Below are 72,089 nucleotides of genomic sequence, written 5' to 3' on the forward strand. Positions count from 1 at the left end.
CATGAACGAGCCAATTTCAGACGAATTAAAGTGACATGAAAACCTATAAACACTACATGGGAAATAACCTTTCATGTATGAAACCAATAATATGAGGTTTATAACAACTCGATTTAGGACCTAGTCAGAACAGTGGTCTCGGGACCACAAATTCGAAGTTAAAAAATTATTTTTATTATTTTTATGAGGTTATGGTACGATTATATAAGTGTATGTAAATTTTGGTAAGTTAATTTTAGCGATTTCTAGTCTAATTTCGAAAAATGACTAAATCGCATAAAAGGCAAAAGTTACATTTTAGTGCTTAAATGTGTTAAATAGTTAGAGAATCAAAATTAAGGGTTTTTAAAGGGCAGTTAGACCCTTTTGCATTGGCTTGGCAGGCCATGGGGAGACAAATTGGAGGGAAGGTCAAAATTAGGTGAGGGTGAGGTCATCAATTTTGACTAGTTTTATATTAAACAAAACAAAGGTCATTTCTTCTTTATTTTCTTCTCTTTCACTGATTTTTACCAGCCATAGGGGGTTTTTAAAAGCTTTAAAACTTTCAGCAACATTAAGCCTCTCAACTAAGTGATTTTGAAAGTTTCTATTAATGATTTTTACATTTTTGGACTCCTTAAAGCATAGGCTTTCTAATGAGAGGTCTATTATGCAACATGGTGGAAAGTTTAGGGCTTTGTCATGAAAATATTTGCAATGTTTTCTGAGTTTTTATGGAGGAATATTAGTCTTAGTTGTGTTATAAACAACTTTTGTGAAAGGTGTGAGCATGAAAACACCTAAAGGGACTGTTTTGCATAAGTTGCAAAATAAGTGGTTAGTGTGTGAAATAGTGAGAATTTGGGATTGCCCTAGTAGTAAAAAGAGTCTAGGTAGGCTTGAAATATGTATAAATTCGATAAAAATCAAATTTCAGGCATAGGGGCAAAATGGTCATTTTACCAAAGTTGTGAATTTTTTAATTCCTAATTGTGTTTAGTGACTAAATGGACGCATATTGTTATTATAGATCAAGATTTGTCAAAATCGAGCCTAGACTGGGGCAAAGCCAAGCAATCCGATTAAGCCTTCTAGTCAAGTACTTTTTGTAATCCGAGGTAAGTTGTATGTAAATAATACAACTACACTGTTAATACTTGTATTCATATCTTCATTGAATTGATATTGTACGAGTTGATAAGTTATAAGTTGAGAATGCCTTGTAATATTTGAGATAGTAGAAATATCCCATTGAAACCTTAGGATATGAACTGGATATTCGTGCCAAGGCATTGGGTGATTTGTGCGCCAGTGTAAGACATGTTTGGGACATGCTTCGGCCACATTATTAGAGCCAGTGTAAGACCATGTCTGGGGCATGGAATCGGCATCCAGACGAGAGCTAGTGTAAGACATGTCTGGGACATGCATCAGCCACATTATGAGAGCCAGAGTAAGACATGTCTGGGACATGCATCGGCCTCGACTAAGATAGCCAGTGTAAGACGTGTGACACGTATCGGCTAAGAGTTATGCTAGTGTAAGACATGTTTGGGGACATGCATCAACACGTATATACGAGAGCCAGTATAAGACCATGTCAGGGACATGGTATCGGCAATTTATCCCGTGTTGAAGGTTCATAGAATATCCAGTAGTATTCCAAACGGTTCAATGGTGAATGCTATAGTTCAATTTTGATAAAGAAAGGATGATCATGTTGTGGGTGTTACAGGTACCTATATGATAAGCATGAGTAACGAGCTTAATTTAAAAATGAGACTCGAGTAGATGATAATGAGTAAATTAAGTTATGTTTACCTTTGATGCTATAAGCATGATGGCAAATGGTGAGATTGTTGTTGTATATTTATTTATATGCAACTTACTAACCTTTATGCTTGCTCTTTTTCCTTTCCCTCTTCTTTCAGTATCTCCAGGTTAGCTTAAGGGTTCCATAAAGTCAGAGATATCGATCACACTATCAACCGTAGCACTCGGTATAGTTTGGTTTATATTTTTGAAGGTGGCATGCGTAGGGCTAGACTAGGATATTGTATCAAGCTTGGAATAATGGCTATTATTCATTTTGATGAATGTATATAATGTTCTTTCTATGGATGAATTGGTGTCCATTGTGATGAAATTTGTCTATTGATATGATCTTGTGTAGGTTGTGCAAAATGGGTGACAAAATGGCTTGGGAAATAGCCTAGTTTGGCCACACGGGTAGGACACACGGCCGTGCATGACACACAGCTCACGCCCATGCGTGTGTGTTATGGTCGTGCGTCCCCTGCACTTAAAACTTTAAAGTCATTTTAGTACACGGGCATGTGCCCGGGCCATGTCATAAAGTGAGTATGCATGCTAGTATCACACGGACAAGAGACACGACCATGTGTCTTAACCGTGGGAAGAACACGATTATAGGATACGAGTGTGTTCTTGGGCCGTGTGGTTTTAACAGAATGCCCAGGTTTTCAGACACGAGGTTGGGACATGGGCGTGTCCCTAGCACACGGTCGTGTCTTCTTTACCCACATGGGCGTGTGGAGCCTTGATGCATGAAATTTTCTAAGTTTTTCATGAATTCTCAGTTGGGTTCTGAACCATCCTGGATGTATGTTTTGGGCCTCGTAAGCCCGTATATGAGACAGACTACTTGTGAAATGAGAAATTTTTAAATTGTTCGAGATTTCACGGCCCAGTTTTATACAGTTAGTTGAGTTTAAGTCAGGTAGCACCACGAACCCTATCCTAGCGTCGGATACAGGCGAGAGGTGTTACATTTGGTGGTATTAGAGCATGGTTTAGTCGATTTTAAGACTAAATTAGCTATACATGCCACCTATGTGCATATTCATAGTGTGACGATTCCTGAAGATTATAAATTGTGTTTTTCTTACATAGTAAATGGATCCTGATAGAACCACAGTAGATGACGTTGAAAGTAATGTGCCGGTTCCTGCAGAAGGGACTGCGCTAGTAGAGAGTGAGCCCGTAAGTATGGGCCAAGGTGGAGGGGCTAGGGAAGCCTACCTTCGAATGATGGATGCTTGGTAAACGGAGTTCGTTCGTGCGAACCCGAACACTCCACCTCCCCTACCTCTCCTGATTCCTCAGTATGCCCTAATGGCTCCGTAAGGTGTGGACGTGTTCAGATGAGTGAAACCTCTGGTAGACAAGATTCGAAAGCAAAGGGTCGAGGAATTTTGGGCTAGTGTAGATGATGACCCGGAGAGAGCAGAGTTTTGGCTAGAAAATACTATGAGGGTATTCAATGAACTGTCATGCACACCTAAAGAGTGCGTAAAGTGTGTCGTGTCACTTCTACGAGACTCGATTTATCAGTGGTGAAATACTCTCGTGTCTGTGGTACCGAGAGAAAGAGTAACTTGAGAATTCTTCCAAGGAGAGTTCCAAAAAAAGTAAATTAGCCAGAGGTTCATAGACTAGAAAAGGAAGGAATTTTTAGAGTTGAAGCAAGGTAATAAGACTGTAATAGAATATGAGCGTGAATTTGTGAAGCTTAGGAAATATGCACGAGAATGAGTATCCACTGAAGCTTTTATGTGTAAGAGGTTTGAAGATGGCCTCAATGAAGACATTCGAGTGTTTGTGGGCATCCTAGAGTTAAGAGAATTTGTAGTGCTCGTTGAGAGAGCATGTAAAGCAGAAGAGCTGGTGAAGGAGAGGAAGAAAGCAGCCATCGAGTCGTGAGATTTAAAGAGAAGACAGATGGGGAAGACGCATCAATCCTCCTCCAAGAGGTCTAAAGAAATTAATACCCAATCGAACACTTCAGTGGGATTTTCACGGAGGAATAAGAATCAACAGAACATGGCATCTAAAGCCCAAACTACTTCAGTTACAAGTGTCGGTAGTGCTTGGTTAAATAGGCTGGAATGTTCGCAATATGGAAGACATCACTTGGGTGAATGCCTGGTAAATGAGAGGGGCTGTTTCAAGTGTGGGTCACTTGACCACTTTATCCGCGAATGTCCTAAGATGGATGAGAGAGGGAGAAAACAAGTTGTGAAAACAAGCATTACTCCCTTGAGGGGTAGGCCTCAAAGGAACTCCAGGAGTGGGACTAGTAGTAGAGATGCGCCGAGAGATGCCGTGATGAGGTCCGAAGGCAAAGTGCCAGCGAGGAACTATGCTATATGAGCCTGAGAAAGGGCAAAATTTCTAGACGTGATCACGGGTACCTTTTCTATTCATGATATAACTGTTGTCGCTTTAATTGACCTGGGATCTACCCACTCTTACATATGTATGGAATTAATACCTCATATAAACATGCTAGTAGAGTCCACTAAGTTTGTAATAAAAGTGTCTAATCCGTTAGGCAAGCATGTATTAGTGGACCAAGTATGTAGAAATTGTCCTTTGATGATTAGAGGCCACTATTTTCCGGCCAACTTGATGTTATTGTCGTTTAATGAATTCGATGTAATTCTTGGGATCGATTAGTTAACCTCCCATGGCATTGTAGTAGACTGTGGCAGAAAAGTAATTCTGTTAAGATGTGAGAATGGAAATGTTCTTCGAGTTGGGCCAGATAAGTCTGATAATTTGTCTGTAGTAATATCGTCTTTGGCAGTCGAAAGATATTTGAGAAAAGGTTATGAAGCTTATCTAGCTTTTGTGCTGAATACTCAAGTGTCTAAGTCAAAGATTGAGTCAGTACCAGTGGTTTGTGAGTTTATAGATGTCTTTCCAGAGGAGTTACCAGGGTTACCCCCAGAGAGAGAGGTTTAGTTTGGTATTGAGTTGGCTCCTGGTACGACACCAATCTCGATTGCACCTTATAGAATGGCCCCCATTGAGCTAAAGGAGTTGAAGGTACAGTTGCAAGAATTAACAGATAAAGGTTTTGCTAGACTGAGTTACTCACCATGGGGTGCTCCAGTGCTTTTCATGAAAAAGAAGGACGGGTCGATGAGGTTATGTATCGACTATAGACAACTTAACAAAGTAACGGTAAAGAACAAGTATCTCTTGCCAAGGATTAAGGATCTCTTTGATCAACTAAGAGGAGCCACTGTATTTTCTAAAATAGATTTGATGTCGGGTTACTACCAGTTAAGAGTCAAGGAACAAGATGATCCGAAGATTGCTTTTCGGACTAGATATGGGTATTACGAGTTTCTTGTTATGCCTTTTGGATTAACAAATGCCCCAGCGGTATTTATTGACTTGATGAACCGCATCTTCTGACCGTATTTGGATAGGTTCATCGTCGTTTTTATTGATGACATCTTGGTTTATTCGCGTAACAAGAATGAGCACGCAGAGCTATTGAAAACTGTGTTACAAATCTTGATGGATAAGCAACTTTATGCCAAGTTTACTAAGAGCGAGTTTTGGCTCAAAGAGGTCGGGTTTCTAGGACATATAGTGTCGGGTGATGGAATCCGAGTTGATCCATGTAAGATCTCAGCCATTGTGTAGTGGAAACCACCTAGGAATGTGACAGAGGTTCGCAGTTTTCTAGGGGTAGCGAGAAACTAAAATGATTTGTAAATGGATTCTCCATGATAGCCACCCTGATAACAAGGCTACAGCAGAAAGATGTCAAGTTCGAATGGATAGAAGAGTGCCAACAGAGCTTTGAGAAATTAAAGGCTTTGCTGACCGAAGCCTCAATTTTAGTGCAACCTGAGTCGGGCAAGGGATTTATAGTTTTTAGTGACGCTTCCCTAAACGGTTTAGGGTGTGTACTAATGCAAGAACGCAAGGTTATAGCCTATGCCTCGAGACAGTTAAAACCTCATGAGAGGAATTATCCGACCCATGATTTAGAGCTAGCAGTCGTGGTGTTCGCACTGAAGATTTGGCGACATCATTTATATGGTGAGAGATGTCGAGTATTGGCAGATCACAAGAGTTTAAAGTATCTAATGACTCAGAAAGAGTTGAATTTGAGGCAACGAAAATGGTTAGAGCTAATAAAAGATTATGAGTTGATCATCGACTACCATCCGAGAAAGGCGAACATAGTCGCCGATGCTTTGAGTAGGAAGTCGTTGTTTGCCTTAAGAGCTTTGGACACTTAGTTGACTGTGCCTAAGGATGGTTCAATCCTAGCAGAGTTGAGAGTTATGCCAACTTTTCTTCATGAATTTCGTAAAGCTCAGAAAGATGACGAGAAACTACAAGCCAAGAGAACTCAATGTGAATCAGAGATTGAGTCAGATTTTCGTATTAGTACTAATGGGTGTATAATGTTCAAAGATAGAATTTGTGTACCCAAAGATAGTGAGCTCATTTAGAAGATTTTGCGAGAGGAACATAGTGGTTGTTCGTCAGTTCACCCGGGTAACGTGAAGATGTACAATGACCTTAAGAAAATGTATTGTTGGTCGAGTATGAAAAGAGACATTTCAGACTTTGTTTCCAAGTGTTTAGTGTGTCAGCAAGTAAAGGCTGAACACCAAGTACCTTCTGGGCTACTTCAACCTATTATGGTTCCAGAGTGTAAATGGGATCGTATCACCATGGATTTTGTGACCAGTTTGCCTCTAACCTCAAAAAAGAGAGATGTAGTATGGGTTATTGTCGATAGACTCACTAAGTTAGCCCACTTCATACCAGTGCATACCGACTACTCCCTTGAGAAATTAGCTAACTTGTATGTTTCGAAAGTTGTGAGACTATATGGTGTACCATTGTCAATTGTTTCAGATAGAGACTCGAGATTTACCTCGAGATTTTGGAAGAGGTTGCAAGAGGCTTTAGGAACCAAGTTGAGTTTCAGCATGGCTTTTCATCCACAGACTGATGGACAGTCAGAAAGAGTAATACAGATCCTAAAGGACATGTTGAGATGTTGTGTTATTGAATTCCAAGGAAGTTGGGAAAAATACTTACCATTGGTTGAATTCGCCTATAACAACAGCTATCAGTCAAGTCTAAAAATGGCGCCTTATGAGGCTTTGTATGGGTGAAAGTGCCATATGCCTTTATTCTGGACTGAATTGAGAGAAAGTCAGATTCATGGGCCTAATTTGATCAAAAAGGCTGAGGAAAAAGTTAAGGTGATTCGTGACTGTTTGAAAACCGCCTCGGATAGACAAAAATCCTATGCGGATTTGAAACGAAGGGTGATTAAATTTGAAGTCAGGGATAAGGTATTTTTGAAAGTTTCTCCGTGGAGAAAAGTCCTCAGATTTGGTAGAAAAGGCAAGTTGAGTCCTCGTTTTATAGGACCTTATGAGGTTACCGAGAGAGTAGGGCCTATTGCCTACCGTTTGGGTTTGCCGCCAGAGTTAGAAAAGATTCATGATGTATTTCTCGTGTCCATGCTACGCCGATATAGATCAGACCCTTCGTATGTAATTTCACCAACTGAAGTTGGGATTCTTCCAGATATGACGTATAGTGAAGAACCAGTTGTAAAGGTTTTGTGGCATAGACATGGAATCGAGGAAGCCACATGGGAACCCGAGGAGTCTCTTAGAGAGCAGTATCTGAACTTATTCACCGATAAGGTTTTCAAAAACGAAAATCCCTAAGAGAGGAGAAATGTAACAACCCGATTTAGGGCCTAGTTGGAACAGTGGTCTTGGGAGTACAAATCTAAAGTTAGAAAATAATTTTTATTATTTTTATGAGGTTATGGTACGAGTATATAAGTGCATGTAAATTTTGGTAAGTTAATTTTAGCTATTTCTAGTCCATTTTCAAAAAATGACTAAATCGCATAAAAGGTAAAAGTTACATTTTAGTACGTAAATGTGTTAAATAGTTAGAGAATCAAAATTAAGGGTTTTTAAAGGGAAATTAGACCCTTGTGCATTGGCTTGGACAGCCATGGGGAGTCAAATTGGAGGGAAGGTCAAAATTAGGTGAGGGTGAGGTCATCAACTTTGACTAGTTTTATATTAAACAAAGCAAAGGCTATTTCTTCTTTATTTTCTTCTCTTTCACCGATTTTTACCAGCCATAGGGGGGTTTTTGAAAGCTTCAAAAATTTCAGAAACATTAAGCCTCTTAAGTAAGTGATTTTGAAAGTTTCTATTAATGATTTTTACATTTTTGGACTCTTTAAAGCATAGGCTTTCTAATGAGAGGTCTATGTTGCAACATGGTGGAAGGTTTAAGGTTTTTTCATGAAAATATTTTCAATGTTTTCTGAGTTTTTGTGGAGGAATATGAGTCTTAGTTGTGTTATAAACAACTTTTGTGAAAGGTGTTAGCATGAAAACACCTAAAGGGACTATTTTGTATAAGTTGCAAAATAAGTGGTTAGTGTGTCAAATTGTGAAAATTTGGGATTGCCCTAGTAGTAAAAAGAGTCTAGCTAGGCTTGAAATATGAATAAATTCGATAAAAATCAAATTTCAGGCATAAGGGCAAAATGGTCATTTTACCAAAGTTGTGAATTTTTGAATGCCTAATTGTGTTTAGTGACAAAATGGATGCATATTGTTACTATAGATCATGATTTGTCAAAACTGAGCCTAGACCGAGGTAAAGCCAAGTAATCCGATTAAGCCATCTAGTCAAGTACTTTTTGTAATCCAAGGTAAGTTGTATGTAAATAATACAACTACACTGTTAATACTTGTATTCATATCTTCATTGAATTGATATTGTACGAGTTGATAAGTTATAAGTCCAGAATGCCTTATAATATTTGAGATAGTAGAAATATTCCATTGAAACTTTAGGATATGAACTAGATATTCGTGCCAAGGCATTGGGTGATTTTTGCGCCCGTGTAAGACATGTCTGGGACATGCTTTGGCCAAATTATGAGAGCCAGTGTAAGACCATGTCTGGGACATGGCATTGGCATCCAGACGAGGGCGAGTGTAAGACATGTCTGGGACATGCATCAGAACGCATATATGAGAGCCAGTATAAGACCATGTCTGGGACATGGCATCGACAATTTATCCCATGTTGAAGGTTGATAGAATATCCTGTAGTATTCCAAACGGTTCAATGGTGAATGCTATAGTTCAATTTTGATAATGAAAGGATGATCATGTTGTGAGTGTTACAGGTACCTATATGATAAGCATTAGTAACGAGCTTAATTTAGAAAATGAGACTCGAGTATATGATAATTCGTAAATTGAGTTATGTTTACCTTTGATGCTATAAGCATGATGGCAAATGGTGAGATTGTTGTTGTATATTTATTTATATGCAACTTACTAACCTTTATGCTTACTCTTTTTCCTTTCTCTCTTTTTTCAGTATCGCCAGGTTAGCTTAAGGCTCCCATAAAGTCAGAGATATCGATCACACTATCAATCGCAGCACTCGGTATAGTTTGGTTTATATTTTTTAAGGTGGTATGCTTAGGGCTAGACTAGGATGTTGTATCAAGCCTGGAATAATGGCTATTATTCATTTTGATGAATGCATATACTGTTCTCTCTATGGATGAATTGGTGTCTATTGTGATGAAATTTTTATATTGATATGATCTTGTTTAGGTTGTGCAAAATGGGTGACAAAATGGCTTGGGAAATAGCCTAGTTTGTCCACACGGGTAGGACACACGGGCGTCTGGCTAGGCCGTGTTTGACAAACAGCTCACGCCCATGGGTGTGTGTTATGGTCGTGCATCCCCTACACTTAAAACGTTAAAGTCATTTTAGTACACGGGCGTGTGCCCGGGCTGTGTCATAAAGTCAGTATGCATGTTAGTATCACATGGATAAGAGACATGGCCATGTGTCTTGACCGTACGAAGAACACGGTTTTAGGATACGGGCATGTTCTTGGGCCGTGATCGTGTGATTCGTAACAAGTAATAAATATTTATAATGAAAATCAAACTTAGACTAACTATTATCACGACAAAAAGGCAAGCGCACTTATCGAACAATAGTATAGTAATGGAAAGACCGGGATATCGTACCCAAGGGAACCAAAAGTACTAGTAATAACTATCTTTTAATATCTAGCCTAAGAATAAAAGTTTGTTTATTAAACTAATTATCCAAACTAATTAACTAATTTAATTAAAGAAAAAAGAAAATTTGGAAAAAGACTTGAAGAAAAGCAATTGATAAAGAGGACACCCAAGGAGGAATCCACCTAGATTTCACATGTTATCAACTCTGAACCAGACGATTTATTCACTTGACTTGATCCGTGAGATTTCCTAGCCTACGTTATTATCCCTTTCGAAACTAATAACGTCTAACCCTCAATTGAATTAATCGAAATTCCTTTCTTAATTAAAACCCCTAGGGAAACAGTAAATCACTCTATAGACTCCCATATTTGGTTTCACCCTAATCCGGCAAAATCTCATAACCCTATTTCTAGGCGTTCGATCAACTCCACTTAATTATGCCAAATCTACTCTTAGGCAGAGTCTATTCCTCCTCTGCATAAGCACATCAATTCATGAATTAATACACAGAATATTAACTCAAGCATTAAGAACACTTAATTAAGAAGAAATCAAGTATTTATCATACAGTTCAAAAAATAATAACAAGATCCATCATAGGTTTTATCCCCGTTAGGTATTTAAAGGGTTTAGTTCATAATAAAATAAGAGTACATCTCAGAAGTATAAAAATAACAAAACATGAAGAAAACTCTAAAACCCCTGAAAGAATTTTGAGAGAGATCTTTAGTCTTGAAGTAGCTCCGGCTTTTGGGATGGATTGTCTGGCTTCCTTCAAGTAATTCCTGGCATGTGGTTCTGTATTCCAGAAAAGTTCTAGAAGAGGCCCCCTTAAGTATAGGCTTTCTTCCTCCTTAAGTATCCATTTCTGTGTAAAATACAACTATTTGAAAAAGGAACATGCCCGTGTGCCACGGCTGTGTGACGTGATTGCCAAGTCGTGTTCGATCTATTAAATTGTACAACCGTGTAGGCTCAATGGCCAGGCCTTATGAATCGTGAAAACCTTGGTCGGCACTCCGAAGGCTACGAGCGTGTGAGATGCCCGTGTGGCAAGGCTTAGGCCGTGTCATCTTCTCGATTTGGTCCATTTTGTCCCTTTTTTGCTCATTTTTGGCTTCTTTTGACTCTTGGTGCTCTCCTGAGTACAAAACATGAAATAATCGGATTAAGAGCACTAACATCCACAAATCTAGTAATAAACATCCATAAATATGCTAAGTATTTGAGGTATATGTATGTATAATTTGGTGTTTATGAAATACCCCCACACTTAAGCATTTGATTGTCCTCAAGCAAAATTCTTATTTACTGCTAGAATTCATTCCTTTCAATCGCATAAGCATTACTGATAATGTTACAAATAATTCCACGGAAAATCATACAGCGAGAATTCAACTATAGGGGCTTTAAAAACCTCAAACAATCTAAATTGAATACTTTGATAACAAAATTATAGGTAATCTCCTTCCTTTAAGTAATTAACTTTAGTCCTAAATATACAAGAGATGACATCCTCACTAAAGATTCACTCAAATCACTCAAAGTGTTTAAGGTTCAAGATTAAGCACTCAATTGTCTAACATGAAAAGTTATTACCATAGGATTGCATGAAAATCAAATCTCCACCACTTGTAAATGATATGATACACTAATCAAAAGGTCTTTGCATGGTTGTAATGGGGTTTAGGTTACAGGTATGGATACAAGCTGAAGAGACAAGGGTTAGAATCGAGATAATTTTAATATATTACCCCACTATCAAAAACTTAATTACTGAACCACAAAAAAATATCTAGAACTATTTTACATGAGTTCATGACAACTTTAGCTTGCTGAGAATTACAATAATAATACTGAGTTTTTTTTTTAAGAACAAATCAAGTCAATACAATAACTTCATGATTCAGTAACAAAAAATGGTGAACATAGTGAGGTAACAGTATTAAATTTAATCTCGATAAAAAAAAGTAAATTAAGTAAGAGGATTTCAACAATAATAGGTTAATGGGTTAATGATGAAGGTTAATCAATAAAAAAGGTTAGTAGGCTCAAAGGGGGTTCACTAAGGGTTTAATTATGTGGGAAGGCTTTTTATGGAGTAAATGGGTTAAATCCTAAGTGCCTTTATCATCTCAGTGTATCAAATCATACGTGTGATCTCGACATGTATAATCAAAGCAAGTTCTAGAATAGCAGTTCAATGTTGACACACTCAAACCACAAAAGAAGTGAGCAAGAAAGAAATCTATATGCTCTAAAGGCTCAAAAACCTCACCAAAAATTTGGGTTTTTGATGTCATTCCTGTATACTTAAGATTTCAAGATAATACCTCAATTTAGGAAAAACAGTCTAAAAAAATTATTTCTCAAAATATCAACTTATCATGCTCAATTCTTTAAGGTCCTATAATCAAATAATCAAGCATAATTCCCTTGGTCTAATTCACGACATATCAAAAATAATTATAGATCAATCAGAATTCATTCTATCAATATTATGAAAAAATCACTTAAGCACAAGACCAAATTCAGGGATTTGAGAATAATGCAAAAAGTTAGGTTTCATGTTCACCCCCCCCACACTTAAGATGTACATTGTCCTCAATGTTCAAAGATAGATTATTCAAAATAAAGAAAATCATAAGAGGAAAGGAGGTGAAACTCCCTGCTATATGGATGCGGAGCTTGATTCTGAGGTTGGAGTGTTTGGGGAAAGTAGTAGCTGCCGTTGTTCTTGGTTAGATGAAGAAATTGGGTCATTGAACATGGCACTCGTGAGGTATTATTTCCCATTTGTTTCCTTATTCCGTAAAATATTCCTAGTACCTTTGCTTGGAAGTCTGTAGAATCATGAAGAGCTTATTAAGAGTTGGTGTGGAAGAGAGCATAGTGGGATTACTTTTTAAAAATACCAGAAAGTGAAAAAAGTGAAATTTACTAATATAGATATGTCTTTCAAAATAAAATAATAAAATAAAAATGAAAATAAAAAATAAAAATAAAATAAAAAAATAAGAATAAAAAGTTAGGAGGATTCAATGATCCTCGTCAATGGGGCCCTTAGGTGGTGGCGCTAGGGTGGCGATGTGAAAGTGCTGGCACAGCTACTGCATCATGGCCTACATATCGTCCATCTGCCAGTCTTGTTGTCGATCTCGCTCGTGAATCATCTCGAACTATGTAGTGCAATACTGCTCAAAGTGGGCGAGTCAGTCGGAAAGGTGTGCCAATGAAGCATCCCTAGGTGCCGCAGTGGAGGCTCCTCATGCTGTGAGGGAACATCATCAGGAATGTCCTCAAGATCCTCCTCGTCAATGGCATGAGAGAGACGGTGCTGAAGAGGATCAGTCCCACATCGGTGCTCGATTATCCTCATGTGTAACATAGTCGTGATGCCCTGTGGGGTCATCTAACCTATCAGTGTAAGTGCTGATGATTGGGCCATGGTATTGAGGAGGCCCAAGTGTCTGGGAAGGCGCGTCACGAAGGGGCCGATGGAGATCACTCCCTTCCTGTGCCCCTCGATTTGATGGCGAATGGTGAAAGCAATAAAGTATGCCAGGTCAGTCACGTGTGCATTCGCCATGCACCATAAATAATAGGTGTCATAGGTGTTGACGACGCCGGTGCTCTCTCTCCTCCCAGTTAAGGTGTGTGCCAATATGGCTTGGAGATAGCATCAGGAAAGTGCAAGAGCTGAGGCTTTCGAGCGCCTGGGGTCGTAGGTGGAAGAGAGTGGTGCCAAAGCTTTCCAGCACAAGGAGGGAGAAATGTGGATATTTCTTAGTAGTACATTCATGTCTTCCTCCTCCATAAACTCATCGGTGTAAAGTCCCAGAGCGACTCCAAATTCTGGAACACTCATCGCGGGAACTAGACCGCCTAATCGGAAGTAAATGGTGCTTGGGTCATCATTGTTCGTCATCACCACCTGTAAATGAAAAGTAGAGCATAATTCTAAAGTTAGCTCTAAATAAATGGGCTCGATAATAGCGAAGAACCGTTCCCATAGGTCTGTGGACAAGAGGGCGCGGATGGCATCAGCTAGCTGAACTTGCTCGACGGCAACCCAGTCAATGCAGCGACCTGTAGAGAGGGGTTTTGCACTTAGTATCTAATATAGCTCCTCCTGCGAAGCTTGCGGAAATTCAAAGAACGGGTGCCGAACTTCGGCTGTAGCACGTATCGAGGAAGAACCCGATCCCCTACGTCTCTTTGAGATGGGGCCACGACCTTCTTGCCTCTCGATGATGACATAATGTTCCTAAAAATACATGAGCATTGATATAATCCAAGATACATCAGTTAGTTAAGCAAGAGGCCTAAAACTAGTATATGCTATTTAGTAGCTTAAACAATTCAAATAAAGAAAATTCTAAAGCAAATTCCTAACTTGTCTAAAACATATTTGTAATAGTAACAATATCTATGTAAAGCATGTAGAATACTAATGTAGCAACACAAATTGGAAAAATAAGGTTGACAAAGTGAACCAAAGGCTGCTGTAGGGCGGTGCACGGGCGTGTTGGTGGCGAGCATAGGTGTGTGACGCGGGGATATAGTTGTGTGGAGGAAAAATAGAGGGTATAGAGAGGGGAAAGTGGGGATTAATGCAAGGGTAGTGGATTTGAGGGTGGTTTAGGGTTGGGGAAGTGAGAATCTGGGGAATGGTGGTCAGAATAGGGATTAGGGAATGGGGAAGGGTAGATTTCGGCTAGGGTTTTGAAAAGGGGAAGAAGATGAACAGTGGTTTGCTTATATAAGAGAGGTTCACACGGCCTAGGGCCACGCTCATGTACTTTGAGGGTGAGCCTGTGTTTTTGAATTTTGCAATTTAGGTCGTGCCCGGCTACTATCCCACACCCGTGTGTCTTAGGTGTGTGTCAAATACGGCCATGTCGTACGGCCGTGTCGAAGAAACAGAATCGGGCCTTGTCCTTGGCACGCCTGTGGTTTTCCATTCCCACACCCGTGGTTTCCTATCAAGTTCACCCATGGCCATGTCGCACGGCCGTGGGGATTTATCGCACCCCGTGTTTTGGGAAAATCATGTTTTGCTTCAACACGGTCATATTGCACGGCCGTTTCTCTTCCCCTATTTGGCCACGAATTTAGGCAGGCCCGTGTTGCAATCAAAGATTAAGTTAATGATTCAAAGTGTTAGAAATTAAAAATAAAGAAATCAAAATATGTTAGTGCTCGGGTTGCCTCCCGAGAAGCGGTTATTTATAGTCTAAGCTCGACTTACCTCTCTGTTAAATGATCATGGTGGTTTAAGGAGTTCATACTCCTCATTCCTGCTGTCAACCTTAAAATAAGGTTTTAATCAGGTATTGTTTACCTTAAAAGTGCCTAACTTGGGATGACTCACCTCTACCGTACCGAATGGAAAAATACTGAGTACCGTAAAAGGGATTTCCTAATTTGGTGTGGTAGTGACAATGTGGGGATCTGCGACATCTAGTGAGACTTTATCGCCAACCTTAAGTTGATTAGGAGAGGTATCGAGCTTGTTTTGGCGTAGTTTTGGTTTATCATGTGTTCTCGGTTTGTCTGCTCGCCATTCATCTAGCTCCTCTAGTTGAAGCCTTCGTTCCTCATGGGTGTCTTTGTTCGCTACTTGATAATAGTGCACTATCTCCATTGTCTTGGTTCGAGGAGTTTCCTTCAAGGATGATTGAATATTAGCTTTATCATCGACAAGTTTCATAGCAATATCTTGAGTCTTAGAAGTTTTGACTGAATCGCGTGCTTGGAGTGTGACTGCGTCGTCTCCTACACAAAGTGTTAGTTCTCCTGTGCCTACATTAATAATAGTTCTAGCAGTTGCTAGAAAGGGTCGTCCTAAAATTAAAGGTACCTCGTTATCCTCATCCATATCTAAGATGATAAAGTCTACTGGGTAAATAAATTTATCAATTTTAACGAGAACATCTTCAATAATACCTTTAGGGAATCTAACTGTTTTGTCAGCCAATTGTATGCTCATCCTAGTCTGTTTGGGTTTACCGAGACCTAGTCATTTAAACATTTTATACGGCATAACATTTATACTTTCCCCTAGATCAGCTAAAGCATTATTCACAGATAAACTACCAAATAAGCAAGGAATTGCAAAACTCCCTGAATCTTTCAATTTGTTAGGTAGCTTATTCTTTAGAATAGCTGAGCAGACTACATTGAGTTCCACATGCGATGTAGCGTCTAATTTTCTTTTATTGCTTAGAAGTTCCTTTAAGAATTTTGCTAAGTTGGGCATCTGTGACAGAACTTCAATAAAGGGTAAGTTAATATGTAATTTCTTTAAGAGTTTGACAAACTTACCGAATTGTTCTTCTATTCTGTCTTTCGTCATCGCTTTAGGATATGTCATACGAGGTTTATAATTTGTACTTACTTGTTTAGGATTATCATCATTTACCTCTTCTAGACCTTTTTTCATCGTGTTGTCTTACTGTAATTCTGGCTCAGGTGCAATGAATCCTTCCTTATTTTGAGTACTAATTGCATTGAGGTGTTCCCTCGGATTAGGTTCAGTATTACTTGGTAAGCTACCTTGTGGTCATTCGGAGATTAGTTTGGATAGCTGGCCTATCTGAGTTTCGAGTCCTTGGATCCATGCTTGTTGATTCTTAAGTGTTGTCTCGGTATTTTGGAAACAGGATTCTGACACCGATATGAATTTAGAAAGCACCTCTTCAAGGTTTGGTTTCCTCTCTTATTGATAAGGTGGCTATTGAAAACCCTGAGGATTTTGTGGCTTTTGATTCCCTTGACCACCCCAGGAGAAATTTGGGTGGTTCCTCCAACCTGCATTATAAGTACTACTGTATGGGTTATTTTAAGATCAGAAGTTATTGTTACCCATATAGCTGACTTGTTCTTCTTCAGTTGTAGGATTGAAGGATTGGTATTCTGTATGCACACCTCTGCCACTTGAGTCACACCTCATTACTGGATGTACCTGCGTAGAACCAAGTAAACCGTCAATCTTTTTATTGAGAAGTTCTACCTGATTAGAGAGCATGGTGACTGAATCGATGTTATAAATGCCGGCTGTTTTCGATGGCTTTGTCCTCATAACTTGCCACTGATAGTTATTCAGTGACATCTCCTCTATAAATTCATAGGCATCTTCTAGTGTTTTATTGTTGATGGTTCCGCCAGTAGCTGCGTCAACCATTTGCAAAGTCGAGGGATTCAGGCCATTGTGGAATGTTTGTACTTGAAGCCAAAGCGGTAACCCATGGTGAGGGCACCTTCTCAGTAAGTCCTTGTATCTCTCCCATGCATCGTAAAGTGCTTCTAAATCCATCTGCACAAAAGAAGAAATATCATTACGTAATTTAGCCGTTTTTACCGGCAAAAAATATTTTAGTAAAAATTTCTCGGTCATTTGTTCCCAAGTAGTGATAGACCCTCGTGGTAATGAGTTCAACCACTGTTTAGCTTTGTTTCTCAGTGAAAAGGGAAATAAGCGAAGACGTATGGCATCATCAGAAACGCCATTGATTTTAAATGTATCGCAAAATTCCAGAAAGTTCACTAAGTGAGCGTTAGGATCTTCATCCTACAAACCATCAAACTGAACAAACTGATGTATCATCTGAATAGTGTTAGGGTTTAGTTCAAAAGTATTTGCAGCTATAGCAGGTCTAACTATGCTAGATTCAGTTCCTGTTAAAGAAGGTTTAGCATAATCATACATAGTACGTGGAATAGAATTTTGATTAGCCACAATTGCAGGAGGTAGCTGATTGCCTTGGTTTTCAGCCATCTCGTCGGTTGGGGGTTGAGTATGGTCTTCTCGCTCGTTCTCCGTGTATCGTAAGTTATGCCTTATTTCTCTTTGATTTCTACGAACTGTGCGATCGATTTCTTCGTCAAAAAGTAATGGTCCTAACGGGTTTCTTCTAGTCATAAACTATAAAAACCTGCCAAGAGAAAAATAAGTAAATTAATAAATAATAATAATAAACTAAAATTAAATTGCAAGAAAAAAATAAATGGCTAAAGTAATAAAAATTTAGCGTTCCTAATATTTTGATTCCTCGGCAACGATGCCAAAAACTTGATCGCGAGATTCGTAACAAGTAATAAATATTTATAATGAAGATCAAACCTAGACTAACTATTATCATGACGAAAAGGCAAGCACACCTATCAAACAATAGTATAGTAATGGCAAGACCGGAATATCGTACCCAAGGGAACCAAAAGTACTAGTAATAACTATCTTTTTATTATCTAGCCTAAGAATAAAAGGGTTTGTTTATTAAACTAATTATCCAAACTAATTAACTATTTTAATTAAAGCAAAGAGAAAATTTGGAAAAAGACTTGAAGAAAAGCAATTGATAAAGGCGACACCCAAGGAGGAATCCACCTATATTTCACTTGTTATCTGACTCTGAACTAGACGATTTATTCACTTGACTTGATTCGTGAGATTCCCTAACCTATGTTATTATCCCTTTCGAGACTAATAACGTCTAACCCTCAGTTGAATTAATAAAAATTTCTTTCTTAATTAAAACCACTAGGGAAGCAGTAAATCACTCTACGGACTCCCATATTAGGTTTTACCCTAATCTGGTAAAATCTCGTAACCCTATTTCTAGGCGTTCGATCAACTCCGCTTAATTATGCCAAATCTACTCTTAGGCAAGGTCTATTCCTCCTCTGTATAAGCACATCAAATCATGAAATAATACCTGGAATATGAACTCAGGCATTAAGAATATACAATTAAGAAGAAATCAAGTATTTATCATACAGTTCAGATAATAATAACAAGATCCATCATAGTTTTTATCCCCGTTAGGTATCTAAGGGGTTTAGTTCATAATAAAATAAGAGTACATCTCAAAAGTATAAAAATAACAAAATATGAAGAAAACTCTAAAACCCCTGAAAGAATTCTGAGAGAGATCTTCAGTCTTGGAGTAGCTCCGACTTTTGGGATGGATCGTCTGGCTTCCTTCAAGTAATTCGTAGCGTGTGGTTCTGTATTCCAGAAAAGTTCTGGAAGAGGCCCCCTTATTAGTTCATACCTAAAGTGTTTATATAGGCTTTGGATTAGCTTTTTTCCTCCCTAAGTATCCTTTTCCGTGTAAAATACAACTCTTTGAAAAAGGGACACGCCCGTGTGCCACGGCCGTGTAACGTGATTGCTAGGCCATGTTCGATCCTTTAAATTGCACATGGTCGTGTGGGCTCAATGGCCAGGCCGTGTGTATCGTGAAAACCTTGGTCAACAACCCCGAAGGCCACAGGCGTGTGAGATGCCAGTGTGGCAAGGCTTAGGCCATGTCATCTTCTCGATGTGGTCCATTTTGTCCCTTTTTTGCTCCTTTTTTGCTCCTTTTGACTCTTGCTGCTCTCTTGAGTACGAAACATGAAATAACTGGATTAAAAGCACCAAAATCCACAAATCTAGTAATAAACATCCATAAATATGCTAAGTATTTGGGGTATAAATATGTATAATTTGGCGTTAATCAGGCTGTGTGGTTTTGACAAAATGCCCAGGTTTTTAGACACGGGTTTGGGATATGGGCGTGTCCCTAGCACACGATCGTGTGTTCTATACCCACACGAGCGTGTGGAGCCTTGATGGATGACATTTTCTAAATTTTTCATGAATTCTCGGTTGGGTTCTAAACCACTCCGGATGTATGTTTTGGGCCTCGTAAGCCCGTATATGAGACAGGCTGCTTGTGAAAAGAGAAGTTTTTAAATTTTTCAAGATTTCACGGTCCAGTTTTATACAGTTGGTTGAGTTTAAGTCAGGGAGCACCACGAACCCTTTCCTAGCATCGAATACTGGCGAAGGGTGTTACAAGGTTTCCATACAACTAGTTATCAAGATTATTTACAAGTGTATAATCATGTTTTCCTTCGAACTTGGTAACCACTAGGTATAAGGAGTAGAAAGGGGTGATTTAAGGCTTGGAAAATAGCCTATTAGGGTCCACATGGTCAAACACGGGGAGTGTGTCAAGGCCCTGTGTAACACATGGTTCCTTCCCACAGGTGTGGGCTATGGTCGTGTGTCCCCTGCACTTAAATTTTAAATAAAAACTGCACTTGAGTAGGCCACACGGGCGTGTCTCCCTGCCGTGTCTACAAGACAGTGTTGCCCATGGGCAGGCAGCACGAGCGTGTACCACGGCTGTGTTGACAAGTCAGTTTTGCACACGGCCGTAGGGCGTGGGCGTGTCCCAAGTCACATGGGAGTGTGAGTCCACACGGCCCATTTACACGGGCATGTAACTCTTTAAGATAAGGAAAATTTTCCAAGGGGCCCAAAAGTTTATCAAACGTTCTCAGTTTTGTCTCATGTCACCTCTAGAATCATTTTAGGTCTCCCGGTAACGCCTCGAGCCCTGTCCCGATGTCTGATATAGGTGAGGGGTGTTACATTTAGTGGTATCAGAGCTACGATTTAGTCGATTCTGGGCCTACTGTAGAGAGTACTCAGGTTTGCTATACATGTCATTATTCGAATATTGATAGTGTGACGTCTCCTAACTGTTCAAATTGTTTTGAATATAGTAAATGCCTTCCAATCGAGCACAAGATGAGTCCAAGAGAGCCGAGAGCCATGCTCTAGCTTTTGTACAACGAGCTAGTAGTAGTAGAAGGCTTATGTTAGAAGGCCGGGAAGAGGCCCAAGCTGTCTTCTTTGATATGATGGATGAATGGTTTGGGGATTACCTGAGAAATTGCCCCAACATACCAAGACCTCTCCCACCCCCTAATCAACCTGATGATGATGTGTCGCGAGGTGTGGAACCGGTTACAATTGGTAAGGCCTCTGTAGATAAACTTAGAAAGTATGGGGCCGAGGAATTCAAAGCTAAAGTTGATGATGATGCTAAAAGAGCCCATTTGTGGCTCGAGAATACTACATGGGAGCTAAATGATTTGTCGTACACACCTGAGGAATGTTTAAAGCGTGTTGTGTCCCTTTTGAAGGACACTGCATACCATTGGTGGAAGACAGTATCCTCGGTAGTACCGAAGGAAAATATTACTTGGGATTTCTTCCAAGCAGAGTTCCTGGAACTCTAACAAGGGAACAAGACTGTAGCAAAATACAAGAGAGAGTTCGTACGACTAAGTCAGTACGGAACTAAATGGGTCCAAACAGAATCGAATATGTGTAAACACTTCGAGGAAGGCCTGAATGAGGACATCAATTTGTTGATTCGGATCTTGGAAATACGGGAGTTTTCCGCATTGGCCGATCGAGCCAAGAAGGACGAAGAACTTAATAATGAAAGCAAACAAGCTAAAAGAGAGGCTCGAGTTGCGAGTAAGAGGTCTAGCGGTAAAACACTCTCGTTCTCCACGAAAAAAGCCAAGAGCAAGCATGAATGCTCCACTTCGTCAGTGGGATATTCAGGTAGAGCGAGAAGCTCTAAATGACAAGGTCAAAAGTCTTCCTTCCCGATGGTAACTAGTGTGAAGAGTGTAGATGATCAAAAGCTGAAATGTAAGATTTGCAACAAATTACTTTCTCAGAGACTACCCGGAACGAGCTGGAAAAGAAGTGGAAATAGCTTCGAAATTGAGTACTCCTATTCCTCGAGGTAAACCTTCGAGATACCCTAGAAGTGCTAGTGGTAGTCGAGTTATGATTCAAGACACTGCAAAATCAGAGGTTCGAGTCCTAGCAAGAATGTATGTAATATGCGCCCGAGAAGAAGTCTCTACTCCTGATGTTATTATAGGTAACTTTTCCCTTTTTAATATAAGTGTTATTGCTTTAATTGACCCGGGGTCGATGCATTTATACATTTTCATGAGCTTGGCATCTAGAATGAACATACTCATTGAGCCTACGGAATTTATTATTAAAGTGTCGAACCCACTAAGCAGATCAGTCATGGTTGATAGAGTCTGTAAGAATTGTCCTTTAACGATCCAGGGTCATTGTTTTCCGGCTAATCTTATGTTGTTACCATTTGATGAATTTAATGTAATACTTGGTATGGATTGGTTAGCACTGCATGATGTAATTGTAAATTGTGGTAGTAAGTATATTAAATTGAAATGCCTGGATGGTAAGATTCTAAGGGTTGATTCAAGAGAGTTGGGTACGCCTCTGGTTGTGATTACGGCAATGGTTGCTCAGAGATATATAAGAGAATGGTATGAAGCCTATCTTGCATTTGTATTAAACACTAAAGAAACAGCGTTGAAGATTGAGTCTGTGGCTATAGTATGTGAGTACCCAAATGTATTTCCAGAAGAATTACCCGGATTACCTCATGAGAGGGAAATAGAATTTTGTATTGAGTTGGTGCCAAGGACAGCTCCCATTTCTATTGCTCCGTACAAAATGGCACCAACTGAGCTGGAAGAGTTGAAGGCACAGTTGCAAGAGTTGACAGATAAAGGATTCGTAAGGCCAAGTTTTTCACCTTGGGGTGCCTCCGTATTGTTTGTAAAGAAGAAAGATGGATTGATGAGGTTATGTATCGATTACCGCCAACTGAACAAGGTAACTATCAAGAATAAGTATCCTATACTAAGGATAGACAATTTATTCTATCAGTTGAGAAAAGCCACTGTGTTCTCCAAGATAGACTTGAGGTCTGGCTATTATCAGCTGCGAGTTAAAGAATCGAATGTACCTAAGACAGCTTTCAGAACGAGGTACGGTCATTATAAATTTCTTTTCATACCGTTTGGGTTAACGAATGCACCGGCCGTATTTTTGGATGTAATGAGTAGAATCTTCCGGCCATATTTGGATAAGTTTGCCATTGTGTTCATTGATGGCCTATTGATTTATTCCAAAGATGAGTCAGAACATGCAAAGCACTTGAGAATTGTGTTGCAGACTTTGCGGGAAAAGCAGTTGTATGCTAAGTTTAGCAAGAGTGAGTTTTGGCTTCAGGAAGTTGGATTTTTGGGACATATTGTTTCGGGTGAAGGCATCCAAGTCGATCCGAGTAAGATTTTTGCTATCGTCAAATGGAAATCACCTAAGAATGTAACCGAGGTTAGAAGCTTTTTGGGCTTAGCTGGTTACTATCAAAGATTTTTGAAAGGATTCTCCATGATAGTAGCTCCGATGACGAGATTGTTATAGAAAAATGTTAAGTTTGAATGGACAGATAAGTGTTAGCAAAGTTTTGAGAAGTTAAAGACACTGTTAACTGAAGCTCCTATTTTAATATTGCCTGAGTCGGGAAAAGAATTTGTAGTCTACAGTGACGCGTCCTCAAATGGGCTGGGTTGTGTACTTATGCAAGATAGTAAGGTAATAGCTTATGCTTCACGATAGTTGAAGCTACATGAGAAGAACTATCCTACATACGACCTAGAACTTGCTGCCATCATTTTTGCTTTGAAAATTTGGAGGCATTATTTATATGGTGAGACTTGCCGCATATTCACTGACCACAAAAGTTTGAAGTATTTGATGACTCAAACAAAATTAAATTTGAGGCAGTGGAGGTAGCTAGAGTTAATCAAGGATTACGAACTGATCATTGACTATCACCCGGGAAAGGCGAATGTGGTCAGCGATGCGTTGAGCAGAAAATCCTTGTTTGCTTTAAGGGCCATGGATGCTCGTTTGGCATTTCTTGATGATGGTTCAGTCTTGGCCAAGCTAGAGGCTAGGCTGACATTTGTGTAGGAAATTCATGATGCTCAGTTTAATGATGACTGCTTGCCCGCAAAAAGGGCTCAATGTGAGTCAGGTGTTGAATCAGACTTTCGAATTGGTCCCGGTGGATGTTTGATGTTCAAAAATAGGGTTTGTGAACCCAAAGACAATGAACTTATTCAAAAAATTTTGTAAGAAGCTCACAACAGTCATTTGTCTATTCACCCGGGAAGTACCAAGATGTACAACGTTTTAAAGAAGATGTATTGGTGGAATGGCATGAAAAGAGATGTTTCTGAATTTGTATCAAAATGCCTTGTATTTCAGCAAGTTAAAGCTGAACATCAAGTGCCTTCAGGTTTGCTACAACTTGTGATGGTCCCCGAATGGAAGTGGGATAGAGTTACTATGGATTTCGTGACATGATTGCGATTGACTCCTGATATGTGATATTTGCTACCGGTTTTAAATATTTATAATGAATCGTTCTTGAAACTAACTATTATCACGATGAAGGCAAGTGTACCTATCGAACAGTAGTATAGTTTTAGCAAGACCGGATTGTCAAACCCAAAGAAACTAAAAGTACTAGTAATGATTGTCTTTTTATTATCTAGCCTAAGAATAATGGCTTTGTTTTAACTAATTAATTAACTAAACAAAGAAATCACAGAAAAATAGAATTGGGGAATTACATTTTGGAAAAATCGATTAAATCAAGACAATACCTAAGGAAAAATCCACCTAGACTTCACTTGTTATTTGACTCTGAATTGGACAATTTATTCATTTGACTTGATCCGTAAAAATCCCTAAGTTATATTATTATCCCTTTCGAGACTAAAAACGTCAACCCTAGGTTGAATAATTGAAATCTCTTTCTAATTAACTCTCTAGGGTTGCATTAACTCGATCTATGGATCCCCTTATTAGGTTTCACCCTAATTCGGCAAAATCTTGTCACCCTATCTCTAGGCGCGCAATCAACTCCGCTTAATTATGACAAATGTACTCTTAGACAGGGTCTAATCCTCCTCTAAATAAGAGCTTAACTTGAATCAATATCCTAGAATATCAAGACACGAATTAAGAACACATACTTAAGCACAAGCCAAATATTTATCATACAATTCAGATAATAATAACAAGATCTGTCTTAGGTTTCATTCCCCTTAGGTATTTAAGGGTTTTAGTTCATAACTAAAATGGTAAACATCTCAGAAGAATAATGAATACAAAACATAAAGAAAAACCCAAAACTCCTAAAAGGAAATTGAGGGGAGATCTTCAGTCTTGATGATGAATTCGACTTTTGAGATGGATCAATCAGCTTTCCTTGAGCAGTTCCCTGCCTCATTCCCTATGTGTCCCTTTTTCCTTCTCCTCTAGGGTGTATTTATATGCTTTAGAATACCTTAAGACCCCCAAATTTGGCCTTTTCTGAATTAGACTAAACTTGGGCTCAGCAGGAACACGCCCATGTGACACGCCCGTGTGCGATTACTTCAGGCTGTAGTCAAGCCTGTTAAATAGGCACGGGCGTGTGCTCCACTCATGTGAGTCGTGCTTCGATTCTACCAATTGACACGGCCATGTGGTCTGCCCGTGTGAGGAGGTCTAGGCCGTGTTGATTTCATACGTTGGCCTATTTTATCCGTTTTTGGCTCGTTTCTCATTCCTTTCACTCTCCTATACTCACCTAAGTATAAAACATGAAATTAAGGCATTAGGAGCATCAAATTCACCAATTTTAAGGAAAAATCATCCATAAAATGTGCTAACCATGAGATAAAAATATGTATGAATTACGGTTTATCAAATACCCCCACACTTAAGCATTTGCTTGTCCTCAAGCAAAATTCTCAACTCATAATCAAAATAAATTCTTTTCAACTTATAATTTCTATCGATAATATATTAAAATAATCCATAGGTAATCATACTTTGAGAATTCAACTGAAAGAACATCAAAGTTTCAAACATTCCAAGTTGAGCATTTTATCATGAAAACATAGGTGTCTCCCCTCATTTAAGTAATTACCTTTGATTCAAAATGTCACAGAGTTTCACATCCTCACTAAAGATTCACTCAAATCACTCAAGGTGTTTAAGGACAATAAATGAAGCACTCAATAGTCAATAATGAAAAGTCATTACCATAGCCTTGCATAAAAATCAAATCTCCACCACTATAAATTGAGATGAAACATCAATCAAAAGGTCTTTAGAGGGTTGTAACGTGGCTTTGGTTAGAGGGTGTGGTCACAAGCTGAAAGAAAGGGTTAGAATTGAGATTTAATTGAAAAATTGCCTAGCTAGAAAAATGACTAGTCATCAATAGCGTACAATAGAGCTTTTTTTCTCAGAATATGGAATTTAACTTCTTTAGCTTAGAAGATCACTACTACTAAAATATATACATGTATTTTTTTTTAGGAACAAGTCAAATTAGAAAATAGAATAAAACATAGCTAAGAAACTATTCCAACTCAAATTTTGACAAAAATAGGGATCAAATTTATTTAGGGGATTTCAACAATAATGAGTTATGGGTTAATATTGAGGGTACATCAATGAATGGGTTGTTAGGCTCAAGAGGGTTCATTAAGGGTTAATTGTGAATGTAAGTTTTTATGGAGTGAGTGGGTTAAACCTAAGTGCCTTTCTCATTTTGACATATCAAATCAAATGGTGTGGTCTTGACATGCATAATCAAGCAAGTTCTAGAATAACAATTCAATACTGACGCGCTCATAATGAAAATGAGCATGAAAGAATTAATAGATGCTCTTGAAATAATACCTAAACTTGGAGGAACAACCTAAAAGTTTTTTAATTCTTCAAAAATAAACTTATCATGCTTGATTCCCTAATGTCTTAAAGTTTAAACAATCAATGCATAAATGCCTATGTTTTAATTCAAGATATATCAATAAACATTATAGACTAATTGGAATTCATTCTAATAATGATATGAGAAAATCGCATGAGAATAAAACAAATTTCAGGGATTTTTCTGATATAAAAATGAATACGCCCTACACTTAAGATGTATATTGCCCTCAATGTACAAATATGATATATAAAAAAAAAAAGAATATAAATATAAGATAGAGAGAGAAGTGAAACTTCCTGAGTAATGAATGAATTTCATTAAACTGGAGTTTTAGAGAATAATCAGCGTGAGGGTGGAGGAGGATACTCCAACGGTGGTAGAGGTTCATTAGTCCATAAGTCCTTTCCAAGTGGAGTTTCAAGTTCCTGAGTAATAGTGAGCTTTGGAACTCTTTCTGACTGTGAGCAAATCAAGAATTCTTTAAGAGGTATACTGAAGCATAATTACTCATAATGAAATAGCCGAAGAATAGAAATTGTAAAAACTCAGGATGAAATAGTATGAAAAGGAAATAAAATAAAAAAGAATAATTTCAAAATATAGAGATAAAAATAAAATAAAATAAATAATAGGTGTTTATAGAGAAATTGAGGCACACGACCGTGTGACACGCCCGTGTGCTTTAAGCTCAGCCCGTGCGTTTCGTATTTTTTGAAATTAGGCGCATTGGTGTACACGGCCATGTTGCACGACCATGTCGATCTCTATTCACTTCTCCCACATCCGTGTATGAAGGGCCATGCCCGTGTTGTATTGGTAGGTTCGCCCACGGTTGCTTGGCACGGGCGTGTCGCACGCCCGTGTTAATTTGATAGGTTCGGCCACGGTTTCAAGGCACGAGCATGTATCATGCCTATGTTGTTTTGGCAAGTTCGCCCACGGCCATGTCGCATGGTCGTGGCGATTTATTGTAGCCCGTGCTGGGGAAAATCTTTTCCCTGTTTCCACACGGTCCTAAGCACGCTCATGTTCTTGGCCGTGTGTGCTTTTGAAAGCCTGTGTTCCATGAGTCGGTTAGTATGTTAGATGTTAAAACTAAAATTTAAAGAAATTAATACTGTTAGTGCTCAGGTTGCCTCCCGAGGAGCACTTATTTATAGTCTAAGCCCAACTTGCCTTTCCATTGAATGGTCATGGTGGTTCGAGGAGTTTATACTCCTCATTCCTATTGTGAATCTCATCAAAATAAGGTTTTAGGCGAGTATTGTTTACCTTAAAAGTGCCGAACTTGGGATGATTTACCTCAATTGTACCAAATGGGAAAATGCTAAGTACCGTAAGAGGGATTTCTTCATTCGGTTTGGCAGTGATAATGTGAGGATCTGCAGTATCTAATAAAAATTTATCTCCAACCTTAAGTTGATTTGGAAAGGTATTGAGCTTGTTGTAGCGTAGTTTTGGTTTATTATGTGTTCTCGGTTTATATGTCCATCATTCATCTAGCTCCTCGATTTGTGGCCTTCGTTCTTCATGAATAGGTCCTCTACTGTTGCTTGAAAATGGCTCATGTACTTCCTTCAAACTCATTTCCTGCAAAGTAGGTTGCATCATATTGTCAGTTTTAGTAGAATGGTTTAGACAATCACCTTCAATTTTTGATGTGTTGCCAGAATTGCGAGCTTGAAGGGTGGTTGTTTCGTCTCCCACACGAAGTGTGAGCTCACTTGTGCCAACATCAATAATCGTTCTAGCAGTTGCTAAAAAGGGCCTTCCTAAAATCAAAGGGGTGTTGTTATCCTCCTCTATGTCTTGAACAACGAAGTTAACGGGAAATATAAATTTATCGATTTTAACTAGCACATCTTCAATAATACCCCTAGGAAATCTTATAGTTTTATCTGCTAATTGAATGCTCATCCTAGTCTGTTTGGGTTTCCTAAGGCCTAGTTGTTTAAACATTTTGTAAGGCATGACGTTAATACTAGCCCTTAAATCAGCTAATGCATTATTAACATCTAAACTACCAATTAGGCAAGGAATTGTAAAACTCCCTGGATCTTTCAATATGTTGGGTAGTTTATTCTGTAGAATAGCTGAGCAAACTGCGTTTAGCTTTAGATGTGAAGCCTCGTCCAACTTCCACTTATTTGCTAAAAGCTCTTTTAAAAATTTCATTGTGTTTGGCATCTGCAATAGAGTTTCAATAAACGGTAAGTTAATATGTAATTTTTTTAAGAGTTTAAAGAATTTATCAAATTGTTCATCTGAACGGTCTTTCCTTGTCGCATTAGGGTATGGCACACGAGGTTTGTATTCTGTACTTATCGGTTTCTGCTCATTGTGGTCTACCCCACTTTTACCTTTGCTTATCTCAGTTTCTTGCCTTGGTTCTAGTTCAGATGTGACTAACCCTTCCTCATCTTGACTAGTAATCGCGTTGAGTTGCTCCCTTAGGTTAGATTCTGTATTACTTGGCAAGCTACCTTATGGTCGTTCAGAAATCAACTTGGCAAGCTATCCAATCTGAGTTTTGAGCCCTTGGATCGATGCTTGTTGATTTTTGAGTGCTGTCTCAGTATTCTGAAAATGATTTTCTGACACCGAGATGAATTTGGTTAGCATCTCCTCACGGTTCAGCTTCTTTTCTTATTGGTAAGGTGGTTGTTGAAAGCCCGGAGGATGTTATGGCCTTTGATTTCCTTGACCGCCCCACGAGAAATTGGGATGGTTCCTCCAACCTGCATTATAAGTGTTACTATATGGGTTATTTTGGGATTTAGAGTCATTGTTACCCATTTATTGGACATGTTCCTCCTCGATGCTAGGGTTGAAGTGTTGATACTCTATGCATGCTTCTCATCCATTCGAATCGCACCTCATCACTGGATGAACCTGAGTAGAACCACACAAACCATCAATCTTTTTATTTAAGAGTTCTACTTGGTTAGATAGTATAGTAACCGCGTCGAGGTTGAAAACACCGGCTGCTTTCGTCGACTTTGTTCTCATAACTTACCACTGATAGTTATTCAATGACATCTCGGCAATAAATTCATAAGCCGCCTCAGGTGTTTTATTATTGATAGTTCCTCCAGCGGCTGCATCAATCATCTGTCGAGTCGAAGGATTCAGGCCATTATGAAACGTTTGAACCTATAGCCAAAGTGGTAACCCATGGTGAAGGCACCTTCTCAAAAGGTCCTTATATCTCTCCTATGCATCGTAGAATGTTTCTAAATCCATCTGCACAAAAGAAGAGATATCATTACGTAATTTGGCTATTTTAACCGGTAGAAAATATTTTAATAAAAAATTTTCGGTCATTTATTCCCAAGTAGTGATTGACCTTTGTGGTAACGAGTCCAACCATTGTTTAGCCTTATTCCTTAACGAAAAGGGAAACAACCAAAGATGTATGGCATTATCAGAAACGCCATTGATTTTAAATGAATTGCAAAATTCTAGGAAATTTTCCAAGTGAGCGTTGGGATCCTCGTCCTGCAAACCATCAAACTGAACAAACTGTTGTATCATTTGAATCTTGTTAAGTTTCAGTTCAAAATTGTTTGCAGCAATAGGTGGTCTAACTATACATGACTCAGTTCCTGTTAAATTAGGTTCAGCATAATCATACATAGTGCGTGAAATAGGATTTTGATTAACAGCAATTGCAGGAGGTAGCAGATTTTCTTGGTTTTCAGCCATCTCCTCTGTTGGGGTTTGAATATCGTCCTCTTGCTCGTTCTCTGTGTATCTTAAGCTTTGCCTTATTTCTCTTTGGTTTCTGCGAACTGTACGATCGATCTTACTGTCAAAAAGTAATGGTCCTGATGGGTTTCTTCTAGTCATAAACTATAAAAAAAATGCCAGAAGAAAATAAATGAAGAATTAGAAAATAAAATAAAAATTTAAATTGCAATAAAAGTAAAATGGCTAAAGTAATAAAAATCGAGTGTTCCTAATATCTTAGTTCCTTGGCAACGGTGCCAAAAACTTGATACATGATATTTATGATAGGTTTTAAATATTTATAATGAATCGTTCTTGAAACTAACTATTATCACAATGAAGGCAAGTGTACCTATCGAACAGTAGTATAGTTTTAGCAAGACCGGATTGTTGAACCCAAAGGAACTAAAAGTACTAGTAATGACTGTCTTTTTATTATCTAGCCTAAGAATAATGGGGTTTGTTTTAACTAACTAATTAACTAAACTAAGAAATCACAGATAAATAGAATTGGGGAATTACTTTTTGGAAAAAAATGATTGAATCAAGACAATACCTAAGGAAAAATCCACCTAGACTTCACTTGTTATTTGACTCTGAATAAGACGATTTATTCATTTGACTTGATCCGTAGAAATCTCTAAGTTATATTATTATCCCTCTCGAGACTAACAACGTCTAACCCTAGGTTGAATAATTGAAATCTCTTTCTAATTAACTCCCTAGGGTTGCATTAACTCGATCTATGGATCCCCTTATTAGGTTTCACCCTAACCTGATAAAATTTTGTCACCCTATCTCTAGGAGCGCAATCAACTCCGCTTAATTATGAAAAATGTACTCTTAGACAGGGTCTATTTCTCCTCTGAATAAGAGCTTAACTTGAATCAATATCCTAGAATATCAAGACAAGAATTAAGAACACATACTTAAGAACAAGCCAAATATTTATCATACAATTCAAATAATAATAACAAGATTTATCTTAGGTTTCATTCTCCTTAGGTATTTAGGGGTTTTAGTTCATAACTAAAAGGGTAAACATCTCAGAAGAATAATGAATACAAAACATAAAGAAAAACCCAAAACTCCTGAAGGGAAATTGAGGGGAGATCTTCACTCTTGATGATGAATCCAACTTCTGAGATTGATCAATTGGCTTTCCTTGAGTAGTTCCCTGCCTCATTCCCTGTGTGTCCCTTTTTCCTCCTCCTCTAGGGTGTATTTATATGCTTTAGAATGCCTAAGAACCCTTAAAATTGGCCTTTTTCCAAATTAGGCTAAACTTGGACTCGGCAAGAACACGCCCATGTGACACGCCCGTGTACGATTACTTCAGGCCGTGGTCAAGCTTGTTAAATAGGCATGAGCATGTGGTCCACTCGTGTGAGTCGTGCTTCAATTCTTCCAAATTAGCACGACCATATGGTTTGCTTGTGTGAGGAGGTTTAGGCCGTGTTGATTTTGTACATTGGCCAATTTTTTTCGTTTTTGGCCTGTTTCTCATTCCTTTCACTCTCCTATGCTCACCTAAGTATAAAACATGAAATTAAGGCATTAGGTGGATCGAATTAACCAATTTTAAGGAAAAATCATCCATAAAATGTGCTAAGCATGGGATAAGAATATGAATGGGTTGTAATGGATAAGTTGACGAAGTCGGCTCATTTCATTCCGGTGAGGGCAGATTACTCCCTCAATAGATTGGCTAACTTGTATATTTCTGATATTGTAAGATTACATGGGGTACCACTGTCGATTATTTCAGACAAAGACCCGACGTTCACTTCAAGATTCTGGAAAAAGTTACAGGAAGCCTTAGGTATGAAGTTGAGTTTTACCACAGCTTTTCACACTCACACTAATGGTCAGTCTGAGTGGATAATTCAAATTCTAGGGGATATGTTGCGTTGTTGCATCCTCGAATTTCAAGGTAGCTGGGAAAAATACTTGTCGTTGGTAGAATTTGCCTACAACAATAGTTTTCAAACAAGTTTGAAGATGGCGCCTTATGAAGCCTTATATGGCAGGAAGTGCCGAACTCCATTGTACTGGACAAAAATTAAGGAAAATTAGATTCACGGAGTTGATTTGATTAAAGAAACTGAAGAGAAAGTTAAAGTGATACGAGGCTGTTTAAAAGCGACATCGGATAGGTAAAATTCATATGCTGATATGAAAAGAAAGGAAATTGAGTTTCAAGTTGGAGATAGAGTATTCTTGAAAGTGTCTCCATGGAAAAAGGTGTTGAGATTTGGCTGGAAAGGTAAACTGATTCCGCGATTTATCAGACCGTATGATATCGTTGAAAAAGTTGGACCTTTAGCCTATCGCTTGGCATTGCCAATTGAACTATAAAGGATTTACGATGTGTTCCATGTATCTATGTTAAGGTGATACCTATCAAACCCCTCTCACGTGATTTCACCGACTGAGATTGAAATTTGACCAGACATTACCTGTGGAGAGGAACCAATTAAGATATTGGCTCGTAAGGTTAACCAGCTGAGGAATAAAGATGTAGCCTTAGTAAAAGTTTTATGGCATCGACATGGTGTAGAAGAGGCTACATGGGAACCAGAAGAAATCATGAGAAGCCAATATCTGAATCTGTTCACTGGTAAGACTTATGAGGACGAAAGTCCCTAAATGGGGAGAAATGTAACATCCCAAAATAGGGCCTAGTCGGAATAGTGGTTTTGGGACCACAAATCCGACATCAAAATTTTTTTTTATGATTATTATGAGGACTAGAATATAAGTATATGCATGTGTTAAAGTTTCATAAAGAAATTATTTGAGTAAGGTGTTCAATTGGAAATTAGGGACTAAATTGAATAAACTGTAAAACTTGAATTCTAGAAGCAATTTGTATGAAATTACTTTAGGTTATGAATTAAAAGGTCTTGGAGAGTAATTTTCCCAATTTCTAAATTTTTGGACAAAAATGGGCTTGTGTGGACGAAATTTTAAAGAAAGGGCATGAGGGTATTTTGGTCATTTGGCTTTTTAATGAAATAAAATGGGAAAAATCAAGCCAAAATTAGCCATTCTTCTTCCCCATGCTGTCGAAATTCTCTTGTCACCATAGCTAGGATTTTCAAGCTTTCCAAGCTCAATAGTAAGTGCTCCGAAGCCCCGGTTTTAATGTTCTTTGTATTTTTGAAATCCCGATAGCTTCCTCTCTCCATTTCTACCCATATTTCATTCTAGGGTTTATGTTTAAAAATTTACCCATGCATGAGTTATTTGTATTTTGATGGATTATGGAGGAACATGAAAGATGAATATGTGTTAAACACCTTTTCCTAGGTGATTTTCATGAAAAACTCTTGTAGGGACCATTTTGTAAAAGTTGTAAAATGTGTGGTAGAAGTGTGAAAATAATGGAAAGTGAGGGCTACCATGAGAAGGAAAAGTGTTCGACTAGGCTTGGGTAAGGTAGAAATTGCATATGTTTCATTATACAAGCTTAAGGACTAAATCGTAAAAATATCAAAGGTTAGGGGCAAAACTGTCATTTGGACCAAGGTGAGAATTAGACTTGTGATGTATAATGTGGGGTATTAATGACATAATTTTGTTGTTATAGACCCCGAGGAACAAATTTCGGAGGTCGATTGGGGTAAACACAAGGTTCCGGAATTACTGAAATGCAACTCAGAAACAAATACCAGGTGAGTTCGGATAACTTAAAGTAAACCCCTAATATGCATAACTGTAGGATTTACAATTGCATGATGATTGCATTTATTATTGGCATGAAATATCATAGAAATGCATATTTGATGGTAACATGTGAAAAATGTCTCGGTTGAGGTTGACAAAGGGAATTCGATAGTAACACGTAATTACATGTGATTTGAGATCCTGCATGTGATGCAGTATGGATTTAGCCCGGATGGGTAGTCCGTTGATCTCTATTATGAAAATGATCTAGCATAGACGAGTGTTTCTTGAATGATCAAGCCTCCCTAAGAATATGTGTGCATTATGGATTTAGCCCGGAAAGGTAATTCGATTAGGGTCTGAATTTAGCGTAGACTAGTAATTCAGATCCGAGCTCAGTAATGGTGTATGTCTATAAGGGATTTAGCCTGGACTAGTAATCTCAACAACACCTTATGAATTCATGATATGGGGAATTTAGCCTGGACTGGTAATCCTCCCATAAGATGTGAGGTTTGTGGGAGTGCATATATATGAAATGATCATTCGTAAGAATTGACGGATAATGGGTATTCCATCAAGATTTCCTAGGAACTCAACGGGATTAATATGATATATGTCAATAAGATGATGAATGGTGAGCTCATCTAAATAAATTATATGATGTTTTTTTATGTGACTAACTCATTGATTGAGTACATGTGATAGGGAATCATTTTATGATTGATGATTTCCTGATTTAAATATGGATGAATGATAATTATCGATAAGTTAACTTTTCGATTATTCGAGCTTACTAAGCATGTAAATGCTTACCCCTCTCTTTTTCCCTATCTCACAAAGCTCGAGGACTCATAAGGACTGGAAGACGATTGGAGAGTCGATACACTATCAACTAGTCAAGCTTTGGTATAAAGACATTTTTATTTTGTTCAATGGCATGTATAGGATTTTTGAGCATTTTGTTATATGTGTCATTTGATTTGCCAAATGAAGGCATGTAAAAATATGTTTATCTTTTTGTATATGGCCATGAAAATTTGGCTTAATTGAAGTAGGCTTATGACCTACGAATTTTTGTATGGTTTTATTTACAAGTGATGGGTTGTTACCAATTGGCAATGAGTTACATGAACGAGCTAATTTCAGACGAATTAAAGTGACATGGAAACCCATAAACACTTAATGGGAAATAACCTTTCATGTATGAAACCAATGATATGAGGTTTCCATACAACTAGTTTTATCAAGATTATTTACAAGTGTATAATCATGTTTTCCTTTGAACTTGGTAACCACTAGGTATAAGGAGTAGCAAGGGATGTCTTAAGGCTTGGAAAATAGCCTATTAGGGTCCACATGGTCGGACACACGGGCGTGTGTTTAGACTGTGTGTGACACACGGTTCCTTCGCATGGGTGTAGGATATGGTCGTGTGTCCCCTGCACTTAAAATTTTAAACCAAAAACGCACACGAATAGGCCACATGGGTGTGTGTCCTTGCCGTATCTAAAAGATAGTGTTGCCCACGGACAGGCAGCACGGGCGTGTCCTAATTCACACGGGCGTGTGAGTACACACGGCCCATTTACACGGGCGTGTAACTCTTTAAGATGAGGAAAATTTTCCAAGGTGCCCAAAAGTTTATAAAACGTTCTCAGTCTTGTCCTGAGCCACCTCTAGACATGTTTTAGGTCTCGAAAGCCTATTTAAGGGATAGGATATACATATTTGAAAATTTTTAAATTGGAGTGCAACTTAGTGACTTGATTTAATATGTTTATGAACGTGAAATCCTAGTAACACCTCGAGCCCTGTCCCGATGTCTGATACGAGTGAGGGGTGTTACATTTAGTGGTATCAGAGCTACGATTTAGTCGGTTCTGGGCCTACTGTAGAGAGTACTAAGGTTTGCTATACATGTCATTATTCAAATATTGATAGTGTGACGTCACCTAACTATTCAAATTGTTTTGAATATAGTAAATGCCTTCCAATCGAGCACAAGATGAGTCCAAGGGAGCCGAGAGCCATGCTCTAGCTTTCGTACAATGAGCTATATCTAGTAGTAGTAGAAGGTTTATGTCAGAAGGCTGGGAAGAGGACTGAGCTGTCTTCTTTGATATGATGGATGAATGGTTTGGGGATTACCTGAGAAATCGCCCCAACATACCAAGACCTCCCCCACCCCTTAATCAACCTGATGATGATGTGCCGCGAAGTGTGGAACCGGTTAGAACTGGTAAGGCCTCTGTAGATAAACTTAGAAAGGATGGGGCCGAGGAATTCAGAGCTAAAGTTGATGATGACGCTCAAAGAGCCCAGTTGTGGCTCGAGAATACTACGCGGGAGCTAAATGATTTGTCGTACACACCCAAGGAATGTTTAAAGGGTGTTGTGTCCCCTTTGAAGGACACTGTATACCATTGGTGGAAGATAGTATCCTAGGTAGTACCGAAGGAAAATATTACTTGGGATTTCTTCTAAGCAGAGTTTAGGAATAAATACATTAGCCAGCGATTTTTGGACTCGAAGCGAAAGGAGTTCCTAGAACTCTAACAAGGGAACAAGACTGTAGCAGAATACAAGAAAGAGCTCGTATGACTAAGTCAGTACGCAACTGAATGGGTCCAAACGGAATCGAATATGTGTAAACACTTCGAAGAAGGCCTGAATGAGGACATCAAGTTGTTGATTAGGATCTTGGAAATATGGGAGTTTTCCGCATTGGCCGATCGAGCCAAGAAGGTCGAAGAACTTAATAATGAATGCAAACAAGCTAAAAGAGAGGTTCGAGTTGTGAGCAAGAGGTCTAGCGGTAAAACACTCTCGTTTTCCATGAAAAAAGCCAAGAGCCAACATGAACGCTCCACTTCGTCAGTGGGATATTCAGGTAAAGCGAGAAGCTGTAAATGACAAGGTCAAAAGTCTTCCTCCCCAATGGTAACTAGTGTGAGGAGTGTAGATGATCAAAAGCCGAAGTGTAAGATTTGCAAGAAACTACTTTCTCAGAGACTACCCGAAACGAGCTGGAAAAGAAGTGGAAATAACTCCGAAATTGAGTACTCCTATTCCTCGAGGTAAACCTTCGAGATACCCAAGGAATGCTAGTGGAAGTCGAGTTATGATTAAAGACACTGCAAAATCAGAGGTTCGAGCCCTGGCAAGAACGTATGCGATACGCGCCCGAGAAGAAGTCTCTACTCTTGATGTTATTATAGGCAATTTTTCCCTTTTTAATACAAGTGTTATTGCTTTAATTGACCCGGGGTCGACGCATTCATACATTTTCATGAGCTTGGCATCTAGAATGAACATACTCATTAAGCCTACGAAATTTATTATTAAAGTGTCAAACCCACTAGGCAGATCAGTCATGGTTGATAGAGTCTGTAAGAATTGTCCTTTGACAATCCAGGGTCATTGTTTTCCGGCTAATCTTATGTTGTTACCATTTGATGAATTTGATGTAATACTTGGTATGGATTGGTTAGCACTACATGATATAATTGTAAATTATGGTAGTAAGTATATTAAATTGAAATGCAGGGATGGTGAGATTCTACGGGTTGATTCAAGAGAGTTGGGTACGCCTCCGGTTTTGATTTTGGTAATGGTTGCTCAGAGATATATGAGAGAAGGGTATGAAGCCTATATTGTATTTGTATTAAACACTAAAGAAACAGAGTTGAAGATTGATTCTGTGCCTGTAGTATGTAAGTACCCAAATGTACTTCCAGAAGAATTACCCGGATTACCTCCTGAGAGGGAAATAGAATTTTGTATTGAGTTGGTGCCAAGGACAGCTCCCATTTCTATTGCTCCGTACAGAATGGCACCAATTGAGCTGGAAGAGTTGAAGGCACAGTTGCAAGAGTTGACAGATAAAGGATTCGTAAGGCTAAGTTTTTCACCTTGGGGTGCCCTCGTATTATTTGTAAAGTAGAAAGATGGATTGATAAGGTTATGTATCGATTACCGCCAACTGAATAAGGTAACTATCAAGAATAAGTATCCTTTAACAAGGATCGACAATTTATTCTATTAGTTGAGAAGAGCCACCGTGTTCTCTAAGATAGACTTGAAGTCTAGCTATTATCAGCTGCGAGTTAAAGAATCAAATGTACCTAAGACAGGTTTCAGAACGAGGTACGGTCATTATAAATTTCTTTTCATACCGTTTGGGTTAACGAATACACCGGCTGTATTTTTGGATCTAATGAGTAGAATCTTCCGGCCATATTTGGATAAGTTTGCCATTGTGTTCATTGGTGGCATCATGATTTATTCCAAAGATAAGTCAGAACATGCAAAGCACTTTAGAATTGTGTTGCAGACTTTGCGGGAAAAGCAGTTGTATGCTAAGTTTAGCAAGAGCGAGTTTTGGCTTCAGGAAGTTGGATTTTTGGGACATATTGTTTCGGGTGAAGGCATCCAAATCGATCCAAGTAAGATTTTTGCTATCGTCAAATAGAAATCACTTAAGAATGTAACCGAGGTTAGAAGCTCTTTAGGCTTAGCTGGTTACTATCGAAGATTTGTGAAAGGATTCTCCAAGATAGCAACTCCGATGACGAGATTGTTACAGAAAAATGTTAAGTTTGAATGGATAGAGAAGTGTCAGCAAAGTTTTGAGAAGTTAAAGACACTGTTAATTGAAGCTCATGTTTTATTATTGCCTGAGTCGGGAAAAGACTTTGTAGTCTACAGTGACGCGTCCTCAAATGGGCTGGGTTGTGTACTTATGCAAGATAGCAAGGTAATAGCTTATGCTTCACGACAGTTGAAGCCACATGAGAAGAACTATCCTACACACGACCTAGAACTTGCTGCCATCATTTTTGCTTTGAAAATTTAGAGGCATTATTTATATGGTGAGACTTGCCGCATATTCACTGACCACAAAAGTTTGAAGTATTTGATGACTCAAACAAAATTAAATTTGAGGCAGCGGAGGTAGCTAGAGTTAATCAAGGATTACGAACTGATCATTGACTATCACCTGGGAAAGGCGAATGTGGTCAGCGATGCGTTGAGCAGAAAATCCTTGTTTGCATTAAGGGCCATGGATACTCGTTTGGCATTTCTTGATGATGGTTCAGTCTTGGCCGAGCTAGAGGCTAGGCCGACATTTCTGTAGGAAATTCATGATGCTCAGTTTAATGATGACTGCTTGCCAGCAAAAAGGGCTCAATGTGAGTCAGGTGTTGAATCAGACTTTCAAATTGGTCCCGGTGGATGTTTGATGTTCAAAAATAGGGTTTGTGAACCCAAATACAATGAACTTATTCGAAAAATTTTGCAAGAAGCTCACAACCGTCATTTGTCTATTCACTCGGGAAGTACCAAGATGTACAACGATTTAAAGAATATGTATTGGTGGAACGGCATAAAAAGAGATGTTTCTGAATTTGTATCAAAATGCCTTGTATTTCAGCAAGTTAAAGCTGAACATCAAGTGCCTTCAGGTTTGCTACAACCTATGATGGTCTCCGAATGGAAGTGGGATAGAGTTACTATGGATTTCGTGACATGATTGTGATTGACTCCTGATATGTGATATTTGTGACAGGTTTTAAATATTTATAATGAATCGTTCTTGAAACTAACTATTATCACGATGAAGGCAAGTGTACCTATCGAACTGTAATATAGTTTTAGCAAGACCGGATTGTTGAACCCAAAGGAACTAAAAGTACTAGTAATGACGGTCTTTTTATTATCTAGCCTAAGAATAATGGGGTTTGTTTTAACTAACTAATTAACTAAACTAAGAAATCACAAAAAAATAGAATTGGGGAATTACTTTTGGAAAAAAACGATTGAATCAAGACAATACCTAAGGAAAAATCCACCTAGACTTCACTTGTTATTTGGCTCTGAATCAGACGATTTATTCATTTGACTTGATCCGTAGAAATCCCTAAGTTATATTATTATCCCTCTCGAGACTAACAACGTCTAACCCTAGGTTGAATAATTGAAATCTCTTTCTAATTAACTCCCTAGGGTTGCATTAACTCGATCTATGGATCCCCTTATTAGGTTTCACCCTAATTTGACAAAATTTTGTCACCATATCTCTAGGAGCGCAATCAACTCCGCTTAATTATGACAAATGTACTCTTAGACAGGGTCTATTTCTCCTCTGAATAAGAGCTTAACTTGATTCAATATCCTAGAATATCAAGACAAGAATTAAGAACACATACTTAAGAACAAGCCAAATATTTATCATACAATTCAAATAATAATAACAAGATCTATCTTAGGTTTCATTCTCCTTAGGTATTTAAGGGTTTTAATTCATAACTAAAAAGGTAAACATCTCAGAAGAATAATGAATACAAAACATAAAGAAAAACCCAAAACTCCTGAAGGGAAATTGAGGGGAGATCTTCACTCTTGATGATGAATCCGACTTCTGAGATTGATCAATCGGCTTTCCTTGAGCAGTTCCCTGCCTTATTCCCTGTGTGTGCCTTTTTCCTCCTCCTCTAGGGTGTATTTATATGCTATAGAATGCCTAAGAACCCTTAAAATTGGCCATTTTCCAAATTAGACTAAACTTGGGCTCGGCAAGAACACGCCCATGTGACACGCCCGTGTGCGATTACTTCAGGTCGTGGTTAAGCTTGTTAAATAGGCACGAGCATGTGGTCCACTCGTGTGAGTTGTCCTTCGATTCTGCCAAATTGACACGACCATGTGGTTTGCCCGTGTGAGGAGGTTTAGGCCGTGTTGATTTTGTACGTTGGCCCATTTTTTTCTGTTTTGGCTCGTTTCTGATTCCTTTCACTCTTCTATGCTCACCTAAGTATAAAACATGAAATTAAGGCATTAGGTGCATCAAATTAACCAATTTTAAGGAAAAATCATCCATAAAATGTGCTAAGCATGGGATAAAAAATATGTATGAATTACGGTTTATCAGCTCCGAAGAAGAAAGATGCGGTATGGGTTGTAGTGGATAAGTTGACGAAGTCGGCTCATTTCATTCCGGTGAGGGCAGATTACTCCCTCGATAGATTGGCCGACTTGTATATTTTTGAAATTGTAAGATTACATGGGGTACCACTATCGATTATTTCGGATAGAGACCCGAGGTTCACTTCAAGATTCTAGAAAAGTTACAGGAAGCCTTAGGTACGAAGTTGAGTTTTACCACAGCCTTTCACGCTCACACTGATGGTCAGTCTGAGCAGATAATTCAAATTCTCGAGGATATGTTGCGTTGTTGCATCCTTGAATTTCAAGGTAGCTGGGAAAAATACTTATCGTTGGTAGATTTTCCTACAACAATAGTTTTCAAACAAGTTTGAAGATGGCGCCTTATGAAGTCTTATATGGCAGGAAGTGCTGAACTCCATTGTACTGGACGAAAATTAAGGAAAATCAGATTCACGGAGTTGATTTGATTAAAGAAACTGAAGAGAAAGTTAAAGTGATACGAGACTGTTTAAAAGCAGCATTGGATAGGTAAAAGTCATATGCTGATCTGAAAAGAAAGGAAATTGAGTTTCAAGTTAGAGATAGAGGATTCTTGAAAGTGTCTCCATGGAAAAAGGTGTTGAGATTTGGATGGAAAGGTAAACTGAGTCCGTGATTTATCGGATCGTATGAGATCGTTGAAAGAGTTGGACCTTTAGCCTATCGCTTGGCATTGCCACCTGAAATGTAAAGGATTTACGATGTGTTCCATGTATCTATGTTAAGGCGATACCGATCAAACCCCTCTCACGTGATTTCACCGACTGAGATTAAAATTCGACCGGACATGACCTGTGGGGAGGAACCAGTTAAGCTATTGGCTCGTAAGGTTAAACAGTTGAGGAATAAAGATGTAGCCTTAGTAAAAGTTTTATGGCATCGACATGGTGTAGAAGAGGCTACATGGGAACCAGAAGAAATCATGAGAAGCCAATATCTGAATCTGTTCACTGGTAAGAATTATGAGGACGAAAGTCCCTAAATGGGGAGAAATGTAACATCTCAAAATAGGGCCTAGTCAAAATAGTGGTTTTGGGACCACAAATCCGACATCAAAATATTTATTTTATGATTATTATAAGGCCTAGAATATAAGTATATGCATGTGTTAAAGTTTCATGAAGAAATTCTTTGAGTAAGGTGTTCAATTGGAAATTAGGGACTAAATTGAATAAACTGCAAAACATGAATTCTAGAAGTAATTTGTATGAAATTGCCTTAGGTTATGAATTAGAAGGTCTTGGAGAGTAATTTTCCCAATTTCTAATTTTTTAGACAAAAATGGGCTTGTGTGGACGAAATTTTAAAGAAAGGGCATGAGGACATTTTGGTCATTTGGTTTTTTAATGAAATAAAATGGGAAAAATCAAACCAAAATTAGCCATTCTTCTTCCCCATGCTGTCGAAATTCTCTTGTCACCATAGCTAGGATTTTCAAGCTTTCCAAGCTCAATAGTAAGTGCTCCGAAGCTCCATTTTTAATGTTCTTTGTATTTTTGAAATCCCGGCAGCTTCCTCTCTCCATTTCTACCCATATTTCATTCTAGGGTTTATGTTTAAAAATTTACCCATGCATGAGTTATTTGTATTTTGATGGATTATGGAGGAACATGAAAGATGAATATGTGTTAAACACCTTTTCCTAGGTGATTTTCGTGAAAAACCCTTGTAGGGACCATTTTGAAAAAGTTGTAAAATATGTGGTAGAAGTGTGAAAATAATGGAAAATGAGGGCTACCATGAGATGGAAAAGTGTTTGGCTAGGCTTGGGTAAGGTAGAAATTGCATATGTTTCATTATACGAGCTTAAGGACTAAATCGTAAAAATATCAAAGGTTAGGGGCAAAATGGTCATTTAGACCAAGGTGAGAATTAGACTTGTGATGTATAATGTGGGGTATTAATGACATAATTTTGTTGTTATAGACCCCGAGGAACAAATTTCAGAGGTCGATTGAGGTAAACGCAAGGTTCCGGAATAACTGAAATGCAACTCCGAAACAAATACTAGGTGAGTTCGGATAACTTAAAGTAAACCCCTAATATGCATAACTGTAGGATTTACAATTGCATGATGATTGCATTTATTATTGGCATGAAATATCATAGAAATGCATATTTGATGGTAACATGTGAAAAATGTCTCTGTTGAGGTTGACAAAGGGAATTCGATAGTAACCCGTAATTACATGTGATTTGAGATCCTGTGTGACAGCCCAAAATTGACCCTAGTCGGAATGTGGTTTCGGGACCACAAAACCGAGGCATAAAAATAATTAAAAATTTATTTTGATGCCTATAATATGTGTGTGCTCATGTATGACATTTTATGATGATTGATTTAGTGTTATAAAGGTGAATTCCACAAGAAAGGACTTAGTAGTGAACTTTGAAAGTACGATAGGGAAATGTGTGATGACTAATTAAAGCATGCATGCAAAATAATGGACTTACATGTCAAATTCCCTTTTACAAGTGATGGCGGCCATGACAAAGAGATATGGGCTAAACATGTCATGAAACATGTTTTGTTGGGCATTAGGGAGAAATAATAAACAAATAAGCATGGGTAAGAAAAGAATGAAAAAAAATGTGTGTGAGAGAGTAGCATTCCCCATTGCCGTGCAACCAAGAAGAGAAAACAAAAAATTTGTTCATCCTTGTTCTCTCCTTTTGGCCAAAAATACTAAGAGGAAGAAGAGATTTTGCTTCATTTCCTTTGTTTAGAAGAGATCTAGAAGGATATTTGGCTAAACTTGCATCAAGATTGAGGTATGTATGAGGTTGTGTCATGAGATTCATGCATGTTTTAGTTGCCAAGTTGATGTTCATGTTAGCCATGGTTCAAATCCTTGTTATGCCATGGAAGTGGTATTTGGTCAAGGTTGGTATTGTGATAAAGCCATTGCATGTTAAGTGTGAAGCTTGATGATGATGCATGCAATGATGGATTGTCTACTCTTGAAATTTCTTTGTAGCCATCTTGAGTAAGACTTTGAGTTTTCTTTTGTTTAACCATGATTGAAGATAAAAGGGCATGATTATGATGTATTCGGCCATGATGCATTCATGAGCATGGTTCATGCTTCTTGCATGTTAGTTAAAATTTGTGTTTTAGATGGCTATGGACACCTTGAAATTCGCCATGCTCATATATGTATATATATGTTTGCACATGATGTTTTGGCTATGAAGTAAGTGATGAATATGTTTGTTTAAAGAAGAAGATGTTGAAGAATGCTTGTGAAATTGCAAGCACATTCGCCTAGCACACATATGAGTGCTTGATGCTATATTATAAGTTTTGAGCTACAACATGCAAAGCATTAACTAGTAAAATGCATGCTGTTTTTGTGTGGTATTAAGTGCATAATTGGCCTCAACATGGACATGTATATTCGGCCTTAGGTAGCCTATTGAAGGCCTTAGCTTTTCCTTGATGCCCGAATGAATTGTATTGAATTGCTTGATGTAGTATAAAATGTGCATGACCATTGTGTATTCAAGCTAAAGGGTGGCCATTTGACCATTTAAACTCCTTGTCATATTCGCCATAAGCTAGCACAATGAGGTTTTAATAAATTGAATTTGTTTGAATTAGCTCAAGAGCTTAGAGGGCCACAATTGGACAAGGGGAAGGAAAAAGTGATCGAATAGCCGTAAAAGCCGTTCGACAACATCCGACGTAAGTCCTCAAGAAATAACCTTAATTGAATTATGTGGAATGAAATATGGATGTATTGATTATTGATTTATGTGTGTATGAGTATTGAATGATACCCGGCTAAGTCCCGAAGCGATTATGCTAGTGATTATAATTGTGTTTGAGCCTTAGTAACGAAAATGAAATATGTATGTCCAATGATTATTGATGTATGTGTGCATGAGAAATTGAATGATACCCGGGCTAAGCCCCGAAGACAATTATGCTGGAAATTATATCCGGGTTAAGACCGAAGGCAATTGTGCTAGTGGCTACATCCGGGCTAAGACCAAGGCATTCGTGCGAGTCATTCTATCGAGGCTAAGACCGAAGGCATTCGTGCGTGGTTATATCCGGTTGTATTCGAAGAAGCTTGGGCTGGAGGTGAGTGTTGGTTGCTGTAATAAATTCAATTAAATACGCTCGAAAAGCCCAAAGAATAAGGTACGTTTATATGTGCATTGGAAAGTCGACATATTTGAGCAACATTCGCTCAATCGACTAACAATTTCAGCTATTGGAATGGTTGATACTTTGTGAAAGTATATAATGATGAAGTGTAAAGTAAGAATGATTATGAGAATGTGTATTAATGAAATGATGCATTTGGTTATGTGAATGTATTGCTTAAATTAAAGCTGATTTTATTCCTTGAGACTTACTAAGCATAAAAATGCTTACCCCGTTGCTTTGGCTCTCTGTTTTATAGATTACGCTCGATAGCAATCGGATTCGGGATCATTAAAGTCGAAGTCATCCACACTATCAACGCCTCTATTTTGGTATAAATTTTTGGTTGAACTTTGAAATGGCATGTATAGGACTACCCCTTGTTGGTTTAAATATGTTGTGATGTATATGTGTACGGCCATGCGAAAATGGCTCGTAAAAGTGAAGTACGAACTTAGACTATTTGCGGTTTGTATATATATATATGGTGTCATGATGTGATTATGGATTGGAGATGGGAATGTTGGTCACATGATCAGCCATTGGTATGGTTAAAATGATCATATATGAACCTATGTATGGCAAGACTAGTTGGTTCATGGAGACTACAAAATAGGTAAGACCTACCTTAAAAACAGATGCTGCCAGCTGCAGTGACGTGAATGTGAAAAATCACCAAAATTTGTAGGAATGGTATTAAATAGTGAATAAGCTATGTAAATGAACCTTGATGAGTCTATTTTCATATGGAAGAAACGAAATGGTCATAGGAGTTACATGTTAAGAGATATTAAAGCTATTGTGAGATAGGGCCAGAACGGTTTCTGGGTCCCCTGTCGCAACTTTAAAAATTTACTATAAATTATCCAGAAAGAATTAGGAGTCATGCCTTATATTTACAGATTCCATTTTGAGTCTAGTTTCATTAGAAACAAACGGCACCAGTATTAAAGCCCTGTACAGAGAGATATTCAAGTTATAACGCGCGAAGGTCAGAGCAGTCGATCCCTGTAACATGGGTGACTTTAACTAATAAACTGTACCAATTGGCCTGACCAAAAATTCCAGAAATAAATCCATGGATGGATATATGAGTCTAAATTCAGGGAAAATTTACGAAACCACTTTCCGAGTTTTGAAACTCGAGATATGATTTTTAAGGCGACGGTGACGCAGTTTTCCAGCCTGACTGGAAATGTCAAATTGGGGGGCAAAATATGTGAACTTGGCTTGTTAACCCCTCGTGTCCGACACCGGCGATGGTCTCGGGTTCGGGGTGTTACAATTTTATTGGTATCAGAGCCACGGTTTAGTTGATTCTAGGACTACCGTGATGTGTTTGGGGTCTAGCTATACATGCCATTAAATGATGAATCGATAGTGTGGTGATTTCTGACAATTTGACTTTGTGTTTGTTTATAGCAATGGATCCCGATCCCAATGAGCAATAGCTGATGATGTGGAGAGTGTGGCGCTGCTCCCGCAAGAAGGGACAGCGCCGCGGACTCTCAACCTATGGCCAGCAATCCGAATGATGAGGCTAGGCAAGCCTTTTATAGTGTGATGAACGAATGGTTTAATCAATACATTCGAACTAACACGGCTGTTCCACAACTCCATTCCCGAAAAATGCAACCCCCGCACCTACAATACCTCCGGTGACTAACCAAATAAGGTCAAGTAAGCCCCCAATCGATAGGATTCGAAAACATGAGGCCACTGAATTTAAGGCTACGGATGATGATGATGCCGAGCGAGCTGAATTTTGGTTGGATAACACTATCCGGGTGCTCGATGAGCTATCCTGTACACCCGATGAGTGCTTAAAGTGTACCATCTCCTTGCTACGCGAGTCCGCCTACTATTGGTGGAGTACTCTGACTTCTGTGGTGCCTAGAGAGCAAGTGACTTGGGAATTCTTTCAAACCGAGTTCGGAAAAAGTATATTAGTCGAGATTCATCGACCAAAAGCGAAGGAATTCCTTGATCTTAAGCAAGGTTCTATGTCGATTACAGACTCTGAACGAAAATTTGTGAGGCTTAGCCAGACGCGAGAATGCATTTCGTCCGAAGCCATTATGTAAACGCTTGAGGATGGGCTGAATGATGATATAAGGATGTTCGTTGGCATTCTCGAAATCGAGAGTTCGTAGTACTTGTTGAGCGAGCTTGTAAAGCGAAGAGCTTAGAAAGGAGAAACAAAAGTTGATGTGGGAACCGGAGAATTCGAAGAGGTCCTCGGAAAGTCTCTTCAACAGCATCGAAGAGATTTCGAGATGATGTGAGCCGGTCTAGAGGCGTTTGGGCTTTTCTAGACGAGGACGCGATCGACCCTGTGACCACACGAGTCACTTGATCGCCATGGTGGAAATGATCGCGAGAGAGGCGGAGTGTCTACATTGTGGCAAATGGCATTCGGTAGTTGTTGGTTTCGTGATCGCTCTGCTATAAGTGTGGATCGGCCGACCACTTTATGAAGGATTGCCGGAGGATCTTGGAGCAGAATGTAAGTCGAGTGGAAACCCGGTGCTACCATTTGCTCGAGGTAGGCCACCTAGAAATATGGGCAATGTCGATTGGCGGTCGAGAGGATCTAGAGATGCTACCATCGATCCGAGGCTCGTGCCCTGCTAGGACTTATGCCATACGCGCACGCCGAGGATCTTGCCTCTCGGATGTCATTACCGGTACTTTCACTCTTTTCAATACTAATGTGATTGCTTTGATTGACCACGGTTCTACTCATTCTTATATATGTGAAACCTTAGCATCCAAGAAGACTTTGCCTATTGAGTCTCTTGAGTTTGTAATTCGGTGTCAAACCCTTGGGTCATTACGTGCTTGTCAACAAAGTGTGCAAGAAAAGTCCCTAGTGTTCCGAGGTTCTTGTTTTCCGGCGGACTTGATGCTTTTGCCGTTTGATGAATTCGACGTTATTCTTGGTTTGGATTGGTTGACCATGCACGATCGCGGTTGTAAATTGCAAAAGCAAGACTATCGATTTGAGGTCTTGAATAATGAGATAATTCGGGTTGAGTCTATGGACTTAAAGGGGTTGCCACCGTAATATCGGCAATGTTGGCCCGAAAATATGTAAGAAAAGGGTGCGAAGCGTACCTTGCGTCGTGCTTTCGATGACAAGGAATCGAAAAGAAACACGAATCTGTGCCGTGGTTTGTGAATACCGGATGTTTTCCACGAAGAATTGTCGGGTTTACCACTGTTCGGAAATAGAATTTGGCATCGAATTGGTACCGGTACCACTCAATTTCGATAGCTCCGTGTCGTATGGCACCAACGGAATTAAAGGAGTTGAAAGCTCGGTTGCAAGAATTGGTGGATAGAGGTTTTGCTCGCTTGAGTTGTTCGCCTTAGGGTGCGCCGGTGTTGTTTGTGAAAAGAAGGATGGAACCATGCGGTTGTGCATCGACTATCGTCGACAATAAAGCGACGATAAAGAACAAATATCCGTTACCACGTATCGATGACTTGTTCGATCAAGCTGAAGGAGCCTCGGTGTTCTCGAAAATAGATTTAAGATCGGGCTATTATCAATTGCGAATCCGAGATTGGACGTACCCAAGACGCCTTGAGCGAGATATGGTCACTATAAGTTCCTAGTGATGCCGTTTGGGCTCACTAATGTCCTACGGGTATTTATGGATTTAATGAATCGGATCTTGAGACCATATTTGGATCGATTAGTAGTCGTGTTCATTGATGACATCTTGGTCTATTCAAGAAATGAGACCGAACATCTTGAACACTGCGGTTAGTCTGCAAATTTTACGGGATAAGCAATTATATGCTAAGTTCAAAGAAAGTGTGAGTTACGGTTAAGAGAGGTTAGCTTCTTAGGTCATGTGGTATCAGCCGGGTATTCGAGTCGACCGAATAGAATTTCAGCCATACCTAATTGGAAGCCTCAGAAATATTCTTGAGGTTCGGAGCTTTTGGGGCTTGCGGTTATTACCGACGATTTGTAAAGGTTTCTCAATGATAGCCACGCCGATGACGCTACTCCAAAAGGATGTTAAGTTCGAATGGACGGAGAAGTGCCAAAAAGTTTCGATCAACTGAAAACTTATTTGTTGAAGCCCCAATTCTAGTGCAACCCGAGTCCGCAAAGAGTTTGTCATCTATAGCGACGCCTCCTACTTGGGTTAGGTTGTGTATTGATGCAAGAAGGTCGAGTTGTGGCCTGTCGTCGAGGCAATTAAAGCCACATGAGAAAAATTATCCGACTCATGATCTCGAATTGGCGCCATCGTGTTCGCCTTAAAGATTTGGCGACATTACTTATTTGGTGAAAGGTGCCATGTGTACTCGGATCACAAAAGTCTCAAATATTTGATGACCCAAAGAGACTTAAATCTGCGACAAAGACGTTGGCTCGAGTGTTAAAGGATTACTGAGTGGTCATTGACTATCACCCAGAAAGGCGAATGTGGTTGCGGATGCCTTGAGTCGTAAATCATTATTTGCTTCTGACGATGAGCGTGCACTTATGCATTCGATCCGATAGTGTGTTAGTAGCTGAATTGAAAGCCAAACCACTATTGATACATCAAATTCGAGAAGCTCGAGAAAGTCGACGACGAGTTGGTACGCAAAAGCGGGCCGAGTGTGTTTGAACAAGGACTCGAATTTCAAATCGATGATGACGATTGTTTGAGGTTGAAGTCGTCTGTGTTTCCAAAGAATTGAACTCATTTCGATAATTCGAATGAAGCCCATTGTAGCCGAATGGCAATCCACCCGGGAGTCTGAAGGCGTACAATGATTTGAAACGCCGGTTTTGGTGGCATGGTATGAAGCGAGACATCTCGACTTTGTTTGAGATGTTTAATATGTCAACAAGTGAAAGCGGAACATCGGTGCCTTGAGGATTACTTGACCAATCACGATACCCGAGTGGAAATGGGATCGAGTCACAATGGACTTGGTATCCGGACCGCCATTGTCGACAAGTAAGAAGGATGCGGTTTGGGTCGTGGTAGATAGATTGACTAAGTCGGCCCACTTTGTCCCGTCGTCGGATTTTTCAATGGACAAATTAGCCGAATTGTACGTTTCTCGATTGTGAGATTACACGGGTGCCTATTTCCATCGTGTCGGATAGAGATCCGAGATTTACCTCGCGATTTTGGAAAAAGTTGCAAGAAGCTTTGGGTACCAAGTTGCATTTTAGCACCGCCTTTCACCCCAAACCGATGGTCAATCCGGCGGATAATTCGGATACTTGAGGATATGTTGAGATGTTGCGTCCTCGAGTTTAGTGGTTCATGGGAGCGGTATTCGCCGTTGATTGAATTCGCTTACAACAACAGCTTTTCAATCGAGTATTAAGATGGCACCCTACGAGGCTTTGTGCGGTCGTAAATGCCGTACACCATTGTTTTGGACCGAGCTTGGTGAAAGCAAGATTTTCGGGTGGATTTGATTAGAGATGCTGAGCAGAAAGTGAAAGTAATCCGTGAAAGTCGAAGATAGCCTCCGATTGTCGAAAGTCGTGCGCGGATCTGAAGCGTAAGGATATCGAGTATCGGTGGGTGATAAAGTGTTTCTCAAGGTATCGCCTTGGAAAAGATACTCGATTCGGCCGTAAGGGCAAGTGAGCCGAGGTTCATTGGGCCATATGAGATATCCGAGCGAGTCGGTCCGGTGGCATATCATTTGATTTTGCCCCCGAACTCAAAAGGTTCACGATGTCTTTCATGTTTCGATGCTTGACGCTATAGATCCGATCCATCGCACGTGATTAGTCCATCGAAATTGAAATTCAAGCTAATATGAGTTATGAGGAAGAACCGATTCGTATCCTATCACGAGAAGTGAAAGAGTTGCGAAACAAGCGGGTTCCGCTAGTGAAAGTGTTATGGCTCAAGCACGGGATAGAAGAAGCTACTTGGGAGACCGAGAACTCTATGAAAGAGCGATATCCAAACCTATTTACGGTAAGATTTTCGGGATGAAAATTTCTTAAGTGGGGAGAGTTGTGACAGCCCAAAATTGACCCTAGTCGGAATGTGGTTTGGGACCACAAAACCGAGGCATAAAAATAATTAAAATTTATTTTGATGCCTATAATATGTGTGTGCTCATGTATGACATTTTATGATGATTGATTTAGTGTTATAAAGGTGAATTCCACAAGAAAGGACTTAGTAGTGAACTTTGAAAGTACGATAGGGAAATGTGTGATGACTAATTAAAGCATGCATGCAAAATAATGGACTTGCATGTCAAATTCCCTTTTACAAGTGATGGCCGGCCATGACAAAGAGATATGGGCTAAACATGTCATGAAACATGTTTTGTTGGGCATTAGGGAGAAATAATAAACAAATAAGCATGGGTAAGAAAAGAATGAAAAAAAATGTGTGTGAGAGTAGCATTCCCCATTGCCGTGCAACCAAGAAGAGAAAACAAAAAATTTGTTCATCCTTGTTCTCTCCTTTTGGCCAAAAATACTAAGAGGAAGAAGAGATTTTGCTTCATTTCCTTTGTTTAGAAGAGATCTAGAAGGATATTTGGCTAAACTTGCATCAAGATTGAGGTATGTATGAGGTTGTGTCATGAGATTCATGCATGTTTTAGTTGCCAAGTTGATGTTCATGTTAGCCATGGTTCAAATCCTTGTTATGCCATGGAAGTGGTATTTGGTCAAGGTTGGTATTGTGATAAAGCCATTGCATGTTAAGTGTGAAGCTTGATGATGATGCATGCAATGATGGATTGTCTACTCTTGAAATTTCTTTGTAGCCATCTTGAGTAAGACTTTGAGTTTTCTTTTGTTTAACCATGATTGAAGATAAAAGGGCATGATTATGATGTATTCGGCCATGATGCATTCATGAGCATGGTTCATGCTTCTTGCATGTTAGTTAAAATTTGTGTTTTAGATGGCTATGGACACCTTGAAATTGCCATGCTCATATATGTATATATATGTTTGCACATGATGTTTTGGCTATGAAGTAAGTGATGAATATGTTTGTTTAAAGAAGAAGATGTTGAAGAATGCTTGTGAAATTGCAAGCACATTATTCCTAGCACACATATGAGTGCTTGATGCTATATTATAAGTTTTGAGCTACAACATGCAAAGCATTAACTAGTAAAATGCATGCTGTTTTTGTGTGGTATTAAGTGCATAATTGGCCTCAACATGGACATGTATATTCGGCCTTAGGTAGCCTATTGAAGGCCTTAGCTTTTCCTTGATGCCCGAATGAATTGTATTGAATTGCTTGATGTAGTATAAAATGTGCATGACCATTGTGTATTCAAGCTAAAGGGTGGCCATTTGACCATTTAAACTCCTTGTCATATTCGGCCATAAGCTAGCACAATGAGGTTTTAATAAATTGAATTTGTTTGAATTAGCTCAAGAGCTTAGAGGGCCACAATTGGACAAGGGGAAGGAAAAAGTGATCGAATAGCCGTAAAAGCCGTTCGACAACATCCGACGTAAGTCCTCAAGAAGTGACCTTAATTGAATTATGTGGAATGAAATATGGATGTATTGATTATTGATTTATGTGTGTATGAGTATTGAATGATACCCGGCTAAGTCCCGAAGGCGATTATGCTAGTGATTATAATTGTGTTTGAGCCTTAGTAACGAAAATGAAATATGTATGTCCAATGATTATTGATGTATGTGTGCATGAGAAATTGAATGATACCGGGCTAAGCCCGAAGACAATTATGCGGAATTATATCCGGTTAAGACCGAAGGCAATTGTGCTAGTGGCTACATCCGGCTAAGACCAAGGCATTCGTGCGAGTCATTCTATCCGGGCTAAGACCGAAGGCATTCGTGCACGTGGTTATATCCGGTTGTATTCGAAGAAGCTTGGGCTGGAGGTGAGTGTTGGTTGCTGTAATAAATTCAATTAAATACGCTCGAAAAGCCCAAAGAATAAGGTACGTTTATATGTGCATTGGAAAGTCGACATATTTGAGCAACATTCGCTCAATCGACTAACAATTTCAGCTATTGGAATGGTTGATACTTTGTGAAAGTATATAATGATGAAGTGTGAAGTAAGAATGATTATGAGAATGTGTATTAATGAAATGATGCATTTGGTTATGTGAATGTATTGCTTAAATTAAAGCTGATTTTATTCCTTGAGACTTACTAAGCATAAAATGCTTACCCGTTGCTTTGGCTCTCTGTTTTATAGATTACGCTCGATAGCAATCGGATTCGGGATCATTAAAGTCGAAGTCATCCACACTATCAACGCCTCTATTTTGGTATAAATTTTGGTTGAACTTTGAAATGGCATGTATAGGACTACCCCTTGTTGGTTTAAATATGTTGTGATGTATATGTATACGGCCATGCGAAAATGGCTCGTAAAAGTGAAGTCTGAACTTAGACTATTTGCGGTTTGTATATATATATATGGTGTCATGATGTGATTATGGATTGGAGATGGGAATGTTGGTCACATGATCAGCCATTGGTATGGTTAAAATGATCATATATGAACCTATGTATGGCAAGACTAGTTGGTTCATGGAGACTACAAAATAGGTAAGACCTACCTTAAAACAGATGCTGCCAGCTGCAGTGACGTGAATGTGAAAAATCACCAAAATTTTTAGGAATGGTATTAAATAGTGAATAAGCTATGTAAATGAACCTTGATGAGTCTATTTTCATATGGAAGAAACGAAATGGTCATAGGAGTTACATGTTAAGAGATATTAAAGCTATTGTGAGATAGGGCCAGAACGGTTTCTGGGTCCCCTGTTGCAACTTTAAAAATTTACTATAAATTATCCAGAAAGAATTAGGAGTCATGCCTTATATGTACAGATTCCATTTTGAGTCTAGTTTCATTAGAAACAAACGGCACCAGTATTAAAGCCCTGTACAGAGAGATATTCAAGTTATAACGCGCGAAGGTCAGAGCAGTCGATCCCTGTAACATGGGTGACTTTAACTAATAAACTGTACCAATTGGCCCGACCAAAAATTCCAGAAATAAATCCATGGATGGATATATGAGTCTAAATTCAGGGAAAATTTACAAAACCAGTTTCCGAGTTTTGAAACTCGAGATATGATTTTTAAGGCGACGGTGATGCAGTTTTCCAGCCTGACTGGAAATGTCAAATTGGGGGGCAAAATATGTGAACTTGGCTTGTTAACCCCTCGTGTCCGACACCGGCGATGGTCTCGGGTTCGGGGTGTTACATCCTGCATGTGATGCAGTAAGGATTTAGCCCAAATGGGTAGTCCATTGACCTCAATTATGAAAATGATCTAGCATGGACGAGTGTTTCTTGAATGATCGAGCCTCCCGAAGAATATGTGTGCATTATGGATTTAGCCTAGACAGGTAATCTGATTAGGGTCTGAATTTAGCCTAGACTAGTAATTTAGATCTGAGCTTAGTAATGGTGTACGTCTATAAGGGATTTAGCCTGGACTGGTAATCTCAACAATACCTTATGAATTAATGATATCAGGAATTTATCCTGGACTGGTAATCCTCCCATAAGATGTGAGGTTTGCGGGAGTGCATATATGTGAAATGATCATTCGTAAGAATTGACGGATAATGGGTATTCCATCAAGATTTCCTAGAAACTCAATGGGATTAATATGATGTATGTCAATAAGATGATGAATGGTGAGCTCATCTAAATAAATTATATGATGTTTTGTTATGTGACTAACTCATTGATTGAGTGCATGTGATAGGGAATCATTTTATGATTGATGATTTCCTGATTTAAATATGGATATATGATAATTACTCGGTAAGTTTACTTTTCGGTTATTCGAGCTTACTAAGCATGTAAATGCTTACCCCTCTATTTTTCCCTATCTCACAGAGCTCGAGGACTCAGAAGGACTTGAAGACGATTGGAGAGTCGATACACTATCAACTAGTCAAGCTTTGGTATAAAGACATTTTTATTTTGTTCAATGGCATGTATAGGATTTGAGCATCTTGTTATATGTTTCATTTGATTTGCCAAATGAAGGCATGTAAAAATATGTTTATCTTTTTGTATATGGCCATGAAAATTTGGCTTAATTGAAGTAGGATTATGACCTACGAATTTTTGTATGGTTTTATTTACAAGTGATGGGTTCTTACCAATTGGCAATGAGTTACATGAACGAGCTAATTTCAGATGAATTAAAGTGACATGGAAACCCATAAACACTTAATGGGAAATAACCTTTCATGTATGAAACCAATGATATGAGGTTTCCATACAATTAGTTTTATCAAGATTATTTACAAGTGTATAATCTTGTTTTCCTTCGAACTTGGTAACCACTAGGTATAAGGAGTAGCAAGGGGTGACTTAAGGCTTAGAAAATAGCCTATTAGGGTCCATATGGTCGGACACACGAGCGTGTGTTTAGACCGTGTGTGACACACGGATCCTTCCCATGGGTGTAGGATATGGCCGTGTGTCCCCTGCACTTAAAATTTTAAACCAAAAACGCACACGAATAGCCCACATGAGTGTGTGTCCTTGCCGTGTCTAAAAGATAGTGTTGCCCACGAGCAGGCAGCACGGGCGTGTCCCAAGTCACACGAGCGTGTGAGTACACACGGCCCATTTACACGGGCGTGTAACTCTTTAAGATAAGGAAAATTTTCCAAGGTGCCCAAAAGTTTATAAAACGTTCTCAGTTTTGTCCCGCGCCACCTCTAGACAGGTTTTAGGTGTCGAAAGCCTATTTAAGGGAAATGATATACATATTTGAAAAGTTTTAAATTGGAGTGCAACTTAGTAACTTGATTTAATATGTTTATGAACGTGAAATCCTGGTAACGCTTCAAGCCCTGTCCCGATGTCTGATACGGGTGAGGGGTGTTACATTTAGTGGTATCAGAGCTACGATTTAGTCGGTTCTGGGACTACTGTAGAGAGTATTGAGGTTTGCTATACATGTCATTATTCAAATATTGATAGCATGACGTCTCCTAACTGTTCAAATTGTTTTGAATATAGTAAATGCCTTCCAATCGAGCACAAGATGAGTCCAAGGGAGCCGAGAGCCATGCTCTAGCTTTCGTACAATGAGCTATATCTAGTAGTAGTAGAAGGTTTATGTCAGAAGGCTGGGAAGAGGCCTGAGCTATCTTCTTTGATATGATGGATGAATGGTTTGGGGATTACCTGAGAAATCGCCCCAACATACCAAGACCTCCTCCACCCCCTAATCAACCTGATGATGATGTGCCGCGAGGTGTGGAACCGGTTAGAATTGGTAAGGCCTCTGTAAATAAACTTAGAAAGTATGGAGCCAAGGAATTCAGAGCTAAAGTTGATGATGACACTGAAAGAGCCGAGTTTTAGCGCGAGAATACTACGCGGGTGCTAAATGATTTTTCATGCACACCCGAGGAATGTTTGAAGTGTGCTGTGTCCCTTTTGAAGGACACTGCATACCATTGGTGGAAGACTGTATCCTCAGTAGTACCGAAGGAAAATATTACTTGGGATTTCTTCCAAGCAAAGTTTAGGAAGAAATACATTATCCAGAGGTTTTTGGACTTGAAGTGAGAGGAGTTCCTGGAACTCTAACAAGGGAACAAGACTGTAGGGAACAAGGGAACAAGTGAGAGAAGTTCGTAAGACTAAGTCAGTACGCAACTGAATGGGTCCAAATGGAATTGGATATGTGTAAACGCTTCGAGGAAAGCCTGAATGAGGACATCAAGTTGTTGATTGGGATCTTGGAAATACGAGAGTTTGCCGTATTGGCCGATCGAGCCAAGAAGGCCGAAGAACTTAATAATTAAAGAAAACAAGCTAAAAGAGAGGCTCGAGTTGTGAGCAAGTGGTCTAGCAGTAAAACACTCTCGTTCTCTACGAAGAAATCCAAGAGCCAGCATGAATGCTCCACTTCGTTTGTGGGATATTCAGGTAGAGCGAGAAGCTCTAAGCGACGAGGTCAATAGTCTTCTTCCCTGATGGTAACTAGTGTGGGGAGTGTAGAATATCAAAAGCCGAAGTGTAAGATTTGCAACAAATTACATTTCAGAGAGTGCCGAATAAAGAGTGGCGTATGTTTTAGGTGTGGTTCTTTGGATCACTTTCTCAAAGACTGCCTGGAACGAGCTGGAAAAGAAATGGAAATAGCTCCGAAATCGAGTACTCCTATTCTCGAGGTAGACCTCTGAGATACCTTGAGAGTGCTAGTGGCAATCGAGTTGTGACAAAAGACGTTGCAAAATCAGAGGTTCGAGCTCCGGCAAGAATGTATGTGATACGCGCCCAAGAAGAAGCCTCTGCTCCTGATGTTATTACAGGTACGTTTTCCCTTTTTAATACAAGTGTTATTACTTTAATTGACCCGGGGTCGACGCATTCATACATTTTCATGAGCTTGGTATCTAGAATGAACATACTCATTGAGCCTACAGAATTTATTATCAAAGTGTCAAACCCACTAATCAAATCAGTCATGGTTGATAAAGCTTGTAAGAATTGTCCTTTGACGATCCAGGGTCATTATTTTTCAGCTAATCTTATGTTGTTACCATTTGATGAATTTGATGTAATACTTGGTATGGATTGGTTAGCACTGCATGATGTAATTGTAAATTGTGGTAGTAAGTATATTAAATTGAAATGCCCGGATGGTGAGATTTTACGGGTTGATTCAAGAGAGTTGGGTACGCCTTCGGTTGTGATTACGACTGATAAACCGTAATTTATACATATTTTCCCCCATGTTTAACGCATTTTATGGATGATTTTCCATTAGAATTGGCGAATTCGATGCTCCTAATGCTTTGATTTCATGTTTTACACTTAAAAAAGAATAGGAGAGTGAAAGGAACGAGAAACAGGCCAAAAACAGAGAAAATGGGCCAAAGTACGAAATCAACACGGCCTAGACCTCCCCAAACGGGTAAACCACATGGTCGTGTCAATCTGGCAGAATTGGAGTACGACTCACACGGGTATAGCACACAGTTGTGCCATTCTAACAGGCTCAAGCACGGCCTGAAGTAATCGCATACGGCGTTTCCCTGTCGAGCCCAAGTTAAGTCCAATTTGGAAAAGGCCACTTTTGAGGGCTTCTAGGCATTCCCAAGCCTATAAATACACCCTAGAGGAGGAGAAAAAGAGAGGCGAAGAAGGGGGGTAAGGAATTACTCCAAGAAAGCTGATTGATCCGTCTCAGAAGCCGGATTCATCATCAAGACTGAAGATCTCTCCTCAATTTCCCTTCAGGACTTTTGGGTTTTCTTTATGTTTTGTATTATTTATTCTTCTGAGATGTTTCCTTATTTAGTTATGAACTAAAACCCCTAAATACCTAAGGGGAATGAAACCTAAGATGAATCTTGTTATTATTTTTTGAATCGTATGATAAATATTTGACTTGTTCTTAATTATGTGTTCTTAATTCTTGTTTTGATAGCCCAGGATACTGATTCAAGACATGCTCTTATTCAGAGGAGGAATAGACCCTGTCTAAGAGTACTTTTGTCATAATTTAGCGGAGTTGATTGCGCGCCGAGAAATAGGGTGACAAGATTTTGTCAGATTAGAGTGAAACCTAATAAAAGGATCCATAAATCAAGTTAATGCAACCCTAGAGTGGTAATTAGAGAAAAGTCTCAGTTATTCAATCTAAGGATTAGACATTATTAGTCTTGAATAGGGATAATAACATAACTTAGGGATTTCTACGGAACTAGTTGAATGAATAAATCGTCCGATTCAGAGCCAGAATAACAAGTAAAGTCTAGGTGGATTTTTCCTTAGGTATTGTCGCAAGTCAATCGATTTTCCCAAAAGCAATTCCCCAATTCTTTTCTCTGTGCGTTCTTATTTTAGATAATTAGTTAATTAAAACAAAACCCCATTATTCTTAGGTTAAATAATAAAAAGATAATTATTACTAGTACTTTTGGTTCCCTTGGGTACGATATCCTGGTATTGCCATTACTATACTATTGTTCGATAGGTGCGCTTGCCTACATCGCGATAATAGTTAGTTCATGAACGATTAATTATAAATATTTAAAACCTATCACGAAACGTCGCGATCAAGTTTTTGGCGCTGTTGTCGGGGAATTAAAATATTAGGAACGCTAAATTTTTATTACTTTAGCCATTTATTTTTCTTGTGATTTAATTTAATTTTATTATTTTTATTACTAATTAATTTACTTTTTCTTTCTCTTGGCAGGTTTTATAGTTTATGACTAGAAGAAACCCGTCGGGACCATTACTTTTTGACGAAGAAATCGATCTCACAGTTCGTAGAAACCAAAGAGAAATAAGGCGCAGCTTAAGATACACAGAGAACGAGCAAGAAGACAATACTCAACCCCCAACCAAAGAGATAGGTGAAAACCAAGGCAATCAGCTACCTCCTATAATTGCGGTTAATCAAAATCCTGCTCCACGCACTATGTATGATTATGCTAAACCTTCTTTAACAGGAACTGAATCTAGCATAGTTAGACCTGCTGTAGCTGCAAATACTTTTGAACTGAAACCTAACACAATTCAAATGATAGAGTAGTTTGTTCAGTTTGATGGTTTGCGGGATGAAGATCCCAACGCACACTTAGCAAACTTTCTGGAGTTTTGCGACACTTTCAAAATTAATGGCATTTCTAATGATGCTATTCACCTTCGATTGTTCCCTTTTTCACTGAGAAAAAAAGCTAAACAGTTGTTGAACTCGTTACCACGAGGGTCTATCACTACTTGGGAACAAATGACCGAAATTTTTTTACTAAAATATTTTTCGCCGGCTAAAACGGCTAAATTACGTAATGATATCTCTACTTTTGTGCAGATTGATTTAGAAAAACTTTACGATGCATGAGAGAGATACAAGGACTTACTGAGAAAGTGCCCTCACCATGGGTTACCACTTTGGCTTCAAGTACAAACATTCCACAATGGTTTGAATCCCTCGACTCGGCAAATGGTTGACGCAGCTGCTGGCGGAACCATCAACAACAAAACACCTGAATAGGCTTATGAATTCATTGAAGAAATGTCACTGAATAACTATCAGTGGCAAGTCATAAGGGCTAAGCCAACAAAAATAGTCGGCGTTTATAACGTCGACTCAGTTACTATCCTGTCAAATCAAGTAGAAATTCTCAATAAAAAGATTGATGGTTTACTTGATTCTACACAGGTACATCCAGTAATGAGGTGTGACTTAAGTGGAGGAGGTGTGCATACAGAATATCAATCCTTCAATCCTACAACCGAAGAGGAACAAGTCAACTATATGGGTAACAATAACTTTAGATCTCAAAATAACTCATACCGTAATGCTTATATTGCAGGTTGGAGGAACCACCCAAATTTCTCCTAGGGTGGTCAAAGGAATCAAAAGCCACAACATCCTCCGGGCTACCAACAACCACCCTACCGACAGGAAAAGAAGCCAAATCTTGAAGAGATGCTCTCAAAGTTCATATCAGTGTCAGAAACCCATTTTCAGAACACTGAGACAGCACTTAAAAATCAATAAGCTTCGATCCAAGGGCTCGAAACTTAAATAGGCCAGCTTTCCAAACTGATCTTCGAACGACCACAAGGTAGTTTTCCAAGTAATACCGAACCTAACCCAAGGGAACAACTCAACGCAATTAATATTCAATATGACGAAGGAGTCGTTGAGCCTGAACCAGAACCGATGCAAGAAACTATGGTAAGCAAGGGTCAAGGTAAGGTAGATCAAAATACAAACAAACCGGTGAATGAAGAATATAAACCTCGTGTCCCATATCCTAACGCGACAAGGAAAAACCACTCGGAAGAACAATTCGGTAAATTCCTCAAACTTTTGAAAAAATTACATATTAACTTACCATTTATTGAAGCTCTGTCGCAGATGCCAAATGAAATGAAATTTTTAAAAGAGCTTTTAGTAAATAAGCGAAAGTTGGACGAAGCGTCACATGTAGAGCTAAACGCAGTCTACTCAGCTATTCTACAGAATAAGCTACCCCATAAATTGAAAGATCCAGGGAGTTTTACAACTCCTTGCTTAATTCGTAGTTTAGATATAAGTCATGCATTAGCTGATTTAGGGTTATACCTTACAAAATGTTTAAGCAACTAGGTCTTGGGAAACCTAAACAAACTAGAATGAGCATTCAATTGGCAGATAAAACTATAAGATTTCCTAGGGGTATTATTGAATATGTACTAGTGAAAGTAGATAAGTTCATATTTCCCGTTGATTTCGTTGTTCTAGACATAGAGGAGGATAATAACACCCCTTTGATTTTAGGGAGGCCCTTTTTAGCAACTGCTAAAACAATTATTGATGTTGGCACAGGTGAGCTTACACTTCGTGTGGGAGACGAAACGATCACCTTTCAAGCTCGTAATTCTGGCATCACATCGAACATTGAAGGTAATGGTCCACACTATTCTACTAAACCTAACAATATGGTGCAACCTACTTTGCAAAAAATCAGTCTGAAGGAAGCACAAGAGTTGTTCTCAAGCAATAGTAGAGGACCTATTCATGAAGATCGAAGACTACAAATTGAGGTACTCGATGAATGGCGGACGCACAAACCAAGAACAACCGACAAACTAAAATTACGCCAAAACGAGCCCGATACCTCTCCAAGTCAATTTAAGGTGGGTGATAAGGTCTTATTAGATGCTGCAGATCCCCATATTGTCACTACCACACCGAATAAGGAAATCCCTCTTACGGTACTCAGTATTTTTCCATCCGGTACAGTAGAGTTGAGTCATCCCAAGTTCGGGACTTTTAAGGTAAACAACACCCGATTAAAACCTTATTTTGTCAAGACCGATAACAGGAACGAGGAGTACGAACTCCTTGAATCACCATGACCATACAACGGAGAGGTAAGTCGAGCTAAGACTATAAATAAACGCTTCTCGAGAGGCAACCCGAGCAATAACATTATTAATTTCTTTAAATTTTGGTATTTAACTCCTAACCTACTAATAGAAATCTTAAATACAGGTGTTTCCACAGAGACACTGCCAATCACACAGGCGTGCTTAAGGTCGTGTGAAAACAGGGCAAAAGATTTCCCCAACACGGGCTATGATAAAATGCCACAACCGTGCAGCATGTCCATGGTCGAGCTTGCCAAAACAACACGGGCATGCGGCACGTCCGTGTGGAGGAACCGTGGATGAACCTATTAAAACAGTACGAGCGTACGACACGCCCATGTCTAACACTCGTGGTCGAACCTATCAAATTAACACGGGTGTGGGCCTTTAACACACGGGCGTGGGAGAAGCGAGCAAAGATAGACACGGTCGTGCGACACAGCCGTGTGAACCAAGAAGCCCGAGGCACACGGGCATGTGTCAAATTTCAGACACGTAAAAATAGGAAAAACGCGAAACACACAGGCTAAAATTGGGGCACATGGGCATGTCCCATAGCCATGTGTCCCAAAATCTATAAATAGGCTGCATTATTCATTGTCTTTCCCACTCAAAAACCCTAAACCTAGCCGCTGAAATTCCACACGGCCTCCTTGCCATGCCCGTGCGCCACTTCTCACTCCATTTTTGACGCCCAATCTCTCTCCCTTAGCGTTTGTTCACTCTTTTCACCTCTATTCTACTTATTTTTAATGCTTATTCTTAAAATAATTGTTATTTTTATCATACTATGTTCATTTTGTTCATTATTTCCTGCATTATTAGATTATTTATCATGCATTTTATGTTAATGTAGGTTGTTAGGAAAGCTTCATTCTTTTGTCATTCACATGCCATTATCATGGCCATCCTCATGCCCTTACAATGTCACGAAATCTTGTTGTTAAAAAGAATTTTGTTGGTTGAGCTTGGTTCATATTTTGTCTGAAATTAGTAGTTTAAATTCATGGCTTTCCAAATTCATGTCTTTACTATTATTCTTCTTTACAAATTATAGGTATACGATGTCGTCTTCACGAGGAAAGAAATTTGTTGTCCCCGCTTCAAAGAAAAGGAATGGAGCGTCATCTTCCTCGGGTCCTATTGTGGAAATTCGTCACTCTTTCCTCCAATTCCCCAACGGGCCCCCAAGAAGAACTGTTTCAAATATTACGGGCCCGACCTTTAGCAACAGGTCGCTACATCGACTGGGCTACTATCGAACAAGTCAAGTTGGCTGACGCGATCCGGGCTCTTCTTACCACCGACCCTTGGGAGCTGTTCTTCAGGATTATCGAGTCGACATACCAAGAGCTCACGATAGAACTATGCTCAACGTTCCATTTTCAAACCGTAATGACAAGGTACGATGATTCTGGCACGATTTAATTTCGCCTAGGCGGATTAATCCGCCAGCTAAGCTTCCCAAAGTTTGGTGTTGCACTAGGCTTATATACGGAGGAATTCAGGGAGGAGAATGAACTACATGCTCTCAGTCGCCACATACATTTCTCTCCCTCGAAGTGCTGGCACACTTTGGCCCCTAGCACGGCCTCGTACAATCCTAGCCGCTCCAAGGCATCAATTCTCCCACCATCCCTGAGGTACTTACATGCTGTTTTAGCTCACACGATTACAGGGAGGCGAGAGAGCACTGGCGTCGTCAACACCCACGACGTGTACTTCTTATGGTGCATGTCGGAAGGGCATCTCATCGACCTTGCCTATTTCGTTGCCCTTGCGATTCAGCATCAGATGGAGCGGCATCGGAAGGGGGTCATCTCCATTGGCCCTTACGTGACCCAACTAGCGCGACACTTTGGGCTCCTCAACACCGCGGACCAAGAATCATCCCTCACCCTCATCAGCCAGATGTCTCCACAAGGCATCTCGAGCATGCTTAGCATGAGGATGATCGAGAGGCGCCGAGGAACCTACCCTCCCCAGTATCATCTCGCGTAATCTTCCGAGGAGGAGGCCCACGAGGACATTCCTGATGATGTCCCCCCACAGCACGAGGACCCACCGACTCAGCCACCACTACCCTCTCATCCAGTTCATGCGACGGTTTCATATGCTAACATCTCTGAGCACCTCACCCGATTCGAGTAGCAGTGTTTTCAACAATTTGACAACATTGATGCTACTCTACAGTAGATTTGTCAGTACCTCCACATCTCATTGCCAGTCCCACCTCGCGAACCATCTAGCGGTGAAAATGTTTAGAAATATTTATTTATTATTTTATGCTTTTAATTTTATTGAAACTACTTTTTATTTTTTTTAGATTTTAGAATTTTATTTTTTAATTATTAATTTCGGTTATTTCTTTTCGACTACTTATTCTTCCTAATATCCCCTAAAAAGTTCCTGATTTTATCACAGTTATATAGAGCTCTTAAGCTCATCATCACAGAGGAACTAAAACTCCACCGGGAAAGGTTCTTCACGACTGCCATGTCCTGTTCGACAACGACCATAGCTACCACTAGATATAATGTTCTTTTGGTGCAAGACTTATGGCCTAATGACCCTCTACGACCGCCTGAGTATCCTCCTCCACTCTCTAACCGATTACTCTCCAAAACTTTAGTTCGAGGAATTCATCATACAGGAAGTTTCACTTCTCTCCCTATTTTATTTTTATTTTATAATACCTATCTTTGTACATTGAGGGCAATGTACATCTTAAGTGTGGGGGGAGGCATTCATTTCATTATTAGAAAAATCCCTGAATAATTACCTTGTTCTCTTGAAAAGCTCTCATATCATATTTAGGATAAATTTTGATTGGTTTATGATTTTAATTGATATATCTTGAATTAAAATGTAGGGATTTATGCATTAATTGTTTAAACTTTAAGACATTAGAGAATCAAGCATGATAAGTTGATTTTTAATAATTTAAAATTATATATTGTTTCCCCAAGTCTAGGTATTACTTTGAATTGGAATTCACGAGTCTAAACATCAAAAAGCCATAATTTTTGTGAGACTTTTGAGCCTTTTGAGCATCTATTCATCCTTTCATGCTCACTTTTATTATTGCTTTGAGTGCGTTAGTATTGAACTGTTATTCTAGAACTTGCTTGATTATGAATGTCGAGACCACACCATTTGATTTGATATGTCAAAATGATTAAGGCACTTAGGATTAATGCACTCATGCCATGAAAAGCCTACCTCCACGATTAACCCCTAGTAAACCCCTTGAGCCTAACAAGCCATTTCTTGTATTACCCTTAATATTCACCTTTAACCCATTATTGTTGAAATCCCCTAAACTAATTCCTATTTTTGTTGAGATTTGAGTTGAATGGACTGCCTAGATAAGTTTTGTTCTTAATGTTAGTCTATATTAATTTGACTTGTTCTTAAAAAACACACACACACACACTATGTATACATATTTGTACTTTCATATTCTGAGAGAAGCTCTGTTGTACGCAAGTGAAGATTAACTCTTTTTCTAGTTAGGAAATTTTTCAATTCAATCTCAATTCTAACCCTTTCTTTCAGCTTGTGACCACACCCCCCTAATCAAGCCTCACTACAACCATCTAAAGACCTTTTGATTGATGTATCATCTTAAATTATAATGGTGGAGATTTGATTTTCATGTAAGCCTATGTTAATGACTTTTCATTATTGACTATTGAGTGCTTCATTTATTGTCCTTAAACAACTCGAGTGATTTGAGTGAATCTTTAGTGAGGATATGAAACTCTGTGATATTCTAAATTAAAGGTAATTACTTAGATGCGGAGAGACACCTATGTTTGCATGATTAAATACTCAACTTGGAATGTTTGAAACTTTTATGTTCTTTTAGTTGAATTCTCAATGTATGATTACCTATGGATTAATTTGAGATATTATTAAGAATTTATTTTGATTATGAGTTGAGGATTTTGCTTGAGGACAAGCAAATGCTTAAGTGTGGGGGTATTTGATAAACCGTAATTTATACTTATTTTTCCCCTATGTTTAACGCATTTTATGGATGATTTTCTATTAGAATTGGTGAATTCGATGCTCCTAATGCTTTAATTTCATGTTTTACACTTAGGAGAGCATAGGAGAGCGAAAGGAACGAGAAACGGGCCAAAAATGGAGAAAATGGGCCAAAGTACGAAATCAACACGGCCTGGACCTCTTCACACGGGCAGACCACACGGCCGTGCCATTGTAACAGGCTCAAACACGGCCTAAAGTAATCGCACACGGGCATGTCACACGGGTGTGTCCCTGTCGAGCCCAAGTTAAGTCCAATTCGGAAAAGACCACTTTTGAGGGCTTCTAGGCATTCCAAAGCATATAAATACACCCTAAAGGAGGAGAAAAAGAGAGACAGAGAAGGGGGGTAAGGAATTACTCCAAGGAAGCCGATTGATTCTTTATTCTTCTGAGATGTTTTCTTATTTAGTTATGAACTAAAACCCCTAAATACCTAAGGGGAATGAAACCTAAGACGAATCTTGTTATTATTTTCTGAATCGTATGATAAATATTTGACTTGTTCTTAATTATGTGTTCTTAATTCTTGTTTAGATAGCCCAGGATACTGATTCAAGACATGCTCTTATTCAGAGGAGGAATAGACCCTGTCTAAGAGTACTTTTGTCATAATTAAGCAGAGTTGATTGCGCGCCTAGAAATAGGGTGACAAGATTTTGCCAGATTAGGGTGAAACCTAATAAAGGGATCCATAGATCGAGTTAATGCAACCCTAGAATGGTAATTAGAGAAAAGTCTCAGTTATTCAATCTAAGGATTAGACGTTATTATTCTTGAATAGGGATAATAACATAACTTAGGGATCTCTACTGAACAAGTTGAATGAATAAATCGTCTGATTCGAAGCCAGAATAACAAGTAAAGTCTAGGTGGATTTTTCCTTAGGTACTGTCTCAAGTCAATCGATTTTCCCAAAAGTAATTCCCCAATTCTTTTCTCTGTGCGTTCTTAGTTTAGATAATTAGTTAATTAAAACAAAACCCCATTATTCTTAGGTTAAATAATAAAAAGATAGTTATTACTAGTACTTTTGGTTCCCTTGGGTACGATATCCCGGTCTTGCCATTACTATACTATTGTTCGATAGGTGTGCTTACCTACATCGCGATAATAGTTAGTTCAAGAATAAGTTATTATAAATATTTAAAACCTATCATGGAACCTCACGATCAATGGTAATGGTTGCTCAGAGATATATGAGAAAAGGGTATAAAGCCTATCTTGCATTTGTATTAAACACTAAGGAAACAGAGTTGAAGATTGAGTCTATGCCTATAGTATGTGAGTACCCAGATGTATTTCTAGAAGAATTACCCGAATTACCTCCTAAGAGGGAAATAGAATTTGGTATTGAGCTGGTGCCAGGGACAATTCCCATTTCTATTGCTCCGTACAGAATGACACCAACTGAGTTGGAAGAACCAAAGGCACAGCTGACAGATAAAGGATTCCTAAGGCAAAGTTTTTCACCTTGGGGTGCCCCTGTATTTTTTGTAAAGAAGAAAGATGGATCGATGAGGCTAGTAAAGAAGAAAGATGGATCGATGAGGCTATGTATCAATTACCGCCAACTGAACAAGGTAACTATCAAGAATAAGTATCCTTTAGCAATGATCGACGATTTATTCAATCAGTTGAGAGGAGCCACCGTGTTCTCCAAGATAGACTTGAAGTCTGACTATTATCAGCTACGAGTTAAAGAATCAAATGTACCTAAGATAGCTTTCAGAATGAGGTAAGGTCGTTATGAATTTCTCGTCATGCCGTTTGCGTTAATGAATGCACCGGCCGTATTCATGGATCTAATGAATAGAATCTTCCGGCCATATTTGGATAAGTTTGTCGTTGTGTTCATTGACGACATCTTAATTTATTCTAAAGATGAGTCAGAACATGCAAAGCACTTGAGAATTGTGTTGCAGACTTTGCGGGAAAAGCAGCTGTATGCTAAGTTTAGCAAGAGTGAGTTTTGGCTTCAGGAAGTTAGATTTTTAGGACATATTATTTCGAGTGAAGGCATCCAAGTCGATCCAAGTAAGATTTCTGCTATCATCGAATGGAAATCACCTAAGAATGTAACCGAGGTTAGAAGCTTTTTGGGCTAAGCCGGTTACTATCGAAGATTTGTGAAAAGATTCTCCATGATAGCAACTCTGATGATGAGATTGTTACAGAAAAATGTTAAGTTTGAATGGACAGAGAAGTGTCAGCAAAGTTTTGAGAAGTTAAAGACACTGTTAACTGAAGCTCTTGTTTTAGTATTGCCTGAGTTGGGAAAAGAATTTGTAGTCTACAGTGACGCGTCCTCAAATTGACTGGGTTGTGTACTTATGCAAAATGGCAAGGTAATAGCTTATGCTTCACAACAGTTGAAGCTGCATGAGAAGAACTATCCTACACACGACCTAGAACTTGCCGCCATCGTTTTTGCTTTAAAAATTTAGAGGAATTATTTATATGGTGAGACTTGCTGCATATTCACTGACCACAAAAGTTTGAAGTATTTGATGACTCAAAAAGAATTAAATTTGAGGCAGCGGAGGTGACTAGAGTTAATCAAGGATTACGAACTGATCATTAACTATCACCCGAGAAAGGCGAATGTGGTCGCTGATGCATTGAGCAAAAAATCCTTATTTGCATTAGGGGTCATCGATGCTCGTTTGGCATTGCCTGATGATGGTTCAGTCTTGGCTGAGCTGGAGGCTAGGCTGACATTTCTGCAGGAAATCCATGATGCTCAGTTTAATGATGACTACTTGCAAGCAAAAATGGATCAATGTGAGTCAAGTGTTGAATCAGACTTCTGAATTGGTCCCGATGGATGTTTGATATTCAGAAATAAGGTTTGTGTACCCAAAGACAATGAAATTATTCAGAAATTTTTTCAAAAAGCTCACAACAATCGTTTGTCTATTCACCCGGGAAGTACCAAGATGTACAACGGTTTAATAAAGATGTATTGGTGGAACGGAATGAAAAGAGATGTTTCTGAATTTGTATCGAAATGCCTTGTATGTCAGCAAGTTAAAGCTGAACATCAAGTGCCTTCAGGTTTGCTACAACCTGTGATGGTCCCCAAATGGAAGTGGGATAGAGTTACTATGGATTTCGTGACAGGATTGCCATTGACTCCGAAGAAGAAAGATGCGGTATGGTTGTAGTGGATAAGTTTACAAAGTCAGCTCATTTCATTCCGGTGAGGGCAGATTACTCCCTCGATAGATTGGTCGACTTGTATATTTTTGAGATTGTAAGATTACATGGGGTACCATTGTCGATTATTTCAGACAGAGACCCGAGGTTCACTTCAAGATTCTAGAAGAAGTTACAAGAAGCCTTAGGTACGAAGTTGAGTTTTAGCACAGCTTTTCACCCTTAAACTGATGGTTAGTTTGAGTGGATAATTCAGATTCTCGAGGATATGTTGTGTTTTTGCATCCTTGAATTTCAAGGTAGCTGGGAAAAATACTTGTTGTTGGTAAAATTTGCCTACAAAAATAGTTTTCAAACAAGTTTGAAGATGGCTCCTTATGAAGCCTTATATGGCAGGAAGTGCCAAACTCCATTGTACTGGATGAAAATTAAGGAAAATCAGATTCACAGAGTTGATTTGATTAAAGAAACTAAAGAGAAAGTTAAAGTGATACAAGACTGTTTAAAAGCAGTATCGGATAGGCAAAAGTCATATGCTGATCTGAAAAGAAAGGAAATTGAGTTTCAAGTTGGAGATAGAGTATTCTTGAAAGCATCTCCATGGCAAAAGGTGTTAAGATTTGGCTGGAAAGGTAAACTGAGTCCGCGATTTATCGGACCGTATGAGATCGTTGAAAAAGTTGGACCGTTAGCCTATCGCTTGGCATTGCCACCTGAACTGGAAAGGATTCACAATGTGTTCCATGTATCTATGTTAAGGCGATACCGATTAGACCCCTCTTGCGTGATTTCGCCGACTAAGATTGAAATTCGACCGGATATGACCTATGGAGAGGAACCAGTTAAGATATTGGCTCGTGAGGTTAAACATCTGAGGAATAAAGATGTAGACTTAGTAAAAGTTTTATGGCATGGACATGGTCTAGAAGAGGCTACATGGGAACCAAAAGAAACCATGAGAAGCCAATATCCGAATCTATTACGATGACGAAAGTCCTTAAGGGGGGAGAAATGTAACATCCCAAAATAGGGCCTAGTCAGAACAGTGGTTTCGGGACCACAAATTTGACATCAAAATATTTATTTTATGATTATTATGAGGCATAGAATATGAGTATATGCATGTGTTAAAGTTTCATAAAGAAATTCTTTGAGTAAGGTGTTCAATTGGAAATTAGGGACTAATTTGAATAAATTGTAAAACTTGAATTCTAGAAGCAATTTGTATGAAATTGCTTTGGGTTATGAATTAGAAGGTCTTGGAGAGTAATTTTCCCAATTTCTAAATTTTTGGACAAAAATGGGCTTACATGGACGAAATTTTAAAGAAAGGGCATAAGGGCATTTTGGTCATTTGGCTTTTTAATGAAATAAAATGGGAAAAATCAAGCCAAAATCAACCATTCTTCTTCCCTATGCTGCCGAAATTCTCTTGTCACCATAGCTAGGGTTTTCAAGCTTTCCAAGCTCAATAGTAAGTGCTCCGAAGCCCCGTTTTTAATATTCTTTGTATTTTTGAAATCCTGGTAGCTTCCTCTCTCCATTTCTACCAATATTTCATGCTAGGGTTTATGTTTAAAAAGTTACCCATGCATGAGTTATTTGTATTTTGATGGATTATGGAGGAACATGAAAGATGAATATGTGTTAAACATTTTTTCCTAGGTGATTTTCATGAAAAACCCTTGTAGGGACCATTTTGCAAAAGTTGTAAAATGTGTGGTAGAGTGTGAAAATAATGGAAAAATAGGGCTACCATGAGAAGGAAAAGTGTTCGACTAGGCTTGGGTAAGGTTAAAAGTGCGTGTGTTTCATTATACGAGCTTAAGGATTAAATCATAAAAATATCAAAGGTAAGGGGCAAAACAGTCATTTGGACCGGGGTGACAATTAGACTTGTGATGTATAATGTGGGGTATTAATGACATAATTTTGTTGTTATAGACCCCCAAGGAATAAATTTCGGAGGTCGATCGAGGTAAACGCAAAGTCCGGAATAACTGAAACACAACTCCGAAACAAATACTAGGTAAGTTCGTATAACTTAAAGTAAACCCCTAATATGGATAACTGTATGATTTAAAAATGCATGATGATTGCATTTATTATTGGCATTAAATATCATAGAAATGCATATTTGATGGTAACATGTGAAAAATGTCTCGGTTGAGGTTGACAAAGGGAATTTGATGGTAACCTGTAATTACATGTGATTTGAGATACTGCATGTGATGCAGTAAGGATTTATCCCGGACGGGTAATTCGATTAGGGTCTGAATTTAGTCTGGACTAGTAATTCAGATCCGAGCTCAGTAAGGGTGTATGTCTATAAGGGATTTAGCCTGGACTGGTAATCTCGACATCACCTTATGAATTCATGATATGGGGAATTTAGCCTGGACTGGTAATCCTCCCATAAGATGGAAGGTTCGCGGGAGTGCATATATGTGAAATGATCATTGGTAAGAATTGAAGGATAATGGGTATTCCATCGAGATTTCCTAGAAACTTAACGGGATTAATATGATGTATGTCAATAAGATGATGAATGGTGAGCTGATCTAAATAAATTATATGATGTTTTGTTATGTGACTAAATCATTTTTTGAGTGGATGTGATAGGGAATCATTTTATGATTGATGATTTCGTGATTTAAATATGGATGTATGATAATTACTCGGTAAGTTTACTTTCCAGTTATTCAAGCTTACTAAGCATGTAAATGCTTACCCCTCTCTTTTTCCCTATCTCACAGAGCTCGAGGACTCATAAGGACTAGAAGACGATTGGAGAGTCGACACACTATCAACTAGTCAAGCTTTGGTATAAAGACATTTTTATTTTGTTCAATGGCATGTATAGGATTTTTGAGCATTTTGTTATATGTGTCATTTGATTTTCCAAATGAAGGCATGTAAAAATATGTTTATCTTTTTGTATATGGCCATGAAAATTTGGATTAATTGAAGTAGGCTATGACCTATGAATTTTTGTATGGTTTTATTTACAAGTGAGGGGTTGTTACCAATTGGCAATGAGTTACATGAACGAGCCAATTTCGGATGAATTAAAGTGACATGGAAACCCATAAACACTAAATGGGAAATAACCTTTCATGTATGAAACCAATGA

At 38.9% G+C, this 72,089-nt stretch overlaps 3 non-coding genes across 3 annotated transcripts; 2 read left to right on the forward strand and 1 right to left on the reverse strand.

Annotated features, from left to right (window-relative positions):
- Positions 1 to 17,112: 17,112 nt before the first annotated feature.
- On the forward strand, positions 17,113 to 17,219 carry LOC128296020 (small nucleolar RNA R71). Its single transcript, XR_008286567.1, has one exon. It is a non-coding gene; the product is annotated as a small nucleolar RNA R71 (small nucleolar RNA).
- A 12,284-nt stretch (positions 17,220 to 29,503) lies between these two features.
- LOC128296181 (small nucleolar RNA R71) lies at positions 29,504 to 29,610 on the forward strand. Its single transcript, XR_008286729.1, has one exon. It is a non-coding gene; the product is annotated as a small nucleolar RNA R71 (small nucleolar RNA).
- A 30,050-nt stretch (positions 29,611 to 59,660) lies between these two features.
- Positions 59,661 to 59,767, reverse strand: LOC128295978 (small nucleolar RNA R71). Its single transcript, XR_008286525.1, has one exon. It is a non-coding gene; the product is annotated as a small nucleolar RNA R71 (small nucleolar RNA).
- Positions 59,768 to 72,089: the final 12,322 nt, after the last annotated feature.

The sequence above is a fragment of the Gossypium arboreum genome, chromosome 7 (assembly GCF_025698485.1).
Source record: "Gossypium arboreum isolate Shixiya-1 chromosome 7, ASM2569848v2, whole genome shotgun sequence".
In the NCBI taxonomy this organism is placed as follows: Eukaryota; Viridiplantae; Streptophyta; class Magnoliopsida; order Malvales; family Malvaceae; genus Gossypium; species Gossypium arboreum.